Here is a 69,125-nt window from a genome sequence, read left to right as displayed (position 1 = left end):
CGTAAATTAACCCAAAAAGGAAAACAGCCTGACTCCCTCAGCTCGGTTGCTGCACAGCAGGCACGAAACACGGCCTGCAGCCGCTCGGCCCAGCAGACGAGCACGCGGCCCAACAGCGCCCATGCTCGGCCCATTCGCAGGAATCCTAATTGCGAGCGAATTTGGACCGTTGATCAAATCCGGCGGTTGTGAGGTGAGGACACGCCGCATAAGTAGCCCGAGTGCTGTCGAGAAACCCTAATCCAGCCTCACTCTCCTCCCTTTCTTAATCTCAGCCCTATCCGCCGCCAGTCCAGCACCTCTTTTCACTCGCCTGCGCGCCGCCGCTTGGGGCCTGGCCACCGCCAGCCGTGCCTGCCACAAGCAGCCCGCTGCAGCCGCGCCTAATGATGACGCATGCCTGCGCGGTGAGTGCTGCAGCCTAGCTGCAGCCGCGGGCACCATGCACCTGCTTAGCCGCCAGCCGCGTGGCCGCCGCGTGTGCTGCTTGCGCTGCTGCGCACCGATGGCCACCGCTGTGCCTCGGGCCGCGTGGGGTGCCGCATGCCGCTGCATCCGTCGTGAGCCGGCGTGCGTGCTTGTGCGCCTGGGGCGCTGGTCTCGAGGGTCCACCTCGTGATGCGTCGGTCTGTCCTTCGGAGCTCAGCTACCATGGCGCCCCATGGGCGCTCTTGCCGACGTGCCGTGCGAACTAGTCGCGCGACATGCTGTCGAGGGGCTCCACTGGGTGCCTCGTTTGGCGCGTTGGCTCTAAGCGCAGCAACTCATGCCGCGCGCAGCCATGATTCGGTAAGCTTCTTTAGTCCTAGGGTTAGGGTTAGGATTCATAAAGGGATTTGGGATTTCTTGATGCGACTGTGAAGTTGCTTTTTCCCCTCCTTCTCAATGCTTACTGATGCATACAATCTTATAAATTTGACCTTTAATTTTGCGGAATTGAATTAACAGGGGCTAATTTGGGAGGAACCGAAACCCTAATTAACTTGATTTTGCTCGGTTAACTTAAAACATTGCATTACTTAGGCATGATTGCATCTAATCCGGCATGTAAAACTTAATAGATCAAGACTTTAATTAAACTTGACCTAATCGAGCCCGTTAGATCTAATCTGAGGTACTTAGCTTAACCAATTTAAAACTTTGCACATGAAAACATTACTGCATACATAAAACTTGATCTTTTTTGTTGTGCAATAGGATCTAGATCTACACAACTTCATAAAACCAATCTAATCCAACATAACAGAGAACTTAAAAGGCTTTGTTTAACAGCTTGAATCATGTTAGGCATAAGAATGGCTCTGGTACCAAATGTTGTTTCTGCTAATGAACATAATTAGCGACTGTCAGACCCGGAGCCACGGGGCTGCCCACATGGCGTACATTTTCTAGGATAAAGGGTGGGATATGGCCCACATCCTACACCAGTTGTAACTACTCGTATAGGAGTAGAATTAGTTGGAACAGAAGGAAACTACCCGAGTAGTACTCGGGTAGGACTACTAAGCTCGTATTTGGCTAGGACTTTCATGTAACCCTATTCCCCAAACTGTATAAGGGCTGGCAGGGATCCCCTCCAAACAAACTTTATTTAAGGCAATACAAACCATCACATAGGATGTAGGGTATTACGCTCTCGGTGGCCCTAACCTTTTCTAAAGTTTTGTGTTCCTTGCACCTTTGAGTTCCTGATCTCAGCGACAATCCCCTACAATCTACCACCTCGAGGGTATCCCTCGTTGGGCTTGGAGGCTAAATACCGAAAGCTGACACGCCAGGTCGGAGTGTTCATTGAGCATCCACCGGTGAACTGGATGACATTTTTCAACTTTGCCAGTGCTGTGCTCGACGGGGGCACAACTTTCATCTTCAGCTTGTGGGTCTGCGTCACTAACGGCGCGGGCAGCTTTTGTTGGCACCTCGTCAATGACATGAAGCTGGAGGCATCTGCGGCAAGCCAACACAGCGGCCTTGATGAGTTCATCGACAACCTCGACGAGACGCTGCTCCCTGATCTCGTAAGGGACATCGAGGAGGAGTCCCTTTTTAATGCGACTTCAACTCGTGCTGCACCAGTACTCCTCATATCAGATCTGATTCAGTCTGAGGAATTACCTTTCAGGCTACGCAACACTGCCACTGTTTGCCAGAAGGCCATGCAATTCGAGACCCTCTCCGCATTGAAGGGGACTTGGATCGCCTGCTCAAGATTGGAGACAACTGTTACTACACGGAAGCTACCAGCAAGGATCATGCTACTGCTACTTTGACTTCGCGAGGATGCTCGGCGACCCGCCAACAACTACTGCGACTACTCATCTCGACTAGAAAATTAGTTGGGAGCGGGCCTCACACCGTTAATAACTAGTCAGAATCTACTCCGACTAATCGGTTTCATCAACAAACCACCGCGGCTCCACCGACGACCGCCATGGTTTTGTCGACAATCTTCCACAAATCAAGATAAGTCACTTATACCTTTTTTGAATTGTCCTTCACAGGATCGGCTACTGTTTTGGGTACGCCTCTTGACGGGAGTTACCCTTGGGGGGCTACACCATGATCGACTACTTCTAGGGTTTGTTGACTAACAGTCCACGTGCTTGGTACACCGAGTTGTGTCGGCCTCACAGCGGCTACACCCTACGGGCATGCGCACTACAACACGCGCTCTCTGTCAGACCCGGGGCTATGGGACTGTGTACATAGCGTAGTTTAAGAGATTAAGTCCGTCTTATCTCTTATTTACTTCGTTTATCTCTTATTTATTCCGTTTAAATAGGAGATAGAACTAATCGATACAGAGGGAATCTACTCAAGATATGTTCTGGTATGATTCCTCAACTGGTGTTGGTTAGTATCTTTGTAACCCTAGCCTCTCGGATATATAAGGGAGGTCAGGGACCCCTCTCAAAAGAGGATCTCTAGGTCATTCTACACCAAAGGCAATACGAATCACCATACAGGACGTAGGGTGTTACGCATCTTGCGGCCCGAACCTGTCTAAGCTTTGTGTTCCTTGCACCTTCGAGTTCCTGATCTCGACGTCTCCTCACCCAAAACTTAACACCTTGGGTATATCCCTCGGTGAGCAGCCGGTTAAAACACCGACAGCTGGCGCGCCAGGTAGGGGGGCGCGCTGAAGATCCACCGGCGAGCTCGATGGCATCTTTCCAATTCTCCAGGTCAGTTCCCTCTCAGGGCACGACATTCATTTTTGGCTCGTGGGTCTGCATCGCAGATGGTGCGGGCAACTTTCGTCGATTCCTCATCGACATGAAGCCAAAGACTTCCGCGGTGGATCCCCGCGGCGACCTCGACAAGTTCGTCGACGATCTCGATGACTTGTCGATTCATGGATCCGCTACGAGGACCGAGGAGTCTGCTCTCAGCTCAACTTCACCTCGTGCTGCAACGTCGACGCACCGCGGCCGCCGACCTTGACGACCCGGCTCGAGTTCGGCTTGTGCCGCAATGTCCACGCGCAGCAGCGACGATTTCGTCTACTTCGACTTCGCGAGGACTGTTTCGATTACTTGTCTCGACTAGAAACTAGTCAAGGGCGAGCCTCACTTCAACGACTACTTCAACTACTCGTCTCGACTTGAAAACTAGTCGGAATCGACTCCGACTAGTTGAGCTTCATCAACAAACCGTTGCAGCTTCATCGACAAGCTCCACGGCTTCATCGACATTCGTCCGCGAATCAAGCTAAGTGACTTATACCTTTTCCGACTTGTTCTTCACAGGATCGGCTACTTATTCGTGTACGCCTCCCGACGGGCATGAAACCCTCGGGGGCTACACCATGATTGATTACTTCTCCGTGTACAACTCTCGATGGGCACGAAACCCTCCGGAGCTACACATCGCCTACTACCTTTGCGCACCGCGCATCCTCTTTGTCGAATGATGACTTCTTTATCTTCTCTTAACGGTTGCTAAAGTACTCGGGTAGCACACGCCTTAATCCGTGAAACCTCGACTCTTCTGTAAGCCTATGCTCCTACGCGTGCATGCGGCTAAGCTCCCTACGCTATGGTCTACGGCCATCAGGGATCAGGTGCTTAAACGTAATAGGCTAACTGCCCGGGGAAATTACATGGCCTAGCAAGAGCAAGACGCGAAATTTTTACACCGAATAAATTTTGGTCCCTTCATATTATTACTGAGTACTACTCGGTATCTTCGCATTATGCTACATAATGTATGCATTGTCTTTTTTCAGATCAAGCTTCGGCAACAACCCTCCAGGCAGCACGGCGTGCCATCACAGTTCCGCTAGTTCCCAGGCTCAGAGGCTGGGCAATGCACACTACTCGACATGGCTCCTTCGGCTCTCCTGGCTCGTAAGCTCAGGGGCTGGACGTCGCAAAACTACTCGAGGACGACTCATATGAAGACTGAGAGTGCAAAAGAAACCCTAAGTCACCGAGCGGTTAAATAAACCAGCGGGAGGCTTAATTTTACTATGCAGAAGGCGAGGAGTTTTTTCTCGGAATTTTATTTTTAGCCTGCATGCCACGACTTTTGGATCCTTATCTCCAAATTTAGGGGATTTGGATTCAAGGCTCGGGGCTGCGGGACACGTGGCATCGACTACTTATTTTTTCAAATTTATTTGAAAAGTAAGTAAGGGAGATTCAAGACTAATGGGACCCTCAGCCTGATTCTCCGATTCAACCTAAGACTTGGGGGCTACTCCATATGGAGTGCGATTTTTCAAATCGCACACCATAAACAGAAACATAATTCGGGCATGAGCACCTTATAGCTTCGATGCAGCCAAGTAAGTACTCGAAGAAGGACTTCAGGACGGAGCTTCAGAAGAAGCCGAAGACTACTTCGAAAGTACTCGATGAGCCTGCAGTACTCTGCTACGAAGAGCTTGGGGGCTTGTCAGACCCGGGGCCATAGGACTGTGTACATAGCGTAGTTTAAGAGATTAAGTCCGTCTTATCTGTTATTTACTTCGTTTATCTCTTATTTATTCCGTTTAAATAGGAGATAGAACTAACCGATACAGAGGGAATCTACTCAAGATATGTTCTGATACGATTCCTCAGCTGGTGTTGGTTAGTATCTTTATAACCCTGGCCTCTCGGATATATAAGGGAGGTCAGGGACCTCTCTCAAAAGAGGATCTCTAGATCATTCTACACCAAAGGCAATACGAATCACCATACAGGACGTAGGGTGTTACGCATCTTGCGGCCCGAACCTGTCTAAGCTTTATGTTCCTTACACCTTCGAGTTCCTGATCTCGACGTCTCCTCGTCCAAAACTTACCACCTTGGGTATATCCCTCGGTGGGCAGCCGGTTAAAACACCGACACTCTCGCCGACTACTTTATGTGCAACGCATTCTCTTTGTCGCATGCCGACTACTTTTTTTTGCATTTGTTGTTTTCTCTTAACGGTTGCTAAAGTACTCGAGTAGCACACGTCTTAATCCGTGAAACCTTGACTCTTCTGTAACCTATGTTCCTACGCGTGCGCGTGATCAGCTCCCTGCGCTATGGGCTACGACTATCAGTAGGTGCTTAAACATAATAGGCTAACTACTCGGAGAAATTACATGGCCTGATAAGAGCAAGACGCGATTTTTATCATGCATTTTACAATGCTGGGATTCTCTCCCGCTCGATATCATGTATATCAGTTACAATATATTTTTATGTTTACCTTGCATGGGACTAGACCTGGATCATGCCGCTGGGTGAGGTATGCTCCCGAGAGCTGCCTTATTTGGCCATCACTTCGTCGACACAGACCATTCGGCGTGCTACCGGTGATTCAGCCGACCTCAGGCTCGGGGGCTAGCGCCGCAGACCATATGGCGTATCTCCTCTGACTCGGCTGGTACCTACTCTACTCGGCGTACCTTTGATGGCTCGTCTAGCTCCCATGCTCAGGGGCTGGGCGCGACAAGGCACTCGGCGTACTTTCGACGGCTCGTCTAGCTCCCGTGCTCGGGGGCTGGGCACAACTGGGCACTCAGCGTGCTTTCGGCGGCTCGTCTGGCTCCCATACTTGGGGCAGGGCGCAGGAAATAACTCGACGTATCACTATGCGGAAGTTGAAAAGATTTTCTCGGGATAAGATTTGTTTTGAGCGGTAATTTAGGGTTTCTTTAGTGAGTTATTTGTTTAACCATTTTTTCAGGGATCTCATTTAGAAAAGAGGTTTTCGAATTTATGAACCAATTTTTCCATTTTAACCATCAAATCAAATTCTTAATTTTTTACACAATGCATGCCACAACTTTTGGATCTTTTTTTCCAAATCTTGAGATTTGGATTTAATGTTCAGGAGCTGCAGAACACGTGTCATCACGGCTTATTTTTCAAATTTTTGGAACATAAGAGCAGAAGATTTAAGAACTAATTTGACCCTCAGCCTGATTCTTTGATTCAACCTAAGGCTAGGGGGCTACTACATATGGTGTGCGAGTTTCATCGCACCCCATATAAAAGAAGACTTGAAAACTACTCGGGGCATGAGCACCTCACGGCCTCGATGCAGCCAAGGAAGTATTCGGAAGACACCTTCAAGATGGTATTCGGAAGAACTCGAAGATGCCTTCAGAAGTACTCGGAAGTCTGCAGTACTCGACTATGAAGAGTTCGGGGGCTTGTCAGACTGGAGCCACGGGACTTGGCGTACATATTGTAGGATAAGGGATGGGACATGACCCACACCCTACACCAGTTGTAACTACTTGTATAGGAGTAAAACTAGTCGGAACAGAATAAAACTACCCGAGTAGTACTCGGGTAGGACTCTTAAGCTCGTATTTGGCTTGGACTTCCATGTAACCCTTTCCCTCCAAACTATATAAGGGCGGGCAGAGACCCCCTCCAAACACACATCATCTACAGCAATACAAATCATCACACAGGACGTAGGATATTACGCTCTCGGCGGCTCGGACCTGTCTAAAGTTTCGTGTTCCTTGCATCTTTGAGTTCCTGATCTCGGCGACACCCCACCTACAACCTACCACCTTGGGGGTATCCCTCTTTGGGCTTGGAGGTTAAACACCGACATCTACTAAATAGGATCCTTAGCCTAAATATGATATCAATCACATAATGTGGAATTTGGTGGGTAGACCTTATACTAGCGTTAGCAGTAGCAGCCATATGAGCTCCCTGAGTTGATGACGCTTGAGCCGTAGAGGAAGTAGGCATTCTTGTCGGTGTAGATGTAGCAGCGGAGTAGCGATGTTCTTCGAGTCGCCAACGGCACTACCCTCGAGTACTTGCCTTCCAAACCCCTCCAGCGTCCTTAGCGATCAGACTTGAGGTGGCTAGGGTTTAGAAAATGTGTTTTTAATGATAGCCACGATCTTAAGGCACTGTGAGGCTAGGGAATAGCCTCTATTTGGAATAGATTAATGGGCCTGTTGATCACCGCCCATTAAGTTTTTCTTTAATCTTATTTTGGGTGGTTAAATGGCTTAACAGTGAAGATCAAATATAATTCCAACAATAGAAAGCGCTACACCCTCAAAAGATGTTTACAACAAAAAGTCCAACTCGATAACTGGTTCGCAAACTAAATGGCCATTCATGGGAGGCAAAGAAATATAGTGTCGCCGTCTCCAACATACAACATTTCTGGATCAAAAGCTCTTCATCTTCATTTTAAATCTGGGTAAAAGTTGAACATGGGGCAGTGCTGCTCAGCGCTGAGGGGAGCACAGGCTTCCTACAGATATCCGATGATAATTTACTACGAGTATCTTGAAATTACTATTGCTCTTCCATCATGAAGTGTTCGTGCACATGCAATCAATGTGCGTGCATCGTGGTGTGCGCGCACGTGCTTTCTACCTTGATACCAGAGATCAAGCACCAAGAACAAGGATACCCATTTAGCAAACGAAACCCAATCCCAGGGCCGGAGAGAACGGGTAAAGCTGTGCGGTAGCTGGAGCTGAACGGAGCCATGGATTCAGGGAATTTGGTTGGCTGGCTTATGATCAGGGACTTAAATTAAATTCTAATAAATTTCTAAAATATTAAATATGGTGATTTATTGGAACTTGTGTATGGCCTATAAGCTATAAAAATATTGCTCATAGAAGTTTTTGTTATGGGGCATCCCTCATTTATAAGATCCAAGACCCACCTTCACACCTCTATATTTAATGGGCATTAGTAATGAAAGGTAAAACTGATTTTGCACCATCATATTTAATGATTTAAGTTCGGATTTATTTTTAGTACCTAGGTTAGAACTTATTTTTAGTCCCTAACTGATTTACCCTTGCTTCTGCCGTCGTCGTCGTGACTCGCGAGTAACCACATCCCCCAGCTCCTGCCGTGGAAAACGAAGGAGATGGGAGCGTGCCAGCCACTCCATCCGCACAGCGCCCAGAAGCCATCGTCTCCCAACAGCGCCAATCCTGGCTACTTCCTGCCCAGAACCGCCGGCGCCTGGCTCGCCTGCGGCTTCCTCTCCTTGGCGCTCCTCCACCTCCTCTGCTGCTCTCCTCCCGGTACTCAACAAGCAGTCTTGTCCCCTCTGCTCCAGTACTTCAACGGCACCTACTCCTCGGTCTCACCAGCGTACGTGAACGTTGCTCAGCTCAACCCGCCGTCGCTTAATCGACTAGCTCTGGCGGCACTTGCAGCTTCCGATTTCTCATGGTCCTTGTTTGATGGCAGGCCGAGCTGCGACTACTCGGAGGGGCGGTGGGTGCGGTCGCCGGGCCACGCGCGGCGGTACAACGCCACCGCGTGCGGCGTCAAGGACAGCGAGGACTGCGTCCGAAACGGGCGCCCGGACACCGGTTACCTCGACTGGCGGTGGCAGCCGGCGGGCGGGTGCCCGCTCCCGGCCTTCGACGCGGCGGCGTTCCTCGACGCGGTTCGGGGCAGGCACGTCGCCTTCGTGGGCGACTCCATGGCGCGGAACCAGGCCGAGTCCCTGGTCTGCCTCCTCGGCGCGTCACCGTTCCCGTCCCGGCTCGTGCACCGCGACGCGGACCCCGGGGAGTTCCGGTTCCGGCGCTGGGCGTTCCCGTCGCACGGCGTGACGGTGTCCGTGTACTGGGCGCCGTTCCTGGCGCGGGCCACGGGCAGGGTGGACGACTACCACCTGCCCTACAGCTCCGTGCACCTCGACGCGCTCGCCGAGCGGTGGTCGTCGGAGGCCGACACCATGGACGTGGCGGTGCTCAGCGCGGGCCACTGGTTCCTCAAGTGGTCCATGTTCTACAACGGCAGCGAGGTTCTCGGCGCGCACATGCTCCCGGACTCCAACCACACCGAGATCGGCTTCGCCTCGCCGTTCCGGGAGGTGGTCCGCAAGTCGCTAGAGCGACTCCTCGGCTCCGGCGGCGGCGGCCGGACTGTGGTGCTGGCCACCATATCGCCGTCGCACTTCGAGAAGGCGTGGGACGACCCCACGACGTGCGCGAGGAAGGCCCCGTACAAGGATGGGGAGAAGGAGGTGGACGGCGAGGCGGCGGAGCTCCGAAGGGTCGTTAAAGAAGAGGCGTCCGCCGCGGCGGCGAGGAACGGCGGGGCGGCGACGATCAAGGTGCTGGACGTGACGAAGCTGGCGACGATGCGGCCGGACGGACACCCTGGCGCGTACATGCACAGGGACCCGTTCGGGCCCGGCAAGCCGGAGAAGATGCTCAACGACTGCCTCCATTCCTGCCTGCCGGGGCCGGTGGACACGTTCAATGAGATATTGCTGCAGCTCCTCCTGACCAAGAGGTAGAGAGTGGTAGGCATGCAATGGTCATACTCATGCGAGTGTGCACCTGCCATGGTTGCGTTGCGCGCGTATGACGTGGCGTGGCACTGCTAGCGTGCGTCTGGAATGCCTGCATCAATGGTCAACTTTAGTGCATTAGATGTGGTCGTCGTTCGTCTAAACGTGCTCATCAACAATGTGAGATGTTTGTAAGATTTAGATGCATGCATGTTTTTATAGAAAAATTAAATCAAATGAGGAAAAAAACATCTAAGCATATCACACATGTTGACACTTATATACTGACAAACTCACTTATCCGCTAATGCAACCAACCAAACACGTTTCTTTTCACTTTGCGATCACTGCATCCACTCAGTTTGCTTCTACTCATCCAGGATATACAAAGCATATCTACGGAATCTCATGCGAGCAACCAAACACAACCTACTGGATTGAGGTGGCATATCTTAAGATTGACAAAGTTACTATAATCTTTAGCCCATATTTAGCAAGAGTACTTTTATATTTTGCTATCTGCCACTAGAAGTTAGCCCTCATTGTTAGCTGGGTTTGGAGAGCTACCGGACTAAACTTTAGTTAGGGAGCTGCCTAATTTTTAGCCCATGTTTAGCCCCTATTTGGATCATCTAGAGCTAATTATTACTCCATTTGATTAAAAATTAGTCTCCGTAGTCAAACAGATTCTATCATAGTTGGTTAAGCGTGTAAGATAATTGTGTCGTCCTGCATTACAATTCTTATGGCTTGGATAGCATGACAAATGATATTCTGTTAGCCGTTACTTTCGCGTACACTGAAGAAGATGTTTATTGTCGCCGATTATACTACTCGAAGTACTGACAGGGTGAGCGTTACGAACTGACCCTTCACTTTAACTACTTTAGCCGACACTTGCTAGGTTCCAGATCTGTAACGGAGGCTCCAAACTAATACAGTATTACCGATGTCAGCTGACATGATCATCGAACTCGCAGCTATAACCCCGAGTCAAGGAGAGCCACGACCCTGCCGGCGAGCTTAGCACAGTAGCCAGCCACCTCGAGATGGGAGCGCACGAGCAGCCTCCGCATCATCCCCACAAGCAGAAGACCCCCCGCTCTGGCTATTCCGTGCCCAGACCCGTCTGCGCTTGGCTGGCCTGCGGCTTCGTCTCCCTGGCTCTCCTCCACCTCCTCTGCTGCACTCCCCCCGGCACCCAGGATGCCGTGCTCTCTCCCCTGCTCCAGTACGTCGATGACACCTACAACTTCGTCTCGTCCGGGTGCGTAGATGATGCTCAGATCAGATCCCCATCTGGTTATTTACTCGATCGGGTAGCTTCTTAGTTGTTGATTCGTTGCAGCCCCCGGAGCTGCAACTACTCTGAGGGGAGGTGGGTGTACGCGCCGGGCCACGCGCGCCGGTACAACGGCACCGAGTGCGACGTCAAGGAGAGCCACGACTGCCTCCGCAACGGGCGGCCCGACACGGGCTACCTCGACTGGCGGTGGCAGCCGGCGGGGTGCCGCCTGCCGGCGTTCGACGCGGGGGCCTTCCTCTCGGCGGCACGCGGCAAGCACGTGGCCCTCGTCGGCGACTCCATGGTGCGGAACCAGGCGCAGTCGCTCGCCTGCCTCCTCGCCGGCGCGGGCTTCCCGCACCGCGTCGTGTACCGGGACGCCGGCCCGCGCGGGAAGCCCGACCTGTGGCGCTGGGCGTTCCCGACGCACGGCGTGACGGTGTCCTTCTACTGGGCGCCGTTCGTCGCCAGGGCCACGGGCAAGGCGCTCAACGACACCCTGCCGCAGAGCATGAACCACGTGCACCTCGACGCGGCCGACGACCTGTGGGGCGCCGACGCTGACACCATGGACGTGGTGGTGCTCGGCACTGGCCACTGGCCGCTGAACGGCGCCATCTACTACGTCAACGGCGAGGTGATCGGCCACCACGTCCACGACGAGCTCGACCCGGCGATGGACATCGGGTACACCCGGCCGATGAGGATGGCGTACCGGACGGCGCTGGACCGGCTGAGCCGCTCCGGCCGGCCGCGGACCGTGGTGCTGGCCACCTTGTCGCCGGGCCACAGGTACGAGGGCGACACCCTTGCCACCATGTGCCCGAGGAAGGCGCCGTACGAGGAGGGGGAGCACGAGCTGCGCGACATCGACAGAGAGCTGGTCGGGCTCGTCTACGAGGAGGCGGAGGCCGCGAGGGCGAGGAACGGCGAGGGCGGCGCGACGAGGGTCGAGGTGCTGGACGTGACCAAGCTGGCGGCGATGCGGCCGGACGGGCACCCCGGCGCGTACATGCACCGGGACCCGTTCGCGCACGAGGTGCAGCCGTGGATGGCGGCCGACTGCGTTCACTTCTGCCTGCCGGGGCCGGTCGACACCTTCAACGAGATACTGCAGCACATCCTGATGAGGAAGAGGCGATAGATGATGAGATCAGAGAGTACGGCCGGCGACGGCGACCACTAGGTCTAGGTGTAGATTCGCGAGCTCGGTCGCAGCTTGATTAGTTAGGTCTAGGTGATGCTATCTTGCTACACTGACCATGGGCATGTGAATTTTCCGGATTGCTACATATCGATCTCCTCAGCAAATTGAAGCCCGGTAGCAGCATGTAGTGCTGTTTCTTTCAAACGGCTCATTTCTTCTGGTGATCAAACAGATCTAGAGGCCGTCTTTGGCATCGCGAGGCGAGGTTTTGCTGCAGTTCCATGTGATTAAGGCATTAATTCAAGTTTTGCCAGTATGTTGGAGAAGGTTTAATAACAGCAAATCTTGCCTTGGTTGCCGTAGCAACCTGCTTGAGATTGGCTACCAAAAGTTGACACTTACCACAAATAGATTACTGTATTAACCTAGCACTGGTTTGAGATTCTTGGCGACGTAGCTAGACTGATCTAACCACAGATTCCTCGCTCAGTTCTGATTATTGTCCTCCTTGCGTAGATCCCCGTGCATCTCCCTCGTCGATCATTTAATTTGGTCACAGATTTGAGGTAAAAACAAGCACTTTTATTTTGTCCACAAGGTGCCATTTGACTTGGAAATTGGAAAAGTAAGTAGATCTTATCCAGGGCAACATGTTAGATTGGCCAGTGATGTTGGTTCTCTAAAGCCCCAGTGGCAGACCCAGGATTCGCCGGTTTTTCGGATTTGAAGCAGTGGTGCTAGGTGATGTGCACAAAGGATGGTGGCTAGCTAGGGTCTAGTCACGAATCTGGGTTCTACGACGAAGCCTCAAGTTAGGCTAGGCACTTTCAGAGTTCGCTTCATCGAACGCTGCTACAAAGTATGACTACTGGAAACCAAGATTTCTCTATGGATGCTCGAATTATTTTTGACGGTTTTTGCACAAAAAAAAGCACGTGAAAACACTGCGCAAAATCTGGCAACAGGGGCTGTGGATATATAGGAAATTAGGAATGATACAATTTAGAGCAGTTTGCGGGTTAATGATATCAAACATTAGAGGCGCGACAGCCTGACCCTATCTCCTCATAACGAAACCTGAGCCAAGCTCTCTCCACTTATTGGGCCACGTCACATGCATATTGGTAGCCGTAGGATCTCTTTTGCCCGGCTCAGATTTGTCTAGCATGTAGCAAGATCATTAAGCAAATCCGTAGCAGCCCACCTGGAGCATCGAGGCCCACCACGAACCTCGCGTCGCTGAGACATTTCTGGAAAACACGAGCAAGGTAAGCTAGGTCACATTATGGCTGGCGCATATACCCCAAATTGTGGTACTCGTTGTTCCACACTTTCTAGGGTCACAACTCTTCTAGTTTTGGGTGGGTGTTGTCACATCCGGATACACGGGACTATACATATGGCATACTTCTCTTAAGATACGGGATGGACACGGTCCACACCCTACATATGTTGTAACTACTCAGTAGGACTATTCATATAATAGTGAAATTAGTCGGACACGGTAAGAAACTACTTGAGAAGTACTCGGATAGGACTCCTGGGCTTGTACCCGACTAGGACTTCCATATAAATCTGCCCCCGGACTATATAAGGGCGGAAAGGGATTCCCTCGGGGACAATCACCATCAAAGGCAATACAAACCACCCAGGACACAGGGTATTACGCTCTCGGCGGCCCGAACCTGTCTAGACCTTATGTTCCCTACACATTTGAGTTCCCGATCTTTCTGTTCCTTACACATTTGAGTTCCTGATCTCAGCGACACCCTACCTACAAACTCACCACCTCTGGGGTATCCCTTGGTGGGCGTGGCGGTAAAACAACGACAGCTGGCGCGCCAGTAGGATGGTTCATCGAGCATCCACCGGAGAATTCGATGGCATCTTTCAACTTCACCAGCGCTTTGCTCGACGAGGGCACAACTTTCATCTTCAGCTCCTGGATCTGCGTCGCCAACGGTTTGGGTGGCTTCAATAGTCACCTAGCCAACTCCAACAATTCGGAGGTCTCTTCATCAACTCCAAGCAGCGATCTCGACGAGTTCATTGATAACCTCGATGATCTGTTGCTTCCAGATTTGGTTCAGCAGATCAAAAAGATGTCCGCTATCGACGCGACTTCCACCCATGACGAACCAGATCTAGTTGGCTCGGATTCAAACCTATCTGAAAAGACCACACGATCTAAATCCCTCTCCAACTTGGAGTAGAATTTGGATCTGCTGCTCAAGGTCAAGGACGTGGGAGCCATCGCTTGTCGGGGGCCCCCCATTTTCGACATCTACTCGGACCCTAACGAAGAGTACTCCCCGTGCAGTACTACACCTTCAAGCCGGTCCCGAGAAGAACTCGGAGATGAGGGAGCCACCGCTCGTCGGGCGGCCCCCGCCCTTGAAAACCACACACAATCCGATGGCCACACTGAATCTTTCTTAGGTAGCCATCTGGGTTTAACCATAACTTCAACGCCGCAAGGACGTTTCGTGTACTGGAAGAGCTTTAAGCCCTCCGAACTACTCGATTACGAGTCCCGCCCTGTGGCCTTCATGCAGGAACTGCCCTTCCAGGAGGACAAACCTCTCTCTCCCATCGCGGAAGAGGGAGAACGTAGCACAGAGCTACTCGAGTATAGCCTTAGGGCTAACAACTCGCCGGATCGTCAAATCTGCATGGCCTCCCTTCACAACGCGAAGGACGACGAGCTGGACCCCCAGTATGACAATTAGCAACTCGCGAATGTCTCAGCCGATGAGCCCACAACTGATGCTCCCCAGGATGAAGATGAGGAGCATCGAAGGATCCGGCGGGTAAAGAACGCCAAGCGCGCCCAATGCAGGCGCAACGCGTAGAATCGCGCCCGCAAACCAAGGAATCTCAACAACGCCTTTGCAGCAGTCACGGATCGGGAGTATCGTATGCCGATTGGCGCCATCACAGAAGCAGCACTCTTAACTCAACAACTCCCACCCAATCCTCAGATACAAAGGTTGCAGTATTTGATCCAACGCACACTCGTGCAACTTGATGGGTAACATCTAGTGTCTCCCACTCGGAATCTGCCCTCGAGGTCTGAGCGTCATGGCGATACTACACTGGTCAGTCGCACCCCCGGAGGAGGCCACGGGAGCCGAAGGAACGACAACCACCAGCGCAACGAGGGCCACCCATCCACGCGTGGCAACAACGAACAAGAGGCAGAAGATCAATGAAGGCCGCAACGCGCGGCTCATTATTGAAGCAAGGAGAGGAGAAGGGACCGTACCGGCAGACGCCACAACGACGACGACAGCGACCGCTTCCCCGCCTTTACCACCAATATCACCAACAAGTCCTATCAAAGGACTTCAAACCAATCAGAATCCCCAAGTACGACAGTAAGCAGGACCCACGCTAGTGGATTCGATGCTACTCCATTGCTATTGAAGTTTCAGGGGATCCAACTACACCAAGGCTCTCTACTTCCTGGTAGCCCTGGAGTCCGCACCCCTCACGTGGCTTGAAAGCCTCAAGCCAAAATCCATCGACTCATGGGATGACCTCAAGCGAGCCTTCATTGACAACTTCCAGGGATCCATGATCAGGGCGGGCAGCCGCCACGACCTGTCCTAGGTGAAGCAAAAGATGAACGAGACTCTGAGGTCCTACACACGGTGTTTCTTCGAGACGCGCACCACCATCGCCAACATTACCGACAAAGACGTCATCCGCTGCTTCTAGAACAGGCTCTTCTCGAAGCACACGTACCACGACTTTGGCCGCAACCGCCCGACTACTGCTGTAGAGCTGTGCGATATGATGGCACGGTAGGCTGACCAAGAGGACGAGGAGAATGATTGCTTCCCTAAGTGCAACCATGACAAGCAAAGCAATGGCAACGGCCACTTCGACAAAAGCCAGTGGAACCACTCAGAGAACACCCAAAAGCGCAAGCCAGACCAAAAAGGCGTGGCCGTTGAGCGCAATCCGCGTGGCAAGAAGTCAGGGAACAACCAAACACAATACGAACAAGCCATGCACAAACAGTGCCCGATACACCCAAAGTCACGACACATGCTCTTCGAGTGCATCACCATCCGCAAGTCACTCAATGCACCACCCCTCCCTCAGGGAGGAAAGTGAAAGGACCAGGAGGATGACGAGGGAGGTGACAAGTCGGGGGCTCAAGACTTCCAGGATGTGAGGAACGTTATCAACATCATCTTTAGCGGAGACGGTGGATTCCCCTCCAAGCGCGCGTAGAAGTTGACCCTGCGCGAAATACTCTCTGTGGAGCCGGCCACGACAAGGCCTCTGAGATACAGCGAGGTCTCGATCTCCTTTTCCAGGGATGATCAATGGACCAGCTTCTTCGAGCCGGGCAAATTCCCGCTCGTCCTAGACCCTGTCGTGATGGGCTCACAGCTAACCCGAGTACTCATCGATGGCGGGAGCGGCCTCAACCTGCTTTTCATGAGTACTCTAAAGAAGATGGGACTGGACATCTCCAAGATGCTCACCCCCCGCAAAGCTCCTTACTATGGTATTGTCCCGGGTAATACGGCTACACCACTCGGGTCAGTGGTCCTGCCAGTCACCTTTCCGATGAAAGATAACTACCGCACCGAGTACATCAAGTTCGAGGTGACAGATTTTGACTCGTCATACCATTCCATCCTTGGCAGACCAGCACTAGCAAAACTCATGGCCGTGCCCTACTACGTCTACCTTCTACTCAAAATACCAGGCAACATAGGCGTACTCTCACTCCATGGTGACCTGAAGAAGTCATACGACTGCGACCAGGAAACGATTGAGTACGCCACAACATCACGCATGCCAGAGCCGTGTGTAGAAGTACTCGCGGCCGCGCCGAAGCTGACCAACTTAGAGATGGAGATCTCTAACTAGCGGCCTAGCCAGTCGAGGGTTAAACCCAACCCTAGCAACGTAGGCATCAAGGCCATCCAGCTGCAACAAGACGACCCGTCCAAGACTATTTTGATCGAGGGCGGCTTAGGCGACAAATAGGAAAGCGTGCTCATCAGCTTCCTTAGGGCCAACTGTGATATATTCACGTGGAAACCAGCGGATATGCCAGGGGTGCCCAAGGAGTTGATCGAGCACTGCCTAAAAGTCGATCCTAAAGCCACTCCAAAGAAGCAACGACTACGACGCTTCACCCCCGACAAGAGGGAGGCCATCAAGAAAGAGCTAGCAAAACTACTCATGGCTGGTTTTATTAAAGAAGTGTACCACCCCGAGTGGTTAGCTAACCCTATACTAGTCTTTAAAAAGAATAATAATGAATGGAGGATGTGTGTGGATTATACTGATCTCAATAAACACTGCCTGAAGGACCTTTTCGCGCTCACGCATCGACCAAGTCATTGACTCTACGGCTGGCTGCGTCTTACTCTCCTTCCTCGGCTGCTATTCGGGCTTCCATCAGATAGCTCTCAAGGAGGAAGATCAGATCAAAATGGTGTTCATCACCCCCTTTAGAGAATACGCTTACACTACAATGTCATTTGGGTTGAAGAACGCAGGAGTCACCTACCAACGGGCCATCCAACTGTGCCTTGCGGACCAGCTACACCACAATGTTGAAGCTTACGTGGATGATATGATCATCAAGACTAGATTCCACGATGAGTTTATCACTAATCTCGCGGAGACATTCACTAGCTTGTGATGGTTTTGATGGAAGTTTAACCCGACGAAGTGCGTCTTTGGCGTGCCACAAGGAAAACTACTCGGGTTCATTGTTAGTCACCGAGGAATTGAAGCAAACCCGGAGAAGATCAACGCCATCATAGCCATGGACGCTCCAAGGATGGTCAAGGACGTCCAGAAGCTCATAGGCTGCATGGCAGTTTTGAATCGATTCATCTCCTGACTTGAAGAAAGAGGACTACCCTTCTTCAAATTGCTCAAGCTCCACAACAAATTCCAGTGGACCGAGGAGGCAAACCAGATGCTGCAAGATCTCAAGCACCATTTGCAGTTGCTACCCATCCTGATGGCTCCCCAACCAAGCGAGAATCTGCTACTCTACATCGCCGCGACTACTCACGTCATCAGCACGGCAATCATGGTGGAACGCAAGGAGGAAGGCCACGCCTTCGGGGTGTAGTGACCAGTCTACTTCATCAGCGAAGTCCTCTGTGAATCTAAGGTTCGTTACCCAACAATTCAGAAAATACTTTATGGTATACTCATCACTTCCAGGAAGCTTCACCACTATTTCAACGCATACAATGTTCTGGTGGTCTCTGACTTGCGGATATCCTCCACAATCGAGATGCCACCGGGCGCATCTCCAAGTGGGCCATGGAGTTGGGAGCCCTCACACTCAACTTTAAGCTCCGGACAACTATCAAGTCACAGGTACAAGACGATTTCATGGCAGAGCGGCGAGAAAACCAAGTGGAAGCCCCATCCAACCAGCTAGAGCATTGGGTCATGTAGTTTGATGGCTCACTGTAGCTCGGTAGTAGTGGTGCGGGAGTACTTTTCATCAGCCCGGGAGGAGAACAGCTCAAGTACGCCTAGCAGTCTCCCTGGACATCAAGCGACTACTCGTCTACGGTGATTCCTTACTGGTGGTTCAACAAGTCAACAAGGAGTGGGGCATCAACAAGGACACCATGTACGCCTACGTTACGGAAATACCAATCATGAGACAGAGTGCTCGGGGTTGGAAATTCACCATGTGATTCGTGACAACAATGTGGGCGTGGATGTGCTCTCCAAACTGGGTTCTAATCGAGCTAACGTCCCACCGAGACTTTTCATTCACGAGTTGCATCACCCTTCCATCAGAGCACCAGACTCAAGTTCCATCGTTCAGGGTCCCAAGGAACCCGACCGAGAGGTCTTGATGATCAAGGTCGACTGAAGGGTGGCCTTCATCGACTACATCCAGGAGCACAAACTACCCCCCAGCGTCGACCAAAAAAGTGCTAAAGCTACCCGCATCCTACGGCGCAGCAAAGGGTACGTTCTAGTCGGGGTAACCTGTACAAGCATGGATCAGCATCAGGCATACTCATGAAGTATGTCAGCATGGAGGAGGGCAAAGAGATACTCCAAGAGATTCACGAAGGCGTGTGCGGGAACCACATGGCTTCTCGCACACTAGTCGGCAAGGCGCTTCGATCTAGTTTCTACTGGCGGTCCGCTTTGGCAGATGTCAAAGCACTCGTTCGTCGGTGTACCAACTGCTAGTTCTTTGGTAAACAACCCCATGTTCTAGCTCATAACCTCATCAGTTTACCACCCTCATGGCCGTTTGCATATTGGGGTCTGGACATGATAGGGCCCTTAACAATTGCAACGCTCTCGGCGGAACGAGTGGTTACTTTCATCTGCGATATCTTACATTATTTTGGCTTCCCCAACACCATCATTACAGATTTGGGATCCAATTTCCACTCGCATCAGTTCTAGGATTTTTGTGAACGCGGTTTCATTGAAGTCAAATATGTTTCAGTGTCTCACCCGCGGGCCAACGGCTAGGTTGAGCGCACCAACGGCTTGATTCTTGATGGATTGAAGAAACGACTTTATGATAAGAACAGTAAAAAGGGCGGCAGGTGGATCGATGAGATCTCATCAGTAGTCTGGGGCTTCGCACACAACCAAGCAAAGCCCTAGAACAGTCACCTTTCTTTCTTGTATACGGGTCTGAAGCTATATTACCAGCTGACATGATGTGGAAGTCTCCACAACTGAAGATGTTTGACGAAGGCGAGGCTGACACTACCAGACATCTCGAGCTTGACTCAGCTGAGGAAATCCGATGCAATGTATTGTTGTAGTCGGCCTGATACTTACAAGGACTTCATCATTACCACAACAGAAATGTTCAACGACGCTCTTTCAACGTTGAAGATATGGTTTTTCAACGAATCCAGGATGATACTGAGCTACAAAAGCTTAACTCATGATGGGAAAGATCTTTCATTGTGCACAAGATTACATGCCCTGGATCTTATCGCTTACAATACCCTAACGGCCAGAAGGTACCAAATTCTTGGAATATTGAGCATCTACGTTGTTTTCATCCTTGATTAACTAGGGACATCTTCTATTGGTGCCTGGAGATTGATACTTCTAGTACAACTCCGTTTTACTAGTTCACGACTGGTATTATGCGCAAATTTGCTGAAGGGGCCTCGCTCCCAATTTCCAGTAACTAATTACTAGTTTTCGACTAGTATCTTGGATTACTGAAGGGGTGTTGCGCTCATACTTCCAGCACAACGCTATTTTACTGGTTTACGATTGGTATTACGCGCAAGTTTGCTAAAGGGGCCTCACTCCCATACCTCCAGTAACAAATTACTAATTTCCATCTAGTATCTTGGGTTACTGAAGGTGCCTTGTGCTCATACTTCTAGCACAATGATGTTCTACTGGTTTACAACTGTTACGACACGCAAGTTTGATGAAGGGGCCTCATTCCCTTATTTCCATTAATATATTACTTTTTTTCGACTTGTACACTATGTACTATGTTATTGAAGGGGTCTCGCTCCCATGACAAGAAGTTTACTAGTTTACGACTAGTTCTACACATATTCGACCACTTCAACTACTTGTCTTGACTACAATCCTAGTCGGGACCGACTCCGACTAGATAGCTTCAATGGCAATTCAAGCACCAGCGGCTACTTGCTTGATGCCTGGGCTCGGGGGCTGACGCCATCAATTGCTATGTATATTCTATGATCCTCATGTGGCCCCTTGGCTCAGGGGTTCGATCGGACAAGGCACTCAGCGTGCCACAAGGGACAGCTCTCATGTTTCAATACTGGACGCTGTAAAATTACTCGACAATATCCGATCCAAGAGGCTTTTAAAGATTTATCTTAGGTAGATGTTTATTAACTATTATTTCAGGAATTTTATTTTGAAATAAGGGGTTTGTTCAAATTATTACACAGAGGTCTTATTTAGCCACTAGCTCAGGGCACAAAGTTTGATTTGAGAGGTAATTTTGGATGTTTGTTGGGGATGTTATTTGTTTCACTAATTTTTTAAGGAATTCATCCCGAAAAAAGAGGTTTTCAAATTTACTACACCAATTTGCCCACGTTCACCATCGGATCTTTACCGTCATATATTGCATGCCACGATTCTTTGGATCCTTTATTCCAAAACTTGGGGATTTGGATTTAAGACTCGGGGGCTGCGGGACATGTGTCATCAGCTACTTATTTTTTAAATCTGGTGGAAGATAAAGATAGAAGACTCAAGATTAAATCGACCCTCAATCTGATTCTATAAGTCAACCTAAGGCTCAGGGGGTACTCCATATGGAGTGCGAGCTTAATTGCACCCCATATAAAGAAGACAAGACAACTACTCAAGGCATGAGCACCTCACAGCCTCGACGCAACCAAGGAAGTACTCGGAGGACACCTTCAAGATGAAGTTCGGGAGAACTCGACGACACCTTTAGAAGTACTCGGACGCCTGCAGTACTTGGCTACGAAGAGTTCGGGGGCTTGTCAGACCCGGGTACATGGGACTGTCTTAAGATACGGGACGAGACATGATCCACGCCCTACATCTGTGGTAACTACTCGTAGTGAAGTTGGACTACTCATACAGTAGTGAAACTAGTCGGACACGGTAGAAAACTACCCGAGAAGTACTCGGGTAGAACTCCTGGGCTTGTACCCGACTAGGACTTCCATGTAAATCTGTCCCCCGGACTATATAAGAGAAGACAGGGACCCCCTTGTCAAACCCGGGGCTACGGGGCTGTGTACATAACGTAGTTTAAACAAGGTTAAGAGATAAAGTCCATCTTATCTCTTATTTGTATTGTTTTCTACTCGTTTGAGTAGGAGATAAAGCTAGTCAGTACAGAAGGAAACTACTCGAGTTATACCCGGGTACGATTCCTTGGCTGGTATTGATTAGATCCATGTAACCCTAACCTCCTGGATATATAAGGGGACAGGGACCCCTTCAAAACAGATCATTCTACACCCAAGGCAATACAAACCACCACACAGGACGTAGGGTATTACATGCCTCGCGGCCGGAACCTGTCTAAATTTTGTGTTCCTTACACCTTCGAGTTCCTAATCTCGGTGTCTCCTCACCTAAACTTACCACCTTGGGCATGCTCCTCGGTGGGCAGCCGATAAAACACCGACAGCTGGCGCGCCAGGTAGGGGAGCGCATCGAAGATCCACCGGCGAACTCGATGGCATCTTTCTAGTTCACCAGAAGGCCGTGCTGGCGCCCACCGTGGGGCACCTCGACTTCGCGAGGACGATCGACGGCCCACCGACGACGACTACTTCGACTACTCGCCTCGACTTGAAAACTAGTTGGTATCGACTCCGACTAGTCGAGCTTCATCAACAAATCGTCACAGCTCCATCAACGAGCTCCACGGCTTCATTGACATTCATCCACGAATCAAGCTAAGTGATTTATACCTTTTCCGACTTGTTCTTCATAGGATCGGCTACCTTTTTGGGTACGCCTCTCGACGGGCATGAAACCCTTGGGGGCTAAACCATGATTGGATACCTTTTTGGGTACGCCTCTCGACGGGTATGAAACCCTCGGGGGCTACACCATGATCGACTACTTATCTGTGTACGTCTCTCGACGGGTATGAATCCCTCCAGAGCTACACTTCGCCGACTACCTATCTGTGTATGTCCCTCGACGGGCATTGAAACCCTCCAGAGCTACACTTCGTCAACTACTTTTGCGCACTGCGCATCCTCTTTGTCGCATGATGACTACTTTTAGCTCGTTGTCTCCTCTTAACGGTCGCTAATCTACTTGAGTAGCACACACCTTAATCCGTGAAACCTCGGCTCTTTTGTCACGCCTAACGCCTCTACGCGTACACGAGACAAAGATCTCATACACGATATGAGCAACGGCTAAAACAAGACCAGATGCTTAAACGTAATAGGTGGACTGTTCGGGAGATTTAAATGGTCTAAAAAAGAGCTCGACACAGCAATTTTTACACCAAATAAATTTTGGTGTCTTCACATTATTACTGAGTATTACTCGGTATCTTTACATTATGCTACATGATGTATGCATTGTCTTTTTTCAGATCAAGCTTCGGCAACAATCCTCCAGGCAGCACGGCGTGCCATCACAGTTCCGCTAGTTCCCAGGCTCGGGGGCTGGGCGATGCACACTACTCGACATCGCTCATTCGGCTCTCCTGGCTCGTAAGCTCGGGGGCTGGACACTGCAAAACTACTCGAAGACGATTCAAATGAAGACTGAGAGTGCAGAAGAAACCCTAAGTCACCGCGCGGTTAAATAAACCAGCGGGAGGCTTAATTTCACTGTGCAGAAGGCGAAGAGTTTTTCTCGGGATTTCAGAGTAACACCAATGCCACGATTCTTGGATCCTTTTTCCCAAACCTAGGAGATTTGGGTTCAAGACTCGGGGGCTGCAGGGTACGTGGCATCGACTACTTATTTTTTCGAATTTGTTCGAAGAGTAAGTAAGGAAGATTTAAGACTAATGCGACCCTCAGCCTGATTCTTCGATTCAACTTAAGGCTCGGGGGCTACTCCATATGGAGTGCGATTTTTCAATCGCACACCATACCAAAGGAATAATTCGGGGCATGAGCACCTCATAGCTTCGATGCAGCCAAGTAAGTACTCGAAGAAGAACTTCAAGACGGAGCTTTGCAAGAAGTCGAAGACTACTTCGAAAGTACTCGAGAAGCTTGCAGTTCTTAGCTACGAAGAGCTCAGGGGCTTGTCAGACCTGGGGCTACGGGGCTGTGTACATAACGTAGTTTAAACAAGGTTAAGAGATAAAACCTGTCTTATCTCTTATTTGTATTGTTTTCTACTCGTTTGAGTAGGAGATAAAGCTAGTCGGTACAGAAGGAAACTACTCGAGTTATACCCGGGTACAATTCCTTGGCTGGTATTGATTAGATCCATGTAACCCTGACCTTCCGGATATATAAGGGGGGCAGGGGCCCCTTCAAAACAGATCATTCTACACCCAAGGCAATACAAACCACCACACAGGACATAGGGTATTACGCGCCTCGCGGCCCGAACCTGTCTAAGTTTTGTGTTCCTTGCACCTTCGAATCCCTGATCTCGGCGTCTCCTCACCTAAACTTACCACCTTGGGCATAACCCTCGGTGGGCAGCCGGTAAAACACCGAACACCCCTCGAGGACAATCACCATCAAAGGTAATACAAACCACACAGAACATAGGGTATTACACTCTCAGCAATCCGAACCTATCTAAACCTTGTGTTCCTTGCACCTTCGAGTTCCTGATCTCGGCGACACCCTACCTACAAACTCATCACCTCGGGGGTATCTCTCGATGAGCGTAGCGGTAAAACACCGACAGGTTTGGTGCTACGATGGTGGGATGTCATAGGGCGGGATCCGTTACGCGACCATGCTCGAGCTCCGGTGCACGAAGATGGCTCGCATAACGACGCTCGAGATTTAGCTCGGCGCATATTGAGTTTCGAGACAGTAGCAAGTGCGTTGCTTGTAGTCTTTCCAAAAAAGTGTGTTACTTGTGGTGGAGAACCGAGGAAGAAATAGCCAGGCACACAAGGACCGTCGACTACACTGGAGGAGTCAAGTTCGAGGGTCGCGGCTCCACCGATGCATTGCATTCGGCTGCAGCTGCTGCTACTGGCCTTGACCCTCGTGCCGTGCTAAATTAAAATGATTCTATGTACCAGATAATTCTTCACCTACCAATTATGTGAATCTCTTCCATCTCTAAATTAAAATGACCTTCGACAATACCAGTACTCAAATGCAACACTGTACCGCTAAAATTGTACACTTCAAAGTATGCTCACGCTCCTAAGCATTCTTGCAAAATCCCTTGTGCAAGACCAAATAGCAATCCAATTAGGTCTAAGAATTAGTTGTACGGTTACTCAGACCTTACATTTGTTTTGATTACACTAATAGTAGTACTTCTGCAAAACAGTACACATAAAACGTATTGCCAAATTTAGGTACACCACTTGAATCTGGATAGCCGACAGAATGGTACCAAGTCAACACAATATGCTTTTGCTGTAAAAAAAAACTACTGATAACTTAGCTCACAATATCCTCGCATATCAAAAATGGATTATCTACTACTCTGCAGCTAAGCTTTTGTTGTAAATATTAGCAATGTTAATCATGATGTACAACTTTAGTACATCTTTAAATCAAGTATATTGATAGAAGGGTTAGAGACAAATCACAAAAGCAATAAACTGGCCCACTCCAAGGAGGGCGCGGCAAGGCCGCGCCAAGTTTTCTAGTCTGGTGATCTATATTCAAACACTGCACAGGTCGTCATTGGTGGTAGCACGCTATGAGCATGCCTTTGCTTTTAGGTTGCGTTTGGTTCAACACCGCAAACGCAACCAAGTGTATTGAGTAGCAGGAAAAAACATACATAGTTATATGCTCGCTTATGACATGATGAGGTTTGAGATTGTTCATTGGCTCAGTAGTGCTGTAGAGCATTAGACTTATAAGGAGATGCTATCCGTTCGGTATGACATGCATGCTTCATATGCGCATCTTATGAACGCAGAAATTAATCACCACTAAATCTGACTGAGATCTTAAGAAAACAAAAGAAGTAGAATGTAGTGACTGAGATCTTTAGAAAACAAATGAAATGGAGGGTGGGAAGAATGGGCACTGTCTTTTGTCCTAGGTCTAGCATTCACTAAAGGAACGAAATGCTTATTATAAACCTGCTGTCCGCTGATGAACCCGCTTAAAAAGCGATCGCATGACTCGAACGGAAAGTTCTGAAGGACTTAGTGATATAAACCCGCTGATGAACCGCCATTGTTCTTATTTAATTTGGCAGAACAGATCCATATGCAATGCATAACCGTGCATGATAAGGAAAGGTCCTATCCTCTTCCCAAAGTTCACTCCCCTCCTGTATGATTGAGCTGGGCTATATGTACTACATCGAACTTCCCAACTCAATCCCTTCCCATAGCTCATCTCATCATCGGCTACCTAGAGATGGGAGCGTCGTACCAGCCTCTGGATTCCCACAACCACCACAAGCCATCCAGCAAAAACCCTCCCTGTTTCGTCTCCAAACCCGTCTGCGCTCTGCTCGCCTGCGGCTTCGTCTCCCTGGCCCTCCTCCACCTCCTCTGCTGCTCTCCCGCCGGCGCTCAACGGCCGGCGTTCTCCCCTCTGCTCCAGTACATCAACAACACCTACTACTCCGTCTCATCAGTGTAGGTGAAAGATGCTGAGCGCTTAAGACCTCCATGGTTACATGAGCAAGCACCTAGATCTTACTGCGTTGGTTCTTTGCAGGCCGGGAGGAGATGAGGGCTGCAACTACTCGGAGGGGAGGTGGGTGTGGTCGCCGGGCTACGCGCGGCGGTACAACGCCACCGAGTGCAACGTCAAGGAGAGCCACGACTGCCTCCGCAACGGGCGGCCCGACACGGGCTACCTCGACTGGCGGTGGCAGCCGGCCGGTGGGTGCCCGCTGCCGGCGTTCGACGCTGGGGCGTTCCTCTCGGCGGTGCGCGGCAAGCACGTCGCCTTCATCGGCGACTCCATGGCGCGGAACCAGGCCCAGTCCCTCGTTTGCCTCCTCGGCGCCGCGTTCCCGAGCCGGCTCGTGTACCGCGACGCCGACCAGCACAAGCACAACTTCTGGAGGTACGCGTTCCCGGCGCACGGCGTGACGGTGTCCTTCTACTGGAACCCGTTCATCGTCAAGGCCACGGGCAAGTCGGAGGACGAGAGCGTCCGCGAGAACCACGTCCACCTCGACACGCCCGGCGACGGGTGGGGCGCCGACGCCGACACGATCGACGTGGCGGTGCTCGGCGCCAGCCACTGGCTGCTGAATGGGGCCATCTACTACAACGGCAGCGAGGTGATTGGCGCCCACAACGCCCCCGCCGAGCTCAACTACACCGGCGTCGGCTACGCGTGGCCGCTCAAGATGGCGTACCGGACGGCGGTGGAGCGGCTGAGTTCGAGCCGGCCGCGAACGGTGGTGCTGGCCACGTTCTCGCCGGCGCACTTCGAGGGCAGGCCGAGCGACAGCCCCACGGCGTGCACGAAGATGGAGCCGTACGAGGAGGGGGAGAAGGAGCTGGACTGGATCTGCAGGGAGCTCAGGGACATCGTGTACGACGAGGCGGAGGCCGCGAGGGCGAGGAGCGCCGGGGGCGGCGCGACGACGAGGGTCGAGGTGCTGGACGTGACGAAGCTGGCGGCGATGCGGCCGGACGGACACCCGAGCGTGTACATGCACCGCGACCCGTTCGCGCACGGCGTGCCGGAGAGGATGTACTCCGATTGCCTCCACTTCTGCCTGCCCGGGCCCGTCGACACCTTCAACGAGATTTTGCTGCAGATCCTGAGGAGGAAGAGGCGATGAAACACAAACCGCTCATCACTTGTAAAACTTGCGTCTTAAATATACTTTATTTATTCTTTCAAACACTTGTACTCTGAAAGAAGCTCAGGAAGAGAGATTTTGCTAAAGCCAGTGAGGCAACAAAATTCAGAGCACGCCAAAGCCATACAGTGGTCGAGGGATCATGGATCTCAGTTGTTCTGATTTCTGAATATATTCTGTTTGCGCACATCTCCATGCTGCAAACCGTTGAACTAGCAATTAATATGGTATCAGACTCGAGTTGAATAAACAGTGCCTACTCTGATCTTTGCAGGGCGCCATTTAGACCAGGGATATAGTGTATTTTAGGTGCCCGTTTACACCAAAGGGAATAATTTTTTTTAACTACTACGTGGAGCATAGGGTTCATGAATAGAAAACAGGGCAAAGGCTCCTAAACCCATATGCATTTCAAGGGAATTACTAGAACATCCAGTCCAGCCTCAATGTTTTGCAAAATTTCGAGGCAAAACAATCAAAGGGATGGAGGGAGAGAGAAAGCTTACATTGGCCCGTATTACTTAAAAATGGGTCAATGCCAATAGATGACATAAACAGTTTGCAGTGCCTATGTGCAATAAAATTATTGCCAATGGGTTTTAACGGCAACTGGCCAAACCATTCTCTGTGATGCAAAAAGCCATCTGGTGGCGTTTAAAAACAATTTTTTGTTACATGTGGTGAATAATTGTTATGGTGAATAATTGTTATGTTAACATTGTTTAAGATGTATCTGGTCATTACAATTAAGAGATAAGTTTTGAATCTTCTTATATTATAGTCATTGCATTCAGTTCTTTAGAATCCGTCTGTAATATGTCTTTTTGAAATTCTTTTAATTAAGTTGTGTTGGTAATAATTTGATTGAGGTTTATATCATCTCTAGTTATAAAATGTTTAGAATCTATTTTTTTAATTACTACTAGCGAAAATGAAATCTTCATTAGTACTCCCTGCATTCTCTTTTGATAGACCTATTTCCAAAACTAAAATTTTCTCTTTTGCTGGTTCTATTTGAGTTGCCGTCTCATGTCATTTCGGATTTGGATGATGATCTTCATGTAACAGGACACGCTAAGACTTAGGAGATTTGCTTCACTCTAGTGCAGGTCCTATTCTCGAGGTTCGCAGCGTGCCAATCAATTTAACCTATAATTGACAAGAGAAAAATATATTAATAAACAAAAGAAACGCATCGGCAGGGATTCCGAAAAGTTCCAACGTGGTATCGGCTATAAAGTCCGATACTAAAATAGAGACATCGACTAAATTTCCAAATCAATTAAAGATAAAGTTAAGAAATTTAAAAATAAACCATCGATTAAATGAGCCGATCTGAACGATAAATGTTACTAGGAATAAACTTTATTATAAAAGATGAATCTAGCCGATCAAACTTAATTTAGCGCCACCTTCGTAGGATTCGACTGAGACAATAATGATAATAGGGTGATAAACTAAATAAAATTAACCGACAAATCTAATTGTAATAAAGAAAAGGCTTAGCAAAACTCATACGAATACCAAGATTAGAAGTTAATCGCCTGATGCAGCTTAAATTGATCAATTACCACTTATTAATGCATAAAAAGAAAAGGAACAAGTAAAATGATTCGATCTTGTAGATGAGGGTTGATAGAAAATCTGATCCAGGTAAGATAATTTATGAAATTTATTAAAAGTTCAGCAAGAGATTGAACGATACAGCCTTATATAAATTTAAAAGAAATCAACAAATTGTGAATAAAATAGATTAGTTGCATTTAGTTGTTTACAATCCATCTATATAATATCCTTTTGAAATCATTTTAGTTAAGTTGAGTTGGTAGTGAGATTTGATTGAGGTGTATATCATCTCTAGTTATAAAACGTTTAGAATCTATTTTTAATTAGGACTAGTTGAAAAGAAATCTTCATCAATGCTCCTCCATTCTCTTTTGATAAATCTATTTTCAAATCTAAAAATTTCTCTTCTAGTACTCCTATTTGAGTTGTCGTCCCGGATCCGACGGTTCCCGTACAGAATAGTTCCTCTAGAAAAAAAAACTAGTGCGTGCATATGATGACGAGGTGTACATGATTACTGAATCCTTCTCCTTGGTCTTTGTACTGAGGTAAAATAGATCTATTAAAATTGAATGGGGAGTAATACGTACATTTCATATTCACCAGGTCTAAAAAATTTATAAATATCTTATAAATTTATTATAAATGAGGATGTACATGATGTAATCACATCATTTAGATACCAAACTCTGTTAAATTAAAGAATAACAAAAAAATTAGTTACATATATATTACAAATAGATTTACAACAACATATTCAATAACTAATCGTAAATGAATTTTAGATGAACCGTCAGCAATGTACATATATATTTGTGTTTACTTTCTAAATTCTTACACATATTTGTGTTTACTTTCTAAATTCTTACATGCTGCTCCTTTTGATATGCGGCAGGACGTGGTTGGTGATGTTACGTTGAAGATGAAACAGGAAATATCGGCCTTCTGCACCGCGAGCGACAGCGCTAGATCGGTGCCTCCGAGCGGGCCTGCGAGCGAGCGCGAGCGTGCCTGGCGCCCGGGGCGGGCCGCGAACCTGGCCGGCGCCCCCGCAACAAGCCGCGCGCGTGGCCAGCGCGCGCCCCCGCGAGCGAGCTGTGCGTGGTCGGCGCCCCCGCTCAAGCTCGTGTGGCCCGGCCTTCCTAGCTCCCGAGCTTGCGTCGCCCGGTCTTCCTAGCGCGCAGCCGCATACCTTTTCAAAAAGAGAAAAAAAAAAGCGCGCAGCCGCCTTGCGCCGCCATGGCGCCCGAGCTTGTGTCGACTAGCCTTCCTAGCGCGCCGCCGCGGCGCCCGAGCTCGCGGCGCCCTGCCTTCCTAGCATGCCGCCGCCGCGCCGATCTACGGTTTGCGAGGGGGAGCAAGCCCGCATGGGATCGAGGGGGGCACGGGATAAAGATGGAAGCCTAGGCATTATCTCTCTTCTCGTCTTCTATAACCAGAGGTAATTTAGACCACTTGCTCACTTGTTAACGGAAAGTACTAACAGAATTGACGATAGCGTTAATTTAGAAATAAAATTTAGAACTAGTGTTATATAGGGATTTTTAACTTTGGAGGGTGAGGAAGGATTTAGTAATTTTACTAGTATCAAAAGGAATTTTTTCTTGCTCCATTGGCACCTCGATTGTCATCAAAGGGAGTGTTGGGAAGAGATGGCTACTGTTGCGATGTGGATGCAGCTGCAACCAAAGGAGCAAATGCAACAGCTTTTAGCCTTGCAGCTGAGCTGCTGGCTGTGCAACCAACGAAAAAGATCACTTGATCACAAGTGAACAGATCTTGCGAAAGTTGTCTTCCAAGTTTCCTCTATGTTACTACTATACTAGTGTGGGCAAATATGTTAAATTAAAAAAATTTAGATTTAAAACATAGCTTAAATAAATATAGCTTGATATTTGAAATTATTGATTCAGTGGATAAATTTGCTTTCTGGAAGGCTAATACAAAAATACACCATGATATGCCCCAGGTGCAGAAAGACAAAAAATAAATTGGAGACTGTTAATAGCATGCAACTCCGTCTCCAACTACCTCCGCGCCTGCTACGCCCGTCAGCTTCACCATGCACTAGACCGTGTCGCCCACGCTCATCGCTCGCCGTTAGCTCCGCATGCAACGCGTAGGCTTAGGCTTTTCTGTTACACACAAACTCTCTTGTAGATGTATTTATATGAGTAGAGATCAATAGACGAGTTTTGTGCGGTTCATATCCTCTTTTCAGAGACTAAAGACACCAAACACTATAATTGATTTAGCCAGCCTCATTAGTATTGATTTTATCAAGCCTTCATCGGATTGCTGAAAAGGTGTTGAGAAATCGATACCTCTAATTTTAACACCGATTTCGAGAAGTGGAACCAAAATAGTTCGCTACCATTCTTTTTTGAACCCTATATCCACACTACACCGGCGAGACATTCACCTAGATGCTAACACGGGAGACAATAACACGGGAGACAAACTCTATACAAAAGAACTCTACTCTTTATTCACTATAACTTAATATAACACAGGACTCTTATACAAAAGAACTCAACTCTTTATTCACTATAACTTAATATAATACAGAACTCTTATACTCTGTATCTTTATGTGGCTATCCTATCGATAGAACATCTCTTACTTCAGACCTCTTATATCATTGTATGCCAAGAGGGGGAGGAGAGTACCTCTATTTATAAGTGCTTATAGGTATTGTGGTGTTGCTATATAGTAACTTCTACACTCTTCTTTTGTTGACTCTAAAATTTTCTCATCCTTATCCAACCATGTCAAATTTCTTATTCTAGAGAATTCTTATCTTGCTATGAAGCATGACAACTCCTTTCTCTTGCCATGTCAAAATTATTCTAGAATTTTCTCAAATATATATTGTTATTTTTAACATAAGTGGTCGCTTGGAACATTTTCAGTGCCTCACCTCTGCTCGTTGGGTGACAGTAAATGCTTGGTTCAACCAGGTATACTTTGATTCCCTAGCAATCTAGCCAGCCCCGGCAAGTATTTCCTTGCAGGCTGAGACGAGGTTCCCTGAATGACAGAGCATGCCTAAAGTAGCTAGCGGACATCTCTTCAGAACCAGAGATTATTTGTCCTAACTTTGTTTCTGGCTCTGTGACATGGTGAGCAGTTAGTTTGTTTTTTTTATTCTGAAAGATGACCGAAGTTTCAAGCATTCACTAAAGAAGGTGTGTATCAGAGACGACTGCAACGGTTACCACTTGTAATTTTCAAGTCTCAATCAGGCAACCAGTACAACGTAGCTTCCCACCGACAGTAATTACTACTGTAATAATATTCCATTTATAGAAGTTCTAAACTAATCCTTCCAAGGTTAACTCGTCTTCTATATGTACATGGAAGAACGGACCCCTGAACCCCCTTAAGCAACCATTACCCTGCTGTTGCTGGGCACCTTGGCGCAGTGGCTTCAGAGAGATGGGAGCAGGGTACCAGCCACTGGACCCCCACAACCAGAGGCCATCCAGCAAAAATCATGGCGGTTTCCTCTCCAGACCCGCCTGCGCTTGGCTCGTCCTCGGCTTCCTCTCCTTGGCGCTCCTCCACCTCCTCTGCTGCTCCCCCGCCGGCACTCAGCAAGCGGTGTTCTCTCCTCTGCGCCAGTACATCAACAACACCTACTCCTTCGTCTCGTCAGTGTAAGTGACAAATGCTGCACGCTTAGATCTTCAAAGTTTCCTCTCTTTTTTTCGAACAAAGTTTCCTGTGTTTCCAGTTCTGAATTCTGATGATGTTGTGTGGCTTGTTACCTTGCAGACCGGGAGAAGGACGGAGCTGCAACTACTCCGTGGGGAACTGGGTGTGGGCGCCGGGCCACGCGCGGCGGTACAACGCCACCGAGTGCAACGCCAAGGAGAGCCACGACTGCATCCGCAACGGGCGGCCCGACACGCGCTACCTCGACTGGCGGTGGCAGCCGGCGGGGTGCCCCCTGCCGGCGTTCGACGCCGGGGCGTTCCTCTCGGCGGTGCGCGGCAAGCACGTGGCCTTCATCGGCGACTCCATGGCGCGGAACCAGGCCCAGTCCCTCATCTGCCTCCTCAGCGCCGCGTTCCCGTACCGCCTCCTGTACCGCGACGAGGGCCCGCGCAGCTACAACTTCTGGCGCTACGCGTTCCCGGCGCACGACGTGAGGGTGTCCTTCTACTGGAACCCGTTCCTCGTGAAGTCCACGGGCAAGTCGCAGGACGAGACCGTCCGCGAGAACCACGTCCACCTCGACACGCCCGGCGACCGGTGGGCGGCCGACGCCGGCACGTTCGACGTCGTGGTGCTCGGCGCCGCGCACTGGCTGCTGAACGGCGCCATCTACTACAACGAGAGCAAGCTGATCGGCGCCCACGGGTACCCGGAGCTCAACACGACGGGCCTCGGCTACGCGTGGCCGCTGCACATGGCGTACCGGACGTCGGTGGAGCGGCTGAGGTCCGACGGCCGGCCGAGGACCCTGGTGCTGGCCACCTTTTCCATGTCCCACTTCGAGGGCAAGCCCACCGACGACCCCACGGCGTGCGCGAGGACGGAGCCGTACAGGGACGGGGAGAAGGACAACGAGTGGGTGTTCAGGGAGGTGCGGGACATCGTCTACGACGAGGCAGAGGCGGCAAGGGCGAGGGGCGGCGAGAACAGCACGCTGAGGGTCGAGGTGCTGGACGTGTCGAAGCTGGCCTCGCTGCGGCCGGACGGGCACCCCGGCCTGTACATGCGCCCCAACCCTCTCGCCAACGGCATGCCGGAGAGGATGTACTCCGACTGCCTCCACTTCTGCCTGCCCGGGCCGGTCGACACCTTCAACGAGATACTGCTGCAGATCCTGAGGAAGAAGCGGTAAAACGAAGAGCCGTCGATCGGTTCTTGTGCTTGAAAAGAAGGTTTTTGAAGAGATTAAGCTAAAAAAAATGTTCTTGTCCCTAGGAGATGGTTTAATGACTGTATCATGTTTTTGAGGAAAAAACGATTGTAAGGTTTTCTTTTTTGCATATTGGAGAAACTTGGTCGAAACTGAGTACAAGGAGTTGACTGTAAGTTGCTAATTTGATTTCTTTAATTTGGAGGCCGACATATTGAGATTCTTGGAAGACTATGAGCGTAACAAAGTTTGGTCGAGGGATCGTGGATCTCATCTCAGTTGTCTGAAAATATATTGTGCTCGCGCACATCTCTATGCACCAACTAGCAATTAATTTGTCATAGATTCGAGTAAAATAAGCACATTCTTACTCTGACCTTTGCATGGTGCCATACTGCTGCCATTTACCCCTGGGATGTACTTCAACGGCCGGTTACACAATGGAATCCATTCCTTTTAGGAGGTTACCCAACATTATGGTGAAACTGTGGGTCAAAGGGTGCATCAATAGAAAAACGAAGCAAAGCCTCCATACGTCAATCCTCACGTGCAACTCAGTAGAAAAGCTAAGAGAGAGCTTCTAGAAATTCTCACAAATAAAGGAAACATCTTACCATAGATTTGAGGAACTCTAATCAATAATGAAAAAAGATGGCCACTGGATCAAATCGGTTTATACATTACGAAAATATTGACCCAAGCTACCCGCAATATCTACTTCAAAACTATGCACTATGCGAAGACGAAAATGATTAATAAGAGAAATAAATAATCTCCTCAAACACATTCCTTCAATACGCTCTTCTGCGTCTAACTCAGCATTGCTTCCAAATTCAGATACAAGAAGTTCGGCTCTACAAGCAGGCTCATTTAGTTGCTATGCTTCCTTCTTATTGCAACTTTGCTTGTTTCATACGTGTAGTTCATGGCTAGATGTGATTGTAACAATGTAACATGTGTTTGATGGTCAAGAAAACTGCCCACCGACAGGCCACTCGGTTAATGCTTATTTACTTTGAGCAAGCCGCAAGCACAGAGGTCATCCTGACTGTACAAAACCGTACATTACCAAGTTTTATACTATCTTTTCCAAGGTTAACGCGCCTGCTATATATGCACATCGAACTACCCAAACACTGAGCAACCATAGACTTAGATTAGCCCAGTGGCTAGCTAGAGATGGGAGTGTACAAGCCACTGGATCCCCGCAGCCAGAAGCCGTCGAGCAAAAATCCTGGTTGTTTCCTCTCCAAGCCCGTCTGCGTCTGGCTCGTCCTCGGCTTCCTCTCCTTGGCGCTCCTCCACCTCCTCTGCTGCTCCCCCGCCGGCACCCAGCAAGCGGTGTTCTCTCCTCTGCGCCAGTACATCAACAACACCTACTCCTTCGTCTCATCAGTGTAAGTAGTAGCTTCTTCGTTTGCAATCTGCATGCTTGCCAGTTGCCACACACAGGTCTGATGATGAGGTGTTGGTTCTTCAATTTGCAGGCCGGGAGAAGGGACCAACAAGAACTGCAGCTACTCGGAGGGGAGGTGGGTGTGGGCGCCGGGCCACGCGCGGCGGTACAACGCCACCGAGTGCAACGTGAAGGAGAGGCAGGACTGCATCCGCAACGGGCGGCCCGACACGGGCTACCTCGACTGGCGGTGGCAGCCGGCCGGCGGGTGCCCGCTGCCGGCGTTCGACGCGAGGGCGTTCCTCTCGGCGGTGCGCGGCAAGCATGTGGCCTTCATCGGCGACTCCATGGCGCGGAACCAGGCGCAGTCCCTCATCTGCCTCCTCAGCGCCGCGTTCCCGTACCGCCTCCTGTACCGGGACGCCGGCCCGCAGAGGCACAACTTCTGGGGCTATGCCTTCCCGTCGCACGACGTGAGGGTGTCCTACTACTGGGCCCCGTTCCTCGTCAGGGGCAAGGGCAAGCCGGAGGACGACAGCATCAAGGAGAACCACGTGCACCTCGACGCGCCCGGCGACCGGTGGGGCGCCGACGCCGACACGATCGACGTGGCGGTGCTCGCCGCCGGGCACTGGCTGCTGAACGGGGCCATCTACTACAACGGCAGCGAGGTGGTCGGCGCCCACAACGCGCCCCCGGAGCTCAACTACACCCGGATCGGCTACGCGTGGCCGCTCCACATGGCGTACCGGACGGCGGTGGAGCGGCTGAGCTCCGGGTCGCGGCAGCGGACCGTGGTGCTCGCCACGTTCTCGCCGTCGCACTTCGAGGGGAGGCCGATCGACAGCCCCACGGCGTGCACTAAGATGGAGCCGTACAGGGAGGGGGAGAGGGAGCTGGAGTGGATCTTCAAGGAGGTGCGGGACGTCGTCTACGACGAGGCGGAGCTCGCCAGGGCGAGGGCCGCCGGCGGCGCGACGAGGATCGAGGTGCTGGACGTGACGACGCTGGCGGCGATGCGGCCGGACGGGCACCCCAGCGTGTACATGAACTACCACCCGTTCGAGCACGGCGTGCCGGACAGGATGCTGTCCGACTGCCTCCACTTCTGCCTGCCGGGGCCGGTGGACACGTTCAACGAGATACTTGTTCAGATCCTGAAGAAGAGGCGGCCGTGAAATCAGTGAGAGTGACCGAGTGCCCGAACGTGTTCCTGTTCCATGGCTCGTAGTTGACCCCGGTTCGTGTGGCAGCTTTGCCCCCGGCCGTGGATGCATGATGAGTCCATCTTGAATTCTTGATGGCTCCGCTGTCTAGATTCTAGATCGTGCGGCTACAAGCTACCCTTTTTTTTTCCTTCCATCTCTTCAAATACTTGTTATGTATACATGCACTCCACTTGGAGTATTATTAAACAAAGCTCTCGAGGCAATGAGCGCTGAATTTTGCGATTAGGGGATTGTTTTTTTAATGAAACAACAACGTTCTTTTTGCACGTATCTACGTGCGAGATGCTCGAGATGTGAGTCGACTGTGATCAGATGGTGATTTGGAGACTGACAAGTTGAGATTCTTGGAAGACTAATTAATTTAGCTGCAGATGTCGGCCGAAGGAAGGATCATAGATCTCAATTCTTCTGAATGTATTTTCTGTTCGCGCGTAGATCTCCATGAAATCGCAGCTCGGTCAGCTCGCATTTAATTTGGTCATAGAACTGAGCGAAATGAGGGCGTTCTAGAGCCGGCCCGAATCTTTGCAGATGTCATTTTGACCTGGGATGTAGTAGTTTAAACTGTAGATTAGTTAGACCATTACAACCTGAGGCACATGCTAACCCACGACGTCCCTCCTGGGAACCAAGCTCACTCCGCGCTGGTAATAATGGTAAAGTTTTGAACTACAAATACATTGGGAAATGCTGCCCAGCAGTGCCCGAAACTAACGTTTTCTTCAGGCGACATGTATCAGCTATTCATTCTCCGTTTCCGCGGCGGCTCTTGTTTCTCCTTTTACCTTCAACTCGGTTCCTACTGTTTTTTTTCCAACGTGGTCAAACAAAGAATGGATCTTCTACCCGGACACGGATCCTTTGCAGTATTTTCCCCTGCAGTTGCATCAATAACATGCGAGTCCGACACCACACGTCAGTGAGGGGAAGTATTACAGGCGAATCCTATCCATGTGCCCTGTGCTGCCCTCCTCGATGCGCTCCAGTGGAGTCCACACCTCTGGATCCACCTCCACCTCATACTTCCATGGTAGCCGAGCTATTTCTGCTCGTACTCGTCGAATCCCTTGCCCGCCGTCTATCCTTCTTGGCCGGAACTAGATAGCGTGACGATAACGCCCCCACCCAACACCAAACGAAACTCTCCTATATTTCAGAGCATCTAAAGCCTGAGATGCAGGAGGCGTGGACTATATTTGAAGTTTTTTTATGGCAACAAAGAAATCGTGTTTGCTTAGGTTCCAAGAACATTGTGTAGATCCAGAATCAAATGCTTTCAAATCTTACAATAACTATAAATCAACTATTTTCATACTAACCCATCAGATTTATGCTATATGGAACAAAATATGGGCTCTCGAAATGAGCTACCAAAAAAGTGAATGCACTAGTGAGTTGAATCCGATGCTAATATAACCGTAAAAGTGCCTCTAAATGTACATAGTGCTACAAAAGCTAAAAGATCCTTAATCCAGCATTGCTGGGTTGATGCGCTAAGATCTGTTTGGATCCACCTAACTAATCCATTAACTGGCTAGCTAGAATTAGCTAGGTTGGACCAGCTAATTGGATAGTTACTATCCAGGTAGATAGAAGGGTTTTATCTGAAGCAAGAATAGCCCTTCATCATTTATTGGTTAATATAGTCTGTGTACAGCAGGATTACAACAGAAAATATCTATACAGTAGTTTGACTAACAAACTACAACAAACTCTGAACAAACCCTGTTACAAGCTGACAGCCTTTTTCTTTTGAGCATGTCAATATATTCTGACATTAACTAGGTATTAGCCGACTCTGTTTGTATCTACCTAGCTAAAATTAGCTATCTACCATCCAAAAAGGCCTTAAGTTTGGTTATCTAGCTCATTTTGAGCAATAATGCATCCATATAAACTGATCAAACTTGGAGTCAACCCAAGGCCATGCATGTACCTCCTCACTACACCAATTTGATTGATCAAGATAGCACAATGATAAAGCACAAATTTGAACAGTTTTTTTATCCTCTCATCTCTCATTTGTTGTTCTTTGAGTTTCTACACCTGTGCTGCTTATCCCCCTACTGAACCGAGATGGGATACTATGCCCACTGAGGATGCAGCTCCACCCTACATCGCAATGGCAATCAACCACTCACATGCATCGTCCGTGTTAATTGGGCTGTTTAGACTATTTATTTCTTAACTCGTAGGAACATTTGGCCCAATAATCATATTATCGGTTCTACAGCTGACTGACTGAAGAGACGGCCCTCGTAAGAGAAGGCCCGCATTACTGTATTTGGTGCTACTGGCTACACTGACCTTGGTTTTCCCATTCACTACGGAACTTACCACAGTACGGACTGTCCCCTACTGCCTTCCTTTGGACCTTGGTCCTCTAAAACATTGGGTATTTGATGACCAAGAAACGAGGTGATCCATGGACGTAATCTTGGTTACCCAAAGTTAATCATACCGAGGTCAACTGGTGCTTCTAGGAGCTATAACCGCCTTCAAAGTTAAGCAGCAACCATCGCCGTCTTGTACCTGCAGCTGTCTCGGAGATGGCAGCGTGGCAGCCACTGCATTCCCTCAGCACCACCGCCTGGCTCGCCGCCGGCTTCCTCTCCCTGGCCCTCCTCCACCTCCTCTGCTGCTCTCCCCCCGTCACCCAGGACGCGGTGTTCACCCCGCTGCTCCAATACGTCAACACCACCCACTCCTTCCTCTCATCATCATCAGGACGACGGAGCTGCGACTACTCGGAGGGGCGGTGGGTGTGGGCGCCGGGCCACGCGCGGCGGTACAACGGCACGGCGTGCGGCGTGAAGGAGGGCCAGGACTGCCTCCGCAACGGGCGCCCCGACACGGGCTACCTCGACTGGCGGTGGCAGCCGGCGGGGTGCCGCCTGCCGGCGTTCGACGCCAGGGCGTTCCTCTCGGCGGTGCGCGGCAAGCATGTGGCCTTCATCGGCGACTCCATGGCACGGAACCAGGCCGAGTCCCTCTTCTGCCTCCTCAGCGCGGCGGCCCCGCACCGGGTCGTGCACCGGGACCCCGAGCCGCACCGGCGCCAGTTCGTTCGCTGGGCGTTCCCGACGCACGGCGTCACGGTGTCCCTGTACTGGGCGCCCTACCTCGCCAGGTCCGCGGGCAAGTCCGAGAACTACAGCATGCCCTACAACCTGGTGTACCTCGACGCGCCGGCGGACCGGTGGGCGGCCGACGCCGACACCATGGACGTGGTCGTGCTCTCCGCGGGCCACTGGCTGCTGAACTCGGCCGTCTACCACAACGGGAGCGGGGTGATCGGCGTCCACGCCCACCCGGAGCTCAACCGCACCGACATCGGCTACGCCTCACCGTTCAGGCAGGCGTACCGGACGGCGGTGGAGCGGCTGAGCCGCTCCGGCCGGCCACGCGCCGTGGTGCTGGCCACGTTCTCGCCGACCCACTTCGAAAACAACCGGATGGACGACCCCGCGGCGTGCGCGAGGAAGGAGCCGTACAGAGACGGGGAGAAGGAGCTGAACAGATTGGAGGAGGAGCTCAGGAGCATCGTCGTCGAGGAGGCGGAGGCGGCGGCCCGGATGAACGGCGGCGATGTGAGGTTCGAGGTGCTGGACGTGACGAAGCTGGCGGCGATGCGGCCGGACGGGCACCCCGGGCCGTACATGAACCGCGACCCGTTCGCGCACGGTGCGCGGGAGAGGATGCAGACCGACTGCCTGCATTTCTGCCTGCCCGGGCCGGTCGACACCTTCAACGAGATGTTGCAGCAGATTCTGACCAAGAGGCGGTGAGAGTACAGACTTACAGTGTGAGCGCGCACCCAGCTCAACGCGGCGTGACGCGCTTTTGCGATTTGCCTCGTCGGCGTGAGATATGGGTGCATGCGTGCATCTAGATCGACCGATTTTGAACGGATGGATACTAGTTATTGTTGCCTTTTTCAAACACTGCTGTAGAGCACTTGCACCCCTGATCCTTTACTTTTGAAAAGATGTACCAAATTATGCTCTTTGCGTGTTTCTCAACTCTCAAAGCAGGTTGATTTTAGATATTAGACGTCTAGTACAATATTCTAAATCATATCGTTCCTAAGAAACAATCTAATTTGTTAAAAAATTGACTATTAGTTTATCCAAAATGTTATTAAATGTGTTAAAACGGGAGTACTATATATATATTTTGCTAAGCATCTGCGGATGGTTAAGATTCTTTTTTATTTAAACCTTTTTATAAATATTTTTTAAAAGTGACCGGCCTTAACTTTTATTTTTGTTGCGTGGCTCATTTCACACAATAGTCCTTTCACGCTGGTGCGGCGTTGACTGGGCAAGCCCATGTCGCATCACATGCACTAGAGAGATAGGCTTGCATTGTCACGTAGGGTGGACCGGTGCGATAGGGGACACATGCAAGGCATGATAGGGGCATGCGTAAAATTAGGCTAATTCTTGATAAAATTTTAAAGTTCAATCTTCTTTTAAGAAAATATGCACCTTACATTATTGAGGAATAAAGAGAATACATCATAAGATAAACGTGATCTAAGACATGATATCAAGTGATGTAGTTGGCTTGGGTAGGAATGAGAAAGGGGAATTTGCATCGGTTATTATTGATGAGATACGAGAAGATCCGGAAATAATTGGAAGAGTGTAAAATTATTTTTATCTACTTTATATATTATTTTCTTTTTCTTTTTTATCGTTACCATTTTGATTTGCCCTTAAATATCAACAAACACTTCTACAAAGATCCATTTTGTAGATGTAGTTTTTTTTTAAAAAAAGTCCGGTTTACAGCCTCAAACTATCGCAAAACTCCGATTTTCAATATTCAATTACAAAATCGGATAATATAGGCCATCCAACTGTCGAAATTAGGTAAATTTGGCCCTTAGAGTGGTTTTAAGAGTGGTTTTGCATTTTTAAAAAATAAAAAATCTAATTAGATCTAAAAATCAAAACTAATTTATTTTAAATCAAAAAATGTAAAACTAGTACCAAAATTTTTCTAAAAATGTAATCTATCTATTATAGCTCTATTTGAATCTTATTATTCAAAAATAATTAGCATAACTACAAGCAACCAAATATTATTAATATAAAAAAATTAGATCCGAATAACTGATAAGCATAGTGCTAATAGATAGGTTACATTTTTAGAAAACTTTTGATACCTATTTAGTATTTTTTGATTTAAAATAAATTAGTTATGAATTTTTAGTTTAAATTTGAATATTTTTAATTTTTGCAAAATGGAAAAACTACCTTCAAAATCACCCAAAGAGCCAAATTCGTCCGGTTTCAAAGCTGGATGGCCTATGTTATTCGATTTTGTAGTTGAATGTTGAAAATCGAACTTTTATGATATTTTGAGAGTGTAAATCAAACTTTTTTTTATTACTTACACCCCTCCGTCATTTGCGGCCGACAACAAGACGATTTTGCCATCCGACTCTGTTGGAGGCAAGGTTTTAAATAGCCGGCTATATTTGCCGCTAAAATCGGCTATAGCTGCTAGAAAGGGCAGCCGCTATGTTATTTAGCCTGCTAAAGCCGATTATAGTCCGCTAAATATCGGCTATTGTCGGTATTTTTACCGTCGGTCTATCTAGGGATAACCTAAAGTAGGTGGTTATTTGGTGAGGGATCGCCGGATCTGGAACTTTGGATGAACACAAGGACACAAGACACAAATTTAGACAGGTTCGGGCCGCTAGAGTAGCGTAATACCCTACGTCCTGTTTTGGGGTGTTGTATATTGCACCCTGCGCTTGGGTGTTGAGTTGCCTGTTGGCTGCTCTCTGTTGGTTCTCTCTACCTATCTAGGTATCCCTACCCTCCTTTATATATCCCAGGAGATGGGGTTCCTAGTAGAATTATAAGATAGGAGTTCTAATAAGATTATAAGGTATAAGTGCTAATAGGATTACGGTGGAATCCTGGTACAAATAAGATTTCTTTTTTCTCACGGGTAGCTTCCTTGCGGTACCCAGAGGATCTATCCTTAACAGCTATAGCCCGCTAAACGGCGTATATCCCTAACAGCTATAGCCCGCTAAACGGCGTAACGTCAGTCCTGCCACTAAACGTTTCGATTTAACCATTTAAAACCATAGTTGGAGGACAGAGCCAGATTCACACATCATGTGTCCCATGCGGGCATGCAGCCATGCCTGCCCTCGCGCTCGCTCACGATCACCACGTCTCGCAACCCCTTCCTCTTCGCAGCCCAGGCGGACCTCGCCGGGGCAGCCCCACCACCGCACCGCAAGGACTGCACCTCCGCCACACCGTACAACCGCAGCCTGGAAAAGAGGGACATCAGCGACGCCACCGCCGCCGGAGCTTCGCGCGGCAGACTACAGGTCAGCGTGCCCCAGCCCCACCTCTTCTAGACCCTACTCGTGAATCGTGATCGCCGCCAGTAGTCACTAAACCTATATGTGTGACGGAATCGCAGATTGGCTGATTGAAATGGCTGATTTGTTAGAATTGGGTATGAGATAGGAGTGGCAAGAATTGTAGTGTCTTCAAATTCCCATGCTTCCTTACGTTCTTTGTGGGCATGAGATAGGAGTGGCAAGAATTGGGTAGAATTGTTCTGTAGTGGAAGATGAGTGCGTATCCATGATTCATTACGATTTAACAAGTTACGCTTTTTCAACCCTAATTAAACAGTGGAAGATATCTTTCTCTTAGTTCACAACACATATTGAACGAGAAATTTAAGACAAAAAAGCAAACTCATGCAAATTTCCATATACTAATTCCCGTCTCTAATCTCACTTGCAATAATGTCCAAATAAAAAAACTAGTCTCATTTCTTCGATGTACCCTTTTCTTTTCTTTTTCAATTTCAAAGAAGACTTATGGCACACTACACTAGGTCTATATTGTTTGTTTTTTTTGGATCGAGGTCTATACTATTGACTTTACCGCCGAGCGATGAATTGAGGACACAACTGGCCCAAACTTCTTTTTTCTTTTTTTAAAGCAACGTGACCCCAACTTCTCTACCTCTGCCGTTGTGCGCCAGTTACGCCGCACGCCTAACCGGCGACATGAATAAAAAAGCCTTGTCGTTGGCTGGAGTTTTGCCACCAGCTGATGATTATTTGCAGTTCAACGGCTTGAATCTACTGCACAATAGCAGTCTGTCCATTACTGACCCAAATCTTGCACTTACATACTACAGTACACTTCGATGCAGTACATAACTACATATACCAATCCCATTATATATCATCAAGAAGGTTGGTTGCAGCAGCAGCATCAGACATGGGAGAAAACACACAGGAACTAGCAGATCACGGCCTTTGTTCCCACCCCAGAAAGCTCCTTAGTTGTTCCTTGTTTGCTCTCTTCACCTTGTCTCTCATCTACTTCATCTTCTACTCCTCCCCATCTTCTTTCGCGCCCTACGCCGATCTGTTCGACCAATTCAAAACACAACGAGCAACCAAGAACACCTCTCTCCCACCTCCTCTAGGTAATTATTCTTTCTCATTTAGAACGTGTTCTTGTCTTTCTACATGTCGATCATTTCAGAAGGCTAACCTGCAATTGCATTCATGATCGTCGTTCCCAGCATGGTTGCAGTGTGACTACAGCAACGGGAAGTGGGTGTGGGACGACAGCGTCACCGGCCCGCGGTACGACAGCGAGAACTGCGACATGAAGAGCACGGAGAAATGCGTCGTCAACGGCAAGCCGGACAAGGGCTACCTGCACTGGCGCTGGCAGCCGGCGGGCTGCAACCTCACGGCGCTCGACCCGGCGGGGTTCCTCCGGCTGGTCCAGGGCAAGCGCCTGGCCTTCGTCGGCGACTCCACGGCGCGGAACCAGGCGGAGGCCCTCGTCTGCTACCTCTCCACGGTGGCGCGGCCGGAGACGGCGCACCGGTACGAGGAGCGCCTCGGGCGCAAGTTCTGGCGGTGGGTCTTCCCGGCGCCCCATGGCGTCAGCGTCTCCACCTACTGGTCGCCGCTGCTGGTGCGCGCCGAGGGCCACTCGGAGGACTACGCCATGACGCAGGAGGCGGTGGTCCTCGACGCGCTCACCGAGCCGTGGACCGCGGACGCCGACGCCATGGACGTCGTGGTGGTCTCGGCGGGGCACTGGTTCCCGCGGCCGGCCATGTACTACGAGGACGGGGAGGTCGTCGGCGTGTACTCCCGCCCGGACCTCAACAAGACCGACATCGGCTACCTCGGCCCGTACCGCAAGGTGCTCCGGAGGACGCTGGAGTACATCAGCGCCAACTCGACCGGCGACAAGCTCGTGGCGGTGGCCACCATCGCGCCGGGGCACTTCGACCCCGGGCGCAGCTGGAACCACCGCGACGCGTGCTCGCTCACGAAGCCGTACGAGGCCGTGGAGGCGGAGGTGGCGGCCGCGGACGCCGAGATGAGGAAGGTGGTCCTGGAGGAGGTGGCGGCGGCCGCGGCCGCGGCGGGGCGGCGGCGGCGCGGGGTGCGGTTCGAGGCGCTGGACGTGACGAGGCTGGCGACCCTGCGGCCCGACGGGCATCCCGGCCCCTACCTCTTCGCGCACGCGTACGACCGGCGCCCGGTGCCGGAGACCGTCGCCAACGACTGCCTGCACTGGTGCGCGCCGGGGCTCGTCGACACGTTCAACGACATACTGGCCAAGATGATCGTCGCCGGCGGCTGATCCGAATGAATGGATCTTGGCTGAGAAAAGACATTGCAGTGTAGTTTGTCCACACATGCATTGTTTGACATTTTGGTCAATGCTCAAGTTCAATATTACTCGTGGCAGGCGAAAGGTTAAAGGCGTCAACGAGGCTGTCCGTCCGGCCCGAGAGGCGCGCACGACGTCCTCTTACCACCTCGTCTTCTTGCCCTTCCCTAACCAGATGGGAGTGAAAAATTGGTGAACCATATCTATGTAGAATTCGGCGCGTGTTTGGCGTGATGCTGCGCGGCAGGTTTCAATTGAGCCTGCCCGGTCTATCAATGATCTGCGCTGGGCCTTCTGAGAGTTCACACGGGTACTAGTTGGGTCGTTTCTGCCCATTGCAGCCCTGCAACTTTTCATGTGCGTTTCACGTCCTGTTTGGCTGCTTTCTACATTATCTGCTCTGCTGCAGTTGAACTTGCTCCTCTATGTAACCATGTTCGTGCTCGAACTATTTTTTGCTAGCTCATGCTTTGTCACAAGCATGGTTTAGCAAATCTTCTTGTACTAGTTAGGTGAACCATTTCCCCGTACATGCAATAGATAATCTGACAGGTGAGACCTTTGCCCATGAGGCCATCGAGTCCACACAGCCCTGTGACCCACACCTGCCGTCTGAATCTCCGCGCGTAGGCCAACCGACCTCAACCATCAAAACGACCAAACCCCTTCCACCCCAACCTCTTTTCAGAGCGTCGTCTCTCGCTCTGCAGTGGGTTCTTAAGCTTTTCAAATCGTCAGCTGATGAAGCCACCGCTTCAACGTGACACATTACTTCGGACTCAAATTGTGACAAGTTTCATGTACCAAAAGTCCAACAATTCAGAAGCATCAACAAAGGTTAACTGCGTGCAGAGCAACAAGTAGTACTGACTGGAAACTGGCCAGGTGTGCAGTTTGGTGAGCTACTTGGCAAGGCTGCCACACCAAACTCCTGAGAGTTCGGCTTACCAGAAGTGACCAAATGTTCCTGCAACAACTGAAACGGCCAATATAGCCGAGGCAGAGACTCCCACACATCCTTCAAACAAAACTGACCAGACCAGCATGGCGCCGCTTCCTCCTACCTCCCCTTCCTCGCCCGGCACTACCACCGCGAGTCCGAGGCTGCTGCACAGCAGCGGCAGCGGCGAGTGGAGCGCCGTGGTGCGGAGGAACGTCAAGTCCTCGCTGCTGCTGCTCCTGGTGCTCTCCACCGTCTTCGTCTTCTCCGTCCTCTACTCGTCGCAAGGCTTCGGCTCGACGGCAGCCGAAGAGGTGGTGGTGCTCACGCGGAGGCCATTGGTAGGGGATCCTGACGTGAGCGGCCGTCCGGTGCCAGGAGAGGAGGAAAAAGCCGATGAACCAGTCGTCCCTGCCGAGAACAATGTGGCGCGAGAACGGAGCTCGCCTGAAGAGATCTCCTTGCCGTCTGCAGATTCGTCATCAGCTCCTACGGCTACTGCTGCAAGTCCAAGCACAGCTGAACGAACAGGCGATCAAAGTAATTTCCAATTCAGATTTCACTATCTGCGATCATAGTTCTAGCTACGACAGATTTGTGTTCAAGCGTTTGATTTCTGCGTGCGTAGGCGTCGTCGGAGTACAAGTTGAGGAGGGGTGCGACATGTCGCTAGGGAAATGGGTGAGGGAGCCCAAGGGCCCAGTCTACACGAACCTGACGTGCCCGACGCTGCCGGACTTCAAGAACTGCCAGAAGTACGGAAAGGACCCCGGCCACCTCTTCTGGCGGTGGCAGCCCGACGGGTGCGACCTGCCGCGGTTCTCGCCGGAGCGGTTCCTCGCCGCCGTCCGCGGCAAGCGGCTGGCCTTCATCGGCGACTCGCTGGCGCGCAACCAGATGGAGTCCCTGCTCTGCCTCCTGTCGCAGGCCGAGACGCCCACGGACGTGCACCGCGACGCGCTCGACAGGTTCCGGACGTGGCACTTCCCCGCGCACGACTTCACGCTGATGGCGATGTGGACGGAGTTCTACGCGCACGCCGTGCCGGTGCTCGACGCCGGCGGCAAGCCGACCGCCTCCTTCGACATCCACCTCGACCGGCTCAGCGCCAACTGGACCAGCCGCCTGCCGGGGCTGGACTACGCCATCATCTCCGGCGGCAACTGGTTCTTCCGCGTCAACTACCTCTGGGAGGGCGGCCGCCGCGTCGGCTGCGTCAACTGCCGCGAGGCCAACCTCACGGACCTCGGCGTCACCTACGCCGTACGCCGCGTCGTCAGGGCGGCGCTCGAGGCCATCGCGCGGTGCCGGGGCTGCAAGCCCGGCCTCGCCACGTTCCTGCGCACGTACACGCCGGACCACTTCGAGCACGGCTCATGGTTCAGCGGCGGCTACTGCAACCGGACGCGGCCGCTGGAGGAAGGAGAGGTCAGCTCGCGGAGCATCGGGTGGGAGCTGAGGAGGGCGCAGATCGAGGAGGTGGCGAGGGTGAGGGAGGCGGCGGCGTCAACCGGGAGCAGGCGGTTCGGGGTGCTCGACGTGACCAAGGCCATGATGCTGCGCGCCGACGGCCACCCGGGCGGGCACTACGACAAGCGGTGGGTGAGGAACGCCAGCGATTGCCTGCACTGGTGCCTGCCGGGGCCCGTCGACATGTGGAACGACGTGCTGCTCCAGAGGCTCGCCCAGATATCGCCGGCGCCGCTGGTGCGGTGATGCCGGGCCACGCAAGGGAGCACGTCGTGCTGGTTTGTTCAGGGTACAGGCAGGGTAGTGCATTACCGAAACATTGTTCACAGAAGTTACGCCCCCATCTAAGCTGAGATTTTTGCTCAGAGGGTGATGACTATATGGTGTAAGAAAAAATCAACTGTTTTATAAAGTCTTTTGATATGAGTTTTTTTCATGCTTAGTTTATATTGGAATTGCAATTACTTTACAGACGAGTCGCAATAATTCTTTTCATAATTTGCATAACAATTACGCAAATTATTATCTCGATTACACCTGATATTATCTCGTTTGCTTGCTTTTAATATTTTCTAAGAGGGTGTTCGGTTCCAGAGACTAAAGTTTAGTCCTTGTACATTGAATCTACGGATGCTAATTAGAAGGACTAAATATGAGGTAATTATAAAACTAATTATACAGATGGAGGCTAATTCGCAAGACGAATCTATTAAGTCTAATTAATCCATCATTAGCACATGTTTATTGTAGCATCATATTGTCAAATCACGAACTAATTAGGTTTAATAGATTCGTCTCGCAAATTAGTCTCCATCCGTGCAATTAGTTTTGTAACTAGTCTATGTTTAATACTCCTAATTAGTAACTAAGTATTGAATGTGACAGGGATTAAACTTTAGTCTGTGAAACTAAACACCCTCAGCTCTCAAACAAAAACACCCTAAGTCAGCTCTTGGCGGATCACATTATATTCTGAACCTTTTAGGTTGTGGACGTGTGTGATGTGACTTTGCATATTTTTGTACGGAGAAGGCCAGATGTTAAGGGGAAAAGGATGAAAAGTAAATGTAAAAATGGATTCCCTTGACACTTTAACCTAGCCACTTAGCCAGTGGAGACATCCGTACAATTAGTTTTGTAACTGGTCTATATTTAATACTAACTAGTCTATATTTAATACTCCTAATTAGTAACTAAATATTCAATATGACAGGGACTAAACTTTAGTCCGTGAAACCAAACATCCTCTAAGTTTCTTAGTAGCTCACAAACAAAAACACCCTAAATCAGCTCTTGGCCGATCACATTATATTCTGAACTTTTTAGGTTGTGGACGTGTGTGATGTGACTTTGCATATTTTTGTACGGAGAAGGCCAGATGTTAAGGGGCTGGATTCCCTTGACACTTTAACCTAGCCACTTGGCCAGTGGAGACATCATGTATCGATAAAAGGAAAATGTCAATACACTTAAATGACTTGACTTTGTGTTTGTGTCGTAGCAAGATGGATGATACCTTCCTTTTCAAGTCGGATAAATGTATGATGATTAGATGCTCCACTATCAAACAGATAGGATCCCCAAAGGTTTCAGAAACTAATATTAAAAAAAATAATGAGTTGGGTCGCATCTTCTACAACACTCTCTAAGTGAGGTCAGTCAATTCTCTTCTCTTAATATTTGATTATAGCCACATCAAGAAAAATATGGGGCACATCCACACGTGTATGGTACTGTAGCATTGTCATTGTGATAACTCATAACTGCGATCGGGGGAGAGGGACAGTGCAGCGCACATGCATTATCACCGCTTGTAAATATGATCTCTGATTAACCCGGCAAGCCCATCGCCCTTGGGGTTTGATCTCGCCATTTTTGAGGGATAATGATCGCAGGCCTTTTATAACCTATTGCGGAGCGCGTCCTGTGTACGCTTTGTCGGTTTGCTCTCTGCTTGATGGCAAGTGATGTGACACTGCCGTCTTCTTCATTCTTTCCGACCACACACAAGCGAGGACCCTTTGGCACCAAGTTCCAATCCTCCTGTGACCATCGAGAGTTCAGATCTGGTTCGCCTTTCACATCGTCACCATGCATGGACATAAAAAGAAGCTTTAATAATTTATACCACAGATCCACAGCAGGCCTGCAACAAATAATATGAGCGTACATCATAATTAAATATATACTAGTCTATCATGTGCAAGCTCCTGCACAGGCTAATAATCACAATTTTCTTACCTATGTCTCTCCTATTTGTTAAATATTCTAACACAATGACCATACAAATACATACTTGCGATCTCCAATAGGACATAGCTAGCCATTGCTTTGGCCGGTGGATCAAAAGCACGCGATGCCCGACTGCCGAGCCTATCACGTCCACATGGAGATAGAAAAGGATGGGAGATTCTACCGTTCAGCAGTAAGCTCATCGGTCATCCAAGTCCCGGCTCAGGACGCCCGGTCCTGAAGCTTCGGGGACTCCTATATAAGTAGCCATAAGCTGTGGGACACAACCATCCATGAATACCAACACCAACAAGTAGGCCAACTCGAGCTAGAAATTAAACTTTCAGCCGGTCCCAAACATCCCTGCTGTTGCATTGAGAACAAGAAGTTTCGTTTGCAGGGCTAGCTTAATTAGCTTTTGTTTATTGCTTGACTGCTCCTGCTCTCGACATGGCCGGCAGGGACGCGGACCCGTTGGTTGTTGGCAGGGTTGTGGGCGACGTGCTTGACCCCTTCGTCCGGACCACAAACCTCAGGGTCAGGTACGATGCCAGGACCGTGTCCAACGGCTGCGAGCTCAAGCCGTCCATGGTCGTGCACCAGCCCAGGGTCGAGGTCGGCGGACCGGACATGAGGACGTTCTACACCCTTGTATGTAGGCACACCAGGCTATTTTCTTCTGTATCCTAGCTAGTAGTACAGCACATGGTCGATCAATTTCGTACGTGCATGAACGAATAGGAAACGAAATGATCGACTTTATATATGATAGTATCATAGCATTATTGTGTAATTCAGTTTGTGTTGCCCTCATTCATTTTCGTGCTTCTTCAGGTGATGGTCGACCCGGATGCTCCGAGCCCAAGCAACCCTAACCTTAGGGAGTATTTGCACTGGTAAAACCTGTTACACATTGTCTCACAGTCTGTAGCTGGTGTACATGCTACTAGTGCATGCATGTATGTATATCTTGTGATGATGCTACTATACGTACTGATTGATCCACACTGTCTTGCTTCATGCAGGCTGGTCACTGATATTCCGGGAACCACTGGAACTTGGTTCGGTGAGCCATCAGCTAGCTCTCTCCGTCTTAATATAATTAAGGTTCTGACAATTGTGTGGATGCGATCGTCATCGTCGATGCATTATATTATTCCTCTGGGCGCATGCAGGGCGAGAGGTGATGTGCTACGAGCCCCCTCGGCCGGCCATGGGGATCCACCGCTTCGTGCTGGTGCTGTTCCAGCAGCTGGGGCGGCAGACGGTGTACGCCCCCGGGTGGCGCCAGAACTTCAGCACCAGGGACTTCGCCGAGCTCTACCACCTCGGCCCGCCGGTCGCCGCCGTCTACTTCAACTGCCAGCGTGAGGCCGGCTCCGGCGGCAGGAGGATGTACCACTAAATATAATTAACCCTACTCCACCACCATCTATCTATCTATCCGACCGAGCCAAGCACTCCACCACGAATGATTATTAATTATGTGATCTTGTGTGTGGCTAGCCAGCTGCTAGCAGCACTGGCTATATACCTAGCTTGTTATTAGCAATACATGGTGTGTACAATAAACGGCTATATATATATATATATATAGTCCTATGCATCTCGTTGGTAATTAATTATGATGCATGCATGCATGTATAAGCAGTGACTAGCGAGCATTACGAGATATAATAAGGCCAGCATTCATGATATGTGTGTGTGTGCATCTATCTATCTATCCGACCGAGCCAAGCACTCCACCACGAATGATTATTAATTATGTGATCTTATGTGTTTATGTGATCTTGTGTGTGATATCTCGTAATGCTCATTCGTGGTGGAGTGCCACCCGGGGGCGTACACCGTCTGCCGCCCCAGCTGCTGGAACAGCACCAGCACGAAGCGGTGGATCCCCATGGCCGGCCGAGGGGGCTCCTAGCACATCACCTCTCGCCCTGCATGCGCCCAGAGGAATAATGTAATGCATCAACGATGACGATCGCATCCACACAATTGTCAGAACCTTAATTATATTAAGGGTGTGTTCGTTTCACTCCTCTAAAACTCGAAACATCTAAACTTTAGAGGTCCGGCACCGAACAGCCCTCTAATTCAGCCTCTAATAAGACTGCGATTCTTTAGAGGGGGGAGCACTCTAAAAATTTTAGAGGACTCTAATGGCAAACGAACACACCCTAAGACGGAGAGAGCTAGCTGATGGCTCACCGAACCAAGTTCCAGTGGTTCCCGGAATATCAGTGACCAGCCTGCATGAAGCAAGACAGTGTGGATCAATCAGTACGTATAGTAGCATCATCACAAGATATACATACATGCATGCACTAGTAGCATGTACACCAGCTACAGACTGTGAGACAATGTGTAACAGGTTTTACCAGTGCAAATACTCCCTAAGGTTAGGGTTGCTTGGGCTCGGAGCATCCGGGTCGACCATCACCTGAAGAAGCACGAAAATGAATGAGGGCAACACAAACTGAATTACACAATAATGCTATGATACTATCATATATAAAGTCGATCATTTCGTTTCCTATTCGTTCATGCACGTACGAAATTGATCGACCATGTGCTGTACTACTAGCTAGGATACAGAAGAAAATAGCCTGGTGTGCCTACATACAAGGGTGTAGAACGTCCTCATGTCCGGTCCGCCGACCTCGACCCTGGGCTGGTGCACGACCATGGACGGCTTGAGCTCGCAGCCGTTGGACACGGTCCTGGCATCGTACCTGACCCTGAGGTTTGTGGTCCGGACGAAGGGGTCAAGCACGTCGCCCACAACCCTGCCAACAACCAACGGGTCCGCGTCCCTGCCGGCCATGTCGAGAGCAGGAGCAGTCAAGCAATAAACAAAAGCTAATTAAGCTAGCCCTGCAAACGAAACTTCTTGTTCTCAATGCAACAGCAGGGATGTTTGGGACCGGCTGAAAGTTTAATTTCTAGCTCGATTTGGCCTACTTGTTGGTGTTGGTATTCATGGATGGTTGTGTCCCACAGCTTATGGCTACTTATATAGGAGTCCCCGAAGCTTCAGGACCGGGCATCCTGAGCCGGGACTTGGATGACCGATGAGCTTTGCTGAGCGGTAGAATCTCCCATCCTTTTCTATCTCCATGTGGACGTGATATAGGCTCGGCAGTCGGGCATCGCGTGCTTTTGGTCCCCCGGCCAACACTACAGCAACCCGAGCATCTATACTCGCCTCAATGAGTACACATCGATGGCGAGGGAGGTGCACGGGCCAGAGTACGATCCGACCCAGGAGGATCTTGACGCTGAAATTGTCATGAAGGTCGGAGGAGGAAAGAAGCATGGACGGTACTGGATTTGCGACGGCGCGATCGACTCCTCTTCTACTCCGACTCTATCTCAGATAAAAGCACGGCAAACGAGCTCGAGCGCAGGCATCCGACCTCGTCCGGACAGTTCGACGAGCCAAGTCCAGGCACTCCAGGTTGTTGCTTGTTCATACGTTTTTTATCTATTATATTACATAACTTAGCTTTTGTAGTATTGTAATATTGGGGTAAAAATTTTGCAGGCTCAGCTGCAAGAAGAGAGGAGAGAACGTATGGAGTTGGAGGCAAGGATGAGGGCGGAGATGGAGGCCGAGCGGGAGGCTGACCGACAGAGGATGGCGAGCATGTTCGCGTACATTCAGAGTCTTGGCGCCGCGACGGGTCTACCTCCGCCACCTCCCTTCGTCACCCCACCTAGACCACCCACCGATCCGTTTTCTACTTCAGTGAGTATGCAATGTTCAATATGTCGTTTATTTTGTCGTTTCACTCATACATTTCATCTATATGTTGCAGAATCAGTCGGCGGCCTCCAATGATCCGTATATTTCTCCAAATCAGACCAACCAGAACAACTAGCCACCTTCGGCATAGATGATGGAGTTATTTGCATTTGAGACTTAGCTAGACTGAATGTACTTTGATTGTTCATTGTGTACTTTGTGATATACTTGGCTACAGTGAATGTGCCTACAAAGTTTGAGCCCCATTGGATTAATTCTTGACGTCACTAGTTTTCGCGGGAACAATCAGGCCTGAGAGTGCCTGGCGGACAGTCCGCCAGGCACTCTCAGGCCTGATTGTTACTGCATAATCCTGTGTTTGTCTCCATCCGTTCTTTCATTACTTCTCCTTCTAATCAAGCAAAGAGAAAATAGTGAGGTCATAAAAAAAAATATTTGCCGAGTGCTACCTCCAGTGGCTCTCGGCAAAGAGGTAGGACGGCGCAGCTCTGGATGCCCTCTTTGCCGAGTGCTATTGACCGGGCTCTCGGCAAAGAAGGCGTCCAGGGTGGGCGTTGACGCGGTCCTTTGCCGAGAGTCTGACGGCGACACTCGGCAAAGGATCCGTCCACGGTGGCGCGCCGTGACGGCTACTTTTCTTTGCCGAGGGCCGCTTTTGGCTCTCGGTAAACATTTTGCCGAGAGCCCGAGGAGAAGCTCTCGGCAAAGTATCCTTTGCCGACCCCGGCTTCCCCGAGAGCCCTTTGCCGAGTGCCTTTACGTCTTTGCCGAGTGCTCGGGGCACTCGGCAAATCAGCCGCGTCCGGTAGTGCAAAGCAATGGCTAGCTATGTCCTATTGGAGATCGCAAGTATGTATTTGTATGGTCATTGTGTTAGAATATTTAACAAATAGGAGAGACATAGGTAAGAAAATTGTGATGTACGCTCATATCTCGTAATGCACAAGATCACATAAACACACAAGATCACATAATTAATAATCATTCGTGGTGGAGTGCTTGGCTCGGTCGGATAGATAGATAGATGCACACACACACATATCATGCTGGCCTCATTATATCTCGTAATGCTAATGCTCGCTAGTCACTGCTTATACATGCATGCATGCATCATAATTAATTACCAATGAGATGCATAGGACTATATATATATATATATATATATATATATATATATATATATATATATATATATATATATATATATATATATATATGAGACAAACATGTGTAGATGGCATACAACTGCATGCTATGAGGTGGCATGTCATGCATGTACTACTTGGTGCGATAAGTTGTCATTGATGGGATGTATGCATATAATTAGCTGCATTTTGTAACAGTGCTGATATACTTCATGCATGAATGATCGATGTTTTGAATAATCATATCGTTGGCTTTACATTGAATGGCTGATCGGCATCGTCACCCCCGTGACGTTCTTTCTCCTCCCCAACCTCAAATAAATCACCTCCATCAACTCCATCGAATCCTTGCCCGTTCTGTGATGCCAGCACCCGCCATTAAAAATAGAAGTGGTTGCTCCTTGGAGCAAACCGTACTCGCTCCATCGATCCAGCCGAGGAATCGTGGAGCACCGGTTGATCCATTTGTAATATATACTGTGATCCGGTGCTCCAGTGATTCGTGTGGATCGATCCCACATGCTAGTTAATTAGCTGCGCCGGTAGCCTGAGTGCGCATGTGGCCAGCAGCCGGCAGCACCATGCACGAGCGTGTAGTGATGCAACAACACTATTTCATTTTTTTCAAAAATCTTGATAGCATTAATTTGTTAATAAAGTCTTTGCACCGTGACTAAGAAATGAATTGATTAGAAGCAAGCCAAAGCAGATAGCAATGCAGATCGAGGAAGAATCAACCAATCGCAATGAATTGAACGTAAGTATTAATTACATATGAATTCGCAGCAGCAGGATCTGCTGACTGGGAAAAGCACCCAAGAAGCGATGTAACTTAGGCTACCGCCAGGGGATGAGGCAGCTGCAGGAGTGGAGGGGCACGACGAGGAGCTGCTGCAGCTGTGCGGTGGCGCGTCCGCCTGGATGGCCGCCGGCCGGTCGTTGAAGTTGGGGCGACGTCGATGGAGGAGGAGGGACTAATGGAGAAGAGAGCGGCGTCTCCATGCGCCATGCCGCCGCCGCTGCTCAGAGGATGCAAGGGAGCGTGTCGAACCGCTCGACCCTAAGGTTCAAGCGAATTCGATCCATTGACCCAGTCCGGATTGATAGTTCCAAAACAGGATCCATTAGGATCACTTTTATGGGCTGTTTCCATGATCACAAAAGTTTCCGGTACGTAGGTACAAGAAACGTGGATCGATAATTTTAAGATCCCGGTTCTCAGCAGGGTATACCTCTTCGGAACGTTTGGTTTGAGGTTGGAATCGTAATCCCTGGTTAATTGGAATGACGTACCTGAAATGTAGCCATGGAACGAGGATCGTGATTCCGATAGATTTGGAACCTAGGTAAGGAATGCTGACATCATGATCCCAGAGTTTTTAGGTCGATAATTATATTATAAATCCGAATTTGACATTCATAAAGATAAAATTATTTGCTAATTATAGATAAAAACTTCAAATAGACCGCGCCATTTGCCGTGACCACATGTCCGCACTCCACAGCAGCACAGCTTCATCGCAAGTTTGCTGGTAGCCCGTTGATCTTCTTGAATCCTGATCCTTTAAGCAACTTTACAAGATCAGGAACATTATTAATATTTATTGCTAATAAAAAACTCAAATAGATTACTTTCAGCTTAGTATATTGAACTAGTTTTACCTTTAGAAGTTAGAATTTTCAGGATCTACATTGCAGACCTGCAGTCCTTCAGTGTTAAGCAGGTTGAAATCTTAGAGACTATTAGCTAAAACTGAACTAGAAAGATGACGAGAAGTATACCAGATGAAATGACAACTGAACCGAGCGCTGACTGAATCTGATCTGAAGTTCTGTGCTTTGTATACTGAAGTCTGAAAACTTTCACGGGAGAGAGAGCATATCCCCATTTATTCTGGGGAAAATTCCCTGGAAGGCCCTGAAGCAAATGACGCTTCGTTCTATGGCCCTGGAAAACCGAGACGCCCTTCTATGACCTCCTTTTTATTTTCATTCCCTTCTATAGCCCTCCCGTTACATCTGTTAGGCCAATCTGTTAGGGTTTGAGGGTTGAGGTGAGAAGTCAAAATTCTTGGACCGAAATACCCTCCCACTCCCACACACAGCTCTCGTGAGACCCTCGTCTTCTCCTCCTACTGAGGCGCGCGGAGGAGGATCTGCCCAGGGCGCAGCGTGCGGAGGGGCCGGCGGCCAGGGGCTCGGCGCGCGGAGGGCGGGCGCGGAGGGGGCGGCCAGGGCCGGCGCGCGGAGGGGGGCACGGAGGGCCGGCGCGCGGAGGGGGCGCGGAGGGGGCGGCGCGGCGCGCGGAGGGCCGGCGCCTAGGGGCGGCGCGCGGAGGGGGCGGCCAGGGGCGGCGCGCGGAGGGCCAGCGCGCGGAGGGGGCGGCCAGGGGCGGCGCGTGGAGGGGGGCGCGGAGGGCCGGGGCACGGAGGCGCGGCGCGCGGAGGGGGCGCGGAGGTCTTCGTCGCTGCAGAGGTGTCCGGCGCCGCCGACGTGGAGGCGTTCCTGGAGGAGCTCAAGGGCGTCGCGCTCGAGGCCAATCGCCTCCGTCGGGGCGTTCTTTCGGAGACCGAGGAGACCTTCTCCGACAAGGTAACCCTCCCTGCCTTTCTCGTCTCGGGCTCTCTTGTCTCCCCGCCTTACCTTCCAGTCGGAGATAGCTCTAAAGACTCGGGCACGCCTGTGCTGCACTACTTGCTGTGCTCGTCGGCCAAGGATTAGCGATACTAGACAGGTCGGCATGCTTAGTCATGGAGCTTTAGCAGTTGTATGCCAATTCACTTTCATGCGGGCATAATGGTTAAGTTGACACTTCTCTTATAAAACGGATGGATCATAACCTCTTACCTGTTATAGGCAGTGCAGGAATTCAAATCTATTATTAGTTGCTACTTTCATATTGAATTATTGATATTGACAAAGGCCAGAAAGTGCTATTGCAGAGCTGCTGTACTGTTACATATACAATTCGAGTTGCTTTCATACCACATGTTTGTTTTGGTCAATGGAGTATTGATTCTGAGAAATTCTCTCTTGTTTAGATCAAGAAGAAGGACACGGTATGGTTTGTGCAATTTTGCGTCCCCTGGTGTAAACACTGGTAAGGCATGCTTCTCATAGGATTTGGTATACCGTGTATAACCTTTTTGTTTCCACGAAGCTGATTTTTCAAGTGTATGTCGTATGCAGCAAGAACCTTGGAACACTTTGGGAGGACCTGGGAAAGGTTATAGAAGGTGAGGATGAAATTGAGATAGGGCAAGTCGACTGTGGTGTCAGCAAACCAGTATGCTCCAAGGTGGATATCCATTCCTACCCAACATTCAAGGTGTTTTATGAAGGCGAAGAAGTAGCAAAATATAAAGGTATACTTTGCTTCACCAGCTCACTATACTTTTGCAAAACCTCCATCTTAAACCAACTTTGAGCCTTATAGTTTTGATCCATTGTTCTTATGGCCTTATACTTGGTGAAATTGCAGTGTGACATCACAAGTAGCATCTTTTATGTCTAAAATTGAAATTTCATGCGCATTGGTTGCTTTATAGCGTCAATATTATATTCTGTTTGTCCTTTGTCAATTAGTTTTAATTGCCCCTTCTGCACCTTTTACCTGGTTATGTTGAGCTGGAGTAATTAATCTGGACATGCTTGCCACCTGCTAGATGAATAGATGGCGACTCACCATATCTTGGACAAATGTATCATGTGTAATCCAAACATAAAAGTGACAAACCACGAAATAATTTCACCAACAAATGATTAAAAAAGTGACGGCAGTGTTTCAATGTTGTCCTAGTTATTAGGTGTTGTTGTTTAAGTGCTTCTTTGTCCAGATCTATCAATTTGAATCTAAATATTATTACCTGTTTGATATATTGTTTCAATGCTCTAACATGTTAATGGTATTGTGAAACAATCATTTATGCTTCTGATGGCAGATGACTTAAGTGTGATTTATAGTATTTGATATTAATGCATGAATTGTTTCCAGTTATTAGATTATCATCAATTGCATTTTGGCAGCTAGAACCTGTACTTGGTGAAGTTGGTGGTTTAGGGAATAACGGTTGCTTCTATGGTTCTACCCTAGTCATGAAAATTATTTTTTCTCTATAATCATGAAAACAACTTCTATAATTATTTTTCTCTTGATTGTCAGTGTTGCTTTGACTTGTCACATGTTGACAAAGAAGAGAGATTGCATATTAAATATTCGCTGACCAGAGTGTGCACTTGCTTACATGTGAAGCTCTTGTTTCTAACTGTCTGACCAGGAACAATTTGCTCATGTGTGTAGGATAATATAATTGGCAGGATGGATCCAAACTCAACTTATTTGTTGGAAATTAAGCTTCTTGGCAATCCAAAAAAGGTCAGAAAGGATGTCCGTTGTTTTTGCTTTGATAAGGTTGTTGACAGTGATACAACAAATTTGAAAGACTTGGTCGATGAGATCACAGATATGTATCCACCAGGTTATCTAGAAGTAGCACATGTTCAGTACTACTATGCAGATTTGAAAAGCTTTCCAGTAGTTAATACCGACCAAGAGTTGATGTTAATGTTTCAGAAATATATTGACAGCAAGGTCGTGCACATGTTCATTGCATGCAGTGATCCATCAGGATGCTATGAGCCTATCATTGAGTGGGAGGGTTATCCTAGTAATAGCAATCAATTTTCTGAGCCAACCATACCTAGCAGCAGCACACAAGCAAATGAGGAAACCTCTACAGAAAATCCAATCACCGAGAATGAACATGTTGGTGTTGATGAGGAGGGTCTGTATCTAAAGATCAACCCTGTACTTGATCTTGCTGTCGTTGCTTGTAACAAAAAACAGGACCATATTCCCGAGGATGAGGATGAGGATGAGCATGAGGATGAGGATGAGGATGAGGTTAGTGACGATGATGAGGAGTTTGTTGGAGCAGCTCACGAGGAACCCATTACCTATGACAAAGAAGACCCTCCAATGACAGTAGGCTCCAGTTATCCGAATATGTATGAATTCAAGGTGGCACTATCTCAGCATGCAATCAAACATAAATTTGAGTACAATACTGTCAAGAGTGCACCGCATAGATGCACGGTATATTGTTCAAGGAAAGTTGAAGATAAGTGTCCCTGGAGGCTGCATGCTTCATCTAGGAGCAGGAGCTGCACTGTAGTGGTAAGAAAGAATCAATCTGGTTTTTCCCCCTTTGTGCATGTTCATTTTTTTTTGATAATCATGCTTATTTGACCAAGTCATATTGTTGCAGGTGAAAAGGAATCAATTTGCTCATAGCTGCTCAAGCAGTCAAAGAAGTACGAAAGTGAAGAATGCAACCAAATTTTGGATATGCGAGAAGGTGAAGGATTGGCTCATTGCAGATCCTTGTATTGGAGCAAAAGCATTACAGAAGAAGCTTAAAGAGCACTACAAGGTGAAGATCAATTACAAGAGAGTTTATGCGGGTAAGGAACTAGCAACACAACAACTCTTTGGTGATTGGAATGACAGCTTTGATAATCTGTTTCGGTTCAAGGCACAAATTGAGAAGTCTTGTCCGGGTAGTTTAGTAATTATTGATCATCACACAATAAATGGCAAGATCAGATTTAGAAGATTGTTCTTTGCTTTGAAACCTTGCATAGAGGGGTTCCTAAATGGCTGCAGGCCATACTTGGCAATTGATAGCACCTTTTTAACTGGCAAGTACAAGGGACAGTTTGCTAGTGCCACCGCTATTGACGGCCATAATTGGATGTATCCAGTATGTGTCGGTATTTTTGCTTCTGAAGATAATGAAAATTGGACCTGGTTCATGGAAAACCTTAGGCAAGCTATTGGATCACCAAGGGGGTTAGCTATATGCACAGATGCAGGACAGGCAGTGATGAATAGGGTAACAACTATTTATCCAGAAGCAGAACATAGGGAATGCATGCATCACTTGGTTACCAACTTCAAGAAGAGGTATACTGGCAAAGTGTTTGATGACAACCTTTGGGCAGCAGCTTACTCATGGAACCCGTACTTGTTTGAGAAGCATTGGGCTGCTATGGATAGAGAAAAGCCTGCTGCAACTGCATATCTAAGGACTTGTCATACTAAGTTGTGGACACGGAGTCAATTCTCAACCATATGCAAGGTAGATTATGTGACCAACAACTTGGCTGAGTGTTTTAATAACTGAATTAAAGAGCACAAGGGCATGAATTTGGATGACTTGTTAGACAAGCTTAGGCAAATGCTCATGGTGAAATGGAACCACAGGAGGAAAATCTCTAGACAGTTCGAAGGCTTGATCCTGCCCCACATTATTAAGCATTTGAATGAGAAGAGTAGAGAACTAAACTTGGAGGTTATAGAATGCTCCGAACATGTTGCTGAAGTTACTGCATTGGGAGGTAGTGCCTTTAGGTTTGTGGTGAACTTACATGAGAAGACATGTTCTTGTAGACAATGGCAAATTTCTGGCATTCCTTGCAAACATACTATTGCATTCATTACCTCACTTAATGTGCCTCTAGAGAACCATGTGGACATGTATTACTCAGTTGAAAAATTTAGATTAGCTTATGCTCAACTAATCCCAACTATGGAGGACAAGTCACAGTGGCCTCAATCTTGCCATGGGTTTTTCATGCATCCACCTTTGTTAAAGGCCACAGCTGGTAGGAGAAAGACAGAAAGATACAAAGGTTGTACGGAGAAGACAAAGAAAGGACAGCACAAATGTCCTATCTGTAAAGATTATGGGCATCACTGGCCAAGTTGCAAGAAGGGCAACCCAGAGGATATTGCAGCACTGCTGGCTGTGAGGTAATAAACTATACTTTGTTTTAGTACAGAGCTAACAAGAATCCAATTTGTACACAAAAATGACACCTTTGTTTATCCCATACTTCTGCAGAGGATCGCCAAAGAAGAAGAGAAAGACTACCAAGGTATCAACCGAGGAAAGTATAGTACTTTTTGGTGGTGAAGCACCAGCATCCTCTATGACTTTTCCACCAAGGTTCTCTCTTTCACAATCTTTTTATGTGCATCTTAATATTCATCTAATTATCTCTCATTGTTTCCAATAGCCAAAGTGTGCAACCTACAACTAAGAAGAAAATTAGAAAAGGCACATTAGATTCTGGAGACTCAATCAGGTAATATATGCTTCTAATTCTGATGTATTTTATTTTGCTGCAATCAGCCTTGAATATAAATCAGTCTTATTTTATCTATAACACTTGATAATTTTTATTTGTTATACATATATAGATCCAAGTCAGCAGGTAGTGCAGGTAGTACAGACCAGCCTGAGCCCATTAGCTCTGAGTTTCCCATGGCTAGGGGAAATCCACTTGCTGCAGCCAAAGAAAAAGGGAACAAGCTAGCTAACAAGGCTAAAGATAAGGGAAAGCTCATGAAGCCCAAAGCCAAGAAGCAAACCGAAGACAAAGGAAAGAAGAACGATGTGTCATTTGAAAGCCCTGCAATGGCCACAAGAAGCAAAAAAGTTGATTCTTGCAGCCCTGCAATGAGCACAAGAAGCAAAAGACAGCTCAATTTGTGATTTACCATATTCTGGACTTGTTGAACTCGTTTTGTGGAGCTGTATGTTGAACTCGTTTTGTGGAGCTGTATGTTGAACTCGTTTTGTGGAGCTGTATGTAAAATTGGCTAAACATTCACTGCAATGTTCATCTCGCTTAAGGTTTACTATTGTTATTTCATACGACATTTCATATGTACTCTTATAGTTTTTTCTCAAAATTCTTGGTGCATATTTGATTTGAATGTTTCAGCTTTGTGACACAAGTTTGAAGCAGTGGAGGACCGTGCCTGGTGCTAGTTGAAAGGCTCAGTTTTCTGTATATATTGCTGAAAGCATAAACGCTGAAAATATATGGTTGCAGAAATTCGAATGCTATCAAAATTGATCAATTAGACTTTACCAGAAGTTTCTGTGGCAATTACTTATGGTATTTCTACAATTTAGCGGTCACCAGATCTCCGCCCGTCCATCACAATCATAGCGGACAAATTAGTAAAGCTCGTCGAATCAACAGGTCTTCAAAAGACTAGCACAGCACAGAGATTGGAGGTTGATGCTCAGGACCCCTCTTTCGTAACAACTAGACCTTACTTTGAGCCATCCTCTACTGGTATCTCATTTGATAACGCTTCTTCGTTCTTCTTGAACACTTGCTATTAAAGTTAATAATATTAAAGTCTCAACTTGATTATTTTCTTCAGTCAGCCAGGGAGGAACCGAGAGCTGCATCTCCCGATGATGAAGGAGTGATCAACAAACTGCAGTCTCTTACTCATGCAGAAATTGGTGAGCTCATCAGGGCCAAATAAGGAAGTTGCTGTTTTTGCAGGGTCATAGAAGGAAGCGTGATTTGTTTGAGGGCCTTGCAGGGGATTTCGCTCGGGGGTACTACGGTCTTTTCACAGTCACTTAACTGGGACTTAACTGCAGATGTAACGGGAGGGCCGTGGAAGGGAACGAAAATAAAAAGGAGGCCACACAAGGGCGTCTCGGTTTTCCAGGGCCACACACTACGCCAGAAGCCCTAATCTGAGACGCGCCCTAGGCAAAATGCTAGACGCGCAGGGGTCGCGTCCCGCATTACCGCGTCGTAGATTAAAAATAAATCTGAGACACGCCTCACACGCGTCTCAGATTACCAAAATGCAAGACGCGCCTCACTTATAGCGCGTCTCGCCTTTGCTTCACACAGGCGCCCCTGGGAGCCAAATGCGAGACGCGCTCTTGTTTAGGCGGGTCTCGCATTAGTCAAAGATGGGAGACGCGCCTCACTTACGGCGCGTCTCGCCTTGGCTTCACAGGCGCCCCTGGGAGCCAAATGCGAGACGCGCTCTAGGCTAGGCGGGTCTCGCATTAGTCACAGATGCGAGATGCGCCTCACTTACGGCACGTCTCGCCTTGACTTCACACAGGCGCCCCTGGGAACCTATTGAGAGTCGCGCCCTAAGCGAGGCGCGTCTTTCATTAGTCTACCTCCAACAGGGGCCTTTTTTTTCCCAGCTGCATCCTGGAGCTAGCCAGGATTTGGCAGCTGCAATCAAATACCTGCAAAAGATTTCAATTCACAGAATTCACCGCAATCATCGCACGCATCCATACAATTCACACAGTGCGATACACACAAGGAAAGATAGTATTATATAACACATGTACAATCAATTAGCCTCGTCCAAAACTCAAAACAAGGCTCAACCTAACTCAAAACAACAATGATCGATAAGAACAATAGAGTACATGCAAAGCAAGTCTCTCAATCTAGCTCAATGTCGCCTGCCGTGCTATCGTGAATGGAACTCCCCCTTTGTGTTGATCACCTCCATCATGAGGAACCCCGCTAGCCTCTCTCGGATATCCTGCACGTTACCAAGCGTCGTTTGATTGAAATAATCATCTTCGTCCTTCGAAATATAATTACAAGCAGTTAGAATACAAGATGAAGACAGATATTTTTTAATTAGAACACGTGAGAATTCTTACCGTGAAATCCGGTTTCTGTGCAACTAGAAGCATGTTGTGGCAAACATAGAACCCACAGGAGTTACCCGAGGGTTGCCGTGTGCACTACATGTCAAAGATAGATGCATATTAGCATTTTGCGACACTTAGAACCAAGAAAACATCGTAATAGTAAAGCGATTTAGTTATAGTAGTTACCGTCCACGCGGTGTGATGTGTAAACGCAACTTGACGTTGCTCTTTGTATCCTTCTTCGGCCCTAAGATGCCTGTCAAGAGACCTAAACACAGACATCCGGATGTTATATTACAAATGAAATGGGCAAATGATAAAAAAAAACTAAAGCAAACAACAAACTTACTCGTCAAGGATTGAGATGACTAGAGAATAATCACGTAACTGAGGCGCGCCCGACTCATCTGATGGAATGCTCGAGTCAAGGTAGAAGAGTTGCTTGCTCCTGACATTGATGATGAGTGTAACCCAATGGTTGCCTGGGTTGTACGGCACCACAATGTGCTCCTTGTCAGCATGTACTCGCATGCACTTCACCATGTACCTAACCAAGTTGAAATGGAAACAAGCGGTTACATGTGTTAAATGGAAACAAGTGACTACATGTGGCTACAAGTTGAAATGAAAACAAGTTTAATTGTTGCATGTGCGCACCTCACCAAGCTATCTCTATCTGAACTCATAAATGTCACCGTCATCATCTGTGGGTCAATGTACCCACACTTCTTTCCAGTTCGACGCCTTGTCTCTTGTTGCATGTGCCTACACGATCCATATGAATTGAAATAGAAATGACTTAAATTGTTGAACGTATATCAAATGCATTAAAATGGAAACAAGTCTTAATCGACTTACAATGCAAAGCACTGAATGAGAGAAAGATCCAAAGCGTCGAGGTTGAAAAGGTCGAACAAATCGCTCCAGGCAACAATAAAGATGTTACCACTGGCCTCAAGCTGCAGAAAGTGGCGCTCTTCGTATGACACGATGATTTCCTCGGCTTGATTGACATTGCGCATGTAGTAGTTGTGCAAGTCCACACAATATTGACCTGCTGCCCGAAGCTCTTGGACACTAAGCAAGGACTTTCCAACCCTGTACTTTGGATTCTCAGAAGTGTAAGCCCTTGTAACCGGGTGTTTTATCCGCTCCACCTTTTTCTTACCCTCTGAGATCTCCCGCTTCGTCGCCATCGGCCTACTCTGCTTCTTCCTCACAGGATTAGCCTTGCTTGGCTTCTTGGGAGCGGTAGCTGGCTCTGTCGGAACAGGTGGAGGGGGGGGGTAACCTGAGGCTGAGTAGGGACTGGAGGATGCGGATCCGGTAACGCTTCCCATGTATCCGGCAGCTGTGGGCATGGCTCAGAAAACGTCGGTGGCACTGCAGCACTCTGTGGCTGAGGTTCAGTGGTCGGTACTGAATCTGCATCTGCTGGATCAATATGAATACCAGCTCTCCGCCACTGAACCCTTCTCGCAACTGCATCCCGCAAAGTGGTGGTCATGTCATCTGGTGGCACATCCAGCTTGATATTCTTAGCAAACTCATGCAGTAAGTCAATCTTGACCACAGTACAATCAGCCCTGACCTGCAACAACAACAACAACAAAGCCTTTAAATCTCAAGCAAGTTGTACATACCAAAAGAAAAAAACAAAAAGAAATAGGAGAAAAGAAAAGAGAGGCAAAGACCAATGCACTGACCTGGACACCTTCAAGCTGGGACATACCGGGATACACAAGCCCTTTCCCGACCTCCAATCGAGATGAATCTCCGACCAGCTGCACGAGAAGACTGCATCGGGTCGGACGAGCCAAGCCATCTATCGTATCCGGCTCCACTGATGTAGGCACAATTGCCCTCTCTGTCCCTCTACTCTGAGAAGCACCCGCTGCAGTACAAGCGAAGCTGTCCCTTCTCTCTTCACTCATCGTACTCCCCGACAAATCAGGGAATGACAATCCCTGAGACTCGAAGATGGTCTTTAGCTCTCCAAACATCTCCATCTTCACCTGAGACTCGATGCTTGTCTTTAGCTCTCCATACATCTCCATCTTCACCTGCTTTTTGATCTCATCTATGTCAACCTTTGATGAGGAGTCTCGAGTCCGCTTCCGGTATCTGCCTTTGTGTTCAGGGAACCCCTCCTTCCAGGTCAACTGACTGGAAACACCACGAACACGACCCCGTTGCTCACGGGTTCCCAAAGCCCTGGTGAGCGCATCAAACTCCCTCACTCCTTCATTTGAACCTTGACTGCTCTCCATCAAAGCCCTTTGAGCAACTTCCTCAGTGCTCGTGCTGTAGAAAGTGATATTGCCATCCTCCGTGAGCTTTGACCTAGCACGCATAAATGGTGCCAGCCGTCCCTCAAACGATTCATAGGGATTCTCAATGCCCCTCTCTGCCAGCATCTCATCCTCCTGCTCCCACTTGCGTTGCTTTCCAGCATATCCCGCTGAGCCAAGGTGGTGGTCAAGCTCGTTCCGCGCTCGGAGACCCCGAAAATACTCACTTGACTGTTGGAACTCGGGAGTATTCTACTTTTGAACAAGCTCGTCCCAGGCTTCTTTGGTCAAGTCCGCATACTTATCAAAAGGGTTCTCTTTCTTCTTCCAACACTTTAAAAGCCTGCACGACAAAACAATAAATCTGTATAAGTGACAGTAGGATAATGAAAAAATTAGTAAATGACAATAGTAAGTGACAACACTTTACTTGTTCTTGTAGCTCCTCCAGGCTTTAGAGATGATCTTCATAGCATGCTTCGTAGCCTTATCATGCAACTCTATCGGATATTCAACATAGGGTTGAATATTGTTTTCGAAGATTCTCTTTTTGTCGTCCCAAGACAAGTCATCAAAATGTTCCAAGGTGAGTGGCACCCTTTGCCGGGCAGTGAGGCCACAAACCCGTCCTAATCTCACCAAGATTGACGTGTCTTCGGGTGCTGCCTCAGAATTGAGCCGGCCACAACTTTTCACATCTGATGGCCACGTTGTCTGTGACCTTTTCTTTCTGCCAGCACCAGACGTGCTAGCTCCTGACTGTGACCGTGCCGGCCGTCCTGATGATGCTCTGTTATCTGTAGGTTGCTGCACACTGTCCGGACCACTGGACATCGTGCTACACGAGAAAGAAAAACAAACAGATACAACCATAGAGTAAGTAAACGCTCCGAATCAGATACAACCATAAAGTAACCGCATGAATCCCATACCTAGACCTAGACATGCTTAATGCTTTAGTGATACATATTCTCGCAAAGTAATCTCCATTTTTTGAAATATATGAACACTGACTAATTAGAAAGGGGGAAAGCTCACCTACGGCGGCAGTGGATGATGCTATGGTGGCTTGGGGCGGCGCCGCGGGGCCGGGGACGACGGCGCGACGGCTCGGGGAAGGCTCGACGGCGGCGGCACTCGCGGGAACGGGAGCTCGGGCCCAGGGGGCGCCGATAGCGCGGAGCGGCGCTGCGGGGCTGGGGACGACGGCCGTGAGGGAGTGACGGTGTGGCTCAAGGACAACGGGCGGCGCGAGAGGACAGCGCGGCAGCGGGGAGCAGAGAACGGGTGTGAACGATTTGAAAATTTGACCTAAGTCCCAAGAAGGCCGAGGGGCGCGTTCTAAATGCGCGACCTGCTCCCGTGCCTAAGGCGCGTCGCGCATCACCATGCGCGACGCGCCGTAGGAAACGCGCGTCTCGCCTTTGATGCCCCCTAGCTGGTTGCCGGATCAAGCGCGCGTGGGGAGGGGATTTTGTCCCACCTCGCCAACGCAAGGCGAGTGCGTCCAGCTTATAAGGTTGGGCGGTCCTTGCCGTTTCGAAATATGTACGTTTGAGCCGCTGTGTCCTCTCTTTGCCCATGCTTGCGGTGTGGGTCTGGGGTCCGAGGGCTCCCTGCGGGTCGAACCCGTTCATTCTGTTCGTGGTACCCTGCGGGTTGAGCCCGGTGGCCCCGGACCCCAACCGTGGGTAACTTTTTTTTGTTTTCTCTGTTTAGGCACAAGTGTTCCCATAATTATGTATAACTTCCATCAGAATCAAAGCTTAAAAGTTTGCATGTTACTTAAGAAAAAGTTATACAAAATACTTATCCAAATTAAAAGGCTAAGCCAAATTTAAAAAAAGTCATAGAGTTTATGTTGGATATCAATTATGTGATTTTATATTTGAAACCCACATATTTAAAGGTCACAGATTGTTATCATGGATGAATCAGAGAATGCACCCACAAAATCACAGCGATGATATCAGTCTAAAACAAGAAACAAATGATTTGGTCAAGTTGTGTACAAATTTAAAAAAAATACTATGATGATATAACAAATATCTACACTGCTACCTCCACACATACACACACATTATATATATACTACAACTGCAACACAAAACATTTTGCACTCATATTGACAAAAAACAAAAAAGAAACACATTAAGCAGCTGGAGGTGGAGACCCCAGACACCATGTAAAGAGCAGTACATATCATATATTGTTTTGCAGACAAATCGAGAAAATGGGACACATGTTACTCCATGTTGGAAACTAATAGGATGTAATTTAAAACATAAGAGGAAATAAGAGGAAACTAATCAGAACATGTTGGTCTGCGAAAAAAATAGAATCTTAGAAGTTAACAAAAATTGAAGCCACAAATAGAATATAATCACGAAACAGAAGGTACATAACA

The 69,125-nt window shown here is 48.9% G+C and overlaps 9 protein-coding genes and 1 pseudogene across 10 annotated transcripts; 9 read left to right on the top strand and 1 right to left on the bottom strand.

Moving 5' to 3' along the window:
• The first annotated feature begins 8,316 nt into the window (after positions 1-8,316).
• LOC112891026 (protein ALTERED XYLOGLUCAN 4-like) lies at positions 8,317-9,897 on the top strand. The gene is made up of 2 exons (XM_025957919.1): positions 8,317-8,576; positions 8,676-9,897. Exons 1-2 carry the CDS (start codon positions 8,347-8,349, stop codon positions 9,736-9,738), a joined length of 1,293 nt encoding a protein of 430 aa, XP_025813704.1. The 5' UTR covers positions 8,317-8,346; the 3' UTR covers positions 9,739-9,897.
• A 792-nt stretch (positions 9,898-10,689) lies between these two features.
• Positions 10,690-12,548, top strand: LOC112890795 (protein ALTERED XYLOGLUCAN 4-like). The gene is made up of 2 exons (XM_025957656.1): positions 10,690-10,999; positions 11,081-12,548. The coding sequence occupies exons 1-2, from the start codon at positions 10,782-10,784 to the stop codon at positions 12,159-12,161; spliced, it is 1,299 nt and encodes a 432-aa protein (XP_025813441.1). The 5' UTR covers positions 10,690-10,781; the 3' UTR covers positions 12,162-12,548.
• A 13,590-nt stretch (positions 12,549-26,138) lies between these two features.
• Positions 26,139-27,739, top strand: LOC112890838 (protein ALTERED XYLOGLUCAN 4-like). The gene is made up of 2 exons (XM_025957704.1): positions 26,139-26,412; positions 26,495-27,739. The coding sequence occupies exons 1-2, from the start codon at positions 26,189-26,191 to the stop codon at positions 27,576-27,578; spliced, it is 1,308 nt and encodes a 435-aa protein (XP_025813489.1). The 5' UTR covers positions 26,139-26,188; the 3' UTR covers positions 27,579-27,739.
• A 4,821-nt stretch (positions 27,740-32,560) lies between these two features.
• Positions 32,561-34,257, top strand: LOC112889981 (protein ALTERED XYLOGLUCAN 4-like). Its single transcript, XM_025956798.1, has 2 exons — positions 32,561-32,824; positions 32,943-34,257. Exons 1-2 carry the CDS (start codon positions 32,604-32,606, stop codon positions 34,015-34,017), a joined length of 1,296 nt encoding a protein of 431 aa, XP_025812583.1. The 5' UTR covers positions 32,561-32,603; the 3' UTR covers positions 34,018-34,257.
• A 935-nt stretch (positions 34,258-35,192) lies between these two features.
• On the top strand, positions 35,193-36,894 carry LOC112889979 (protein ALTERED XYLOGLUCAN 4-like). The gene is made up of 2 exons (XM_025956797.1): positions 35,193-35,432; positions 35,523-36,894. The coding sequence occupies exons 1-2, from the start codon at positions 35,215-35,217 to the stop codon at positions 36,607-36,609; spliced, it is 1,305 nt and encodes a 434-aa protein (XP_025812582.1). The 5' UTR covers positions 35,193-35,214; the 3' UTR covers positions 36,610-36,894.
• Positions 36,895-39,197: 2,303 nt separating this feature from the next.
• Positions 39,198-40,682, top strand: LOC112890789 (protein ALTERED XYLOGLUCAN 4-like). The gene has a single exon (XM_025957649.1). It carries the CDS (start codon positions 39,210-39,212, stop codon positions 40,446-40,448), a length of 1,239 nt encoding a protein of 412 aa, XP_025813434.1. The 5' UTR covers positions 39,198-39,209; the 3' UTR covers positions 40,449-40,682.
• Positions 40,683-42,853: 2,171 nt separating this feature from the next.
• Positions 42,854-45,914, top strand: LOC112890272 (protein ALTERED XYLOGLUCAN 4-like). 2 transcript variants are annotated; one of them, XM_025957177.1, is made up of 3 exons: positions 42,854-43,024; positions 43,870-44,148; positions 44,248-45,914. In XM_025957177.1, the coding sequence occupies exons 2-3, from the start codon at positions 43,938-43,940 to the stop codon at positions 45,330-45,332; spliced, it is 1,296 nt and encodes a 431-aa protein (XP_025812962.1). In that variant the 5' UTR covers positions 42,854-43,024; positions 43,870-43,937; the 3' UTR covers positions 45,333-45,914. The 2 variants fall into 2 exon arrangements, with proteins under 2 accessions (XP_025812962.1, XP_025812961.1); XM_025957176.1 differs by having other exon boundaries at positions 43,855-44,148.
• Positions 45,915-46,376: 462 nt separating this feature from the next.
• LOC112890184 (protein ALTERED XYLOGLUCAN 4-like) lies at positions 46,377-48,208 on the top strand. The gene is made up of 2 exons (XM_025957063.1): positions 46,377-46,842; positions 46,931-48,208. The coding sequence occupies exons 1-2, from the start codon at positions 46,407-46,409 to the stop codon at positions 48,016-48,018; spliced, it is 1,524 nt and encodes a 507-aa protein (XP_025812848.1). The 5' UTR covers positions 46,377-46,406; the 3' UTR covers positions 48,019-48,208.
• Positions 48,209-50,348: 2,140 nt separating this feature from the next.
• Positions 50,349-51,571, top strand: LOC112890930 (protein HEADING DATE 3A-like). Its single transcript, XM_025957815.1, has 4 exons — positions 50,349-50,655; positions 50,839-50,900; positions 51,030-51,070; positions 51,180-51,571. The coding sequence occupies exons 1-4, from the start codon at positions 50,455-50,457 to the stop codon at positions 51,407-51,409; spliced, it is 534 nt and encodes a 177-aa protein (XP_025813600.1). The 5' UTR covers positions 50,349-50,454; the 3' UTR covers positions 51,410-51,571.
• A 191-nt stretch (positions 51,572-51,762) lies between these two features.
• Positions 51,763-52,861, bottom strand: LOC112890557 (annotated as a pseudogene).
• Positions 52,862-69,125: the final 16,264 nt, after the last annotated feature.

This window comes from Panicum hallii, chromosome 4 (assembly GCF_002211085.1).
Source record: "Panicum hallii strain FIL2 chromosome 4, PHallii_v3.1, whole genome shotgun sequence".
Taxonomy (NCBI): Eukaryota; Viridiplantae; Streptophyta; class Magnoliopsida; order Poales; family Poaceae; genus Panicum; species Panicum hallii.
This window is presented reverse-complemented; position numbering and strand designations above follow the sequence as displayed.

Coding starts and splice junctions, on each gene's coding strand:
- LOC112891026 (XM_025957919.1), top strand. CDS start 8,347: ATGGGAGCGTGCCAGCCACTCCATCCGCACAGCGCCCAGAAGCCATCG. Junction 8,577..8,675: donor TACTCCTCGGTCTCACCAGC/GTACGTGAACGT, acceptor GTTTGATGGCAG/GCCGAGCTGCGACTACTCGG.
- LOC112890795 (XM_025957656.1), top strand. CDS start 10,782: ATGGGAGCGCACGAGCAGCCTCCGCATCATCCCCACAAGCAGAAGACC. Junction 11,000..11,080: donor TACAACTTCGTCTCGTCCGG/GTGCGTAGATGA, acceptor GATTCGTTGCAG/CCCCCGGAGCTGCAACTACT.
- LOC112890838 (XM_025957704.1), top strand. CDS start 26,189: ATGGGAGCGTCGTACCAGCCTCTGGATTCCCACAACCACCACAAGCCA. Junction 26,413..26,494: donor TACTACTCCGTCTCATCAGT/GTAGGTGAAAGA, acceptor GGTTCTTTGCAG/GCCGGGAGGAGATGAGGGCT.
- LOC112889981 (XM_025956798.1), top strand. CDS start 32,604: ATGGGAGCAGGGTACCAGCCACTGGACCCCCACAACCAGAGGCCATCC. Junction 32,825..32,942: donor TACTCCTTCGTCTCGTCAGT/GTAAGTGACAAA, acceptor GTTACCTTGCAG/ACCGGGAGAAGGACGGAGCT.
- LOC112889979 (XM_025956797.1), top strand. CDS start 35,215: ATGGGAGTGTACAAGCCACTGGATCCCCGCAGCCAGAAGCCGTCGAGC. Junction 35,433..35,522: donor TACTCCTTCGTCTCATCAGT/GTAAGTAGTAGC, acceptor TTCAATTTGCAG/GCCGGGAGAAGGGACCAACA.
- LOC112890789 (XM_025957649.1), top strand. CDS start 39,210: ATGGCAGCGTGGCAGCCACTGCATTCCCTCAGCACCACCGCCTGGCTC.
- LOC112890272 (XM_025957177.1), top strand. CDS start 43,938: ATGGGAGAAAACACACAGGAACTAGCAGATCACGGCCTTTGTTCCCAC. Junction 44,149..44,247: donor CTCTCTCCCACCTCCTCTAG/GTAATTATTCTT, acceptor CGTCGTTCCCAG/CATGGTTGCAGTGTGACTAC.
- LOC112890184 (XM_025957063.1), top strand. CDS start 46,407: ATGGCGCCGCTTCCTCCTACCTCCCCTTCCTCGCCCGGCACTACCACC. Junction 46,843..46,930: donor TGAACGAACAGGCGATCAAA/GTAATTTCCAAT, acceptor CTGCGTGCGTAG/GCGTCGTCGGAGTACAAGTT.
- LOC112890930 (XM_025957815.1), top strand. CDS start 50,455: ATGGCCGGCAGGGACGCGGACCCGTTGGTTGTTGGCAGGGTTGTGGGC. Junction 50,656..50,838: donor TGAGGACGTTCTACACCCTT/GTATGTAGGCAC, acceptor GTGCTTCTTCAG/GTGATGGTCGACCCGGATGC. Junction 50,901..51,029: donor CTTAGGGAGTATTTGCACTG/GTAAAACCTGTT, acceptor TGCTTCATGCAG/GCTGGTCACTGATATTCCGG.